The 72,089-nt window shown below is 43.9% G+C and overlaps 3 protein-coding genes, 1 long non-coding RNA gene and 1 pseudogene across 10 annotated transcripts; 3 read left to right on the top strand and 2 right to left on the bottom strand.

Annotated features, from left to right (window-relative positions):
- Positions 1-16,118: 16,118 nt before the first annotated feature.
- On the top strand, positions 16,119-20,685 carry LOC125529243 (protein AGENET DOMAIN (AGD)-CONTAINING P1). The gene is made up of 4 exons (XM_048693651.2): positions 16,119-16,715; positions 17,870-18,280; positions 19,676-20,092; positions 20,331-20,685. Exons 1-4 carry the CDS (start codon positions 16,224-16,226, stop codon positions 20,343-20,345), a joined length of 1,335 nt encoding a protein of 444 aa, XP_048549608.2. The 5' UTR covers positions 16,119-16,223; the 3' UTR covers positions 20,346-20,685.
- A 3,837-nt stretch (positions 20,686-24,522) lies between these two features.
- LOC125547045 (uncharacterized) lies at positions 24,523-33,864 on the bottom strand. 7 transcript variants are annotated; one of them, XR_015619107.1, is made up of 8 exons: positions 33,764-33,864; positions 30,451-30,536; positions 28,309-28,486; positions 28,071-28,229; positions 27,804-27,879; positions 25,871-27,600; positions 25,507-25,785; positions 24,523-24,813 (listed from the first exon to the last, which is right to left on the bottom strand). It is a non-coding gene; the product is annotated as an uncharacterized LOC125547045 (long non-coding RNA). The 7 variants fall into 7 exon arrangements; XR_015619106.1 differs by having other exon boundaries at positions 33,748-33,862; XR_007300661.2 differs by lacking the exon at positions 28,309-28,486.
- LOC125547023 (long chain acyl-CoA synthetase 1) lies at positions 28,773-36,001 on the top strand. Its single transcript, XM_048711071.2, has 20 exons — positions 28,773-29,061; positions 29,608-29,776; positions 30,815-30,878; positions 30,994-31,083; positions 31,214-31,270; positions 31,348-31,396; positions 31,574-31,650; positions 31,736-31,775; positions 31,864-31,958; positions 32,413-32,580; positions 32,689-32,799; positions 32,892-32,979; positions 33,059-33,125; positions 33,201-33,276; positions 33,792-33,909; positions 34,502-34,747; positions 34,828-34,967; positions 35,051-35,233; positions 35,417-35,536; positions 35,819-36,001. Exons 2-20 carry the CDS (start codon positions 29,616-29,618, stop codon positions 35,879-35,881), a joined length of 2,013 nt encoding a protein of 670 aa, XP_048567028.1. The 5' UTR covers positions 28,773-29,061; positions 29,608-29,615; the 3' UTR covers positions 35,882-36,001.
- LOC125547034 (uncharacterized) lies at positions 35,109-38,560 on the bottom strand. The gene is made up of 2 exons (XM_048711079.2): positions 36,414-38,560; positions 35,109-35,819 (listed from the first exon to the last, which is right to left on the bottom strand). The coding sequence occupies exon 1, from the start codon at positions 38,463-38,465 to the stop codon at positions 36,552-36,554; it is 1,914 nt and encodes a 637-aa protein (XP_048567036.1). The 5' UTR covers positions 38,466-38,560; the 3' UTR covers positions 35,109-35,819; positions 36,414-36,551.
- Positions 38,561-44,429: 5,869 nt separating this feature from the next.
- On the top strand, positions 44,430-45,539 carry LOC147990066 (uncharacterized; annotated as a pseudogene).
- Positions 45,540-72,089: the final 26,550 nt, after the last annotated feature.

Here is a 72,089-nt window from a genome sequence, read left to right as displayed (position 1 = left end):
AGACTTGGTGGAGTTCCCCCTATATATTGGGTCAAAGAAAGAAAACATGCCAAAGAAACTACAAGAAGTAAATATGCATGCTCAAGACTTTCAAGAACCGAGACCAAAAGACAAAGAAATACCAAGGAAAGAAAAGATACCAAATGAATAAATCATCACTTGGAGGGTATCCATAAAGGATACAACAAGGAATGAGATATCCATTGATATACACAAAGAAGAGACAACAAACTCCCAAAAGAGAGGATGGTTCCAAACAAACCAAGCTCTCTACAAAGTTTCATGATGGCACAAAGTACCAAAACGAAAACTGTTGGGGAACGTAGTAATTTCAAAAAAATTCCTACGCACACGCAAGATCATGGTGATGCATAGCAACGAGAGGGGAGAGTGTTGTCCACGTACCCTCGTAGACCGAAAGCGGAAGCGTTGTAACAACGCGGTTGATGTAGTCGTACGTCTTCATGGCCCGACCGATCAAGCACCGAAACTATGACACCTCCGAGTTCTAGCACACGTTCAGCTCGATGACAATCCCCGGACTCCGATCCAGCAAAGTGTTGGGGAAGAGTTCCGTCATCACGACGGCGTGGTGACGACCTTGATGTTCTACCGTCGCAGGGCTTCGCCTAAGCACCGCTACAATATTATTGAGGATTATGGTGGAGGGGGTCACCGCACACGGCTAAGAGATCTCAAGGATCAATTGTTGTGTCTAGAGGTGCCCCCTTGCCCCCGTATATAAAGGAGCAAGGGGGAGGGGCGGCCGGCCATGATGAGGCGCGCCAGGGAGGAGTCCTACTCCTACCGGGAGTAGGACTCCCTCCTTTTCCTTGTCCAAGTAGGAAAGGGGGAAGGAAGGGAGAGAGGAGAGGAAGGAAAGGGGGGCGCCCCTCCCTCCTTGTCCAATTCGGACTAGAGGGGGAGAGGGGCGCGGCCTGCCCTGGCCGCCCCTCCTCTTCTCCACTTTAGGCCCATGAGGCCCATTAACCCCCCGGGGGGTTCCGGTAACCCCCCGGTACTCTGGTTTTATCCGAAACTTCCCCGGAACACTTCCGGTGTCCGAATATAGTCGTACAATATGTCAATCTTTATGTCTCGACCATTTCGAGACTCCTCGTTATGTCCGTGATCATATCCGGGACTCCGAACTAACTTCGGTACATCAAAACTAATAAACTCATAATATAACTGTCATCGAAACCTTAAGCATGCGGACCCTACGGGTTCGAGAACAATGTAGACACGACCGAGACACGTCCCTGGTCAATAACCAATAGCAGAACCTGGATGCTCATATTGGCTCCCACATATTCTACGAAGATCTTTTATCGGTCAGACCGCATAACAACATACGTTGTTCCCTTTGTCATCGGTATGCTACTTGCCCGAGATTCGATCGTTGGTATCTCAATACCTAGTTCAATCTCGTTGCCGGCAAGTCTCTTTACTCGTTCCGTAATACATCATCTTGCAACTAACTCATTAGTTGCATTCCTTGCAAGGCTTAGGTGATGTGCATTACCGAGAGGGCCCAAAGATACCTTTCCGACAATCGGAGTGACAAATCCTAATCTCGAAATATGCCAACCCAACATATACCTTTGGAGACACCTGTAGAGCACCTTTATAATCACCCAGTTACGTTGTGACGTTTGGTTGCACACAAAGTGTTCCTCCGGTAAACGGGAGTTGCATAATCTCATAGTCATAGGAACATGTATAAGTTATGAAGAAAGCAATAGCAACATACTAAACGATCGGGTGCTAAGCTAATGGAATGGGTCATGTCAATCACATCATTCTCCTAATAATGTGATCCCGTTAATCAAATGACAACACATGTCTATGGTTAGGAAACATAACCATCTTTGATTAATGAGCTAGTCAAGTAGAGGCATACTAGTGACGTTTAGTTTGTCTATGTATTCACACAAGTATTATGTTTCCGGATAATACAATTCTAGCATGAATAATAAACATTTATCATGATATAAAGAAATAAAATAATAAAATTATTATTGCCTCTAGGGCATATTTCCTTCAGTCTCCCACTTGCACTAGAGTCAATAATCTAGATTACACAGTAATGATTCTAACACCCATGGAGCTTTGGTGCTGATCATGTTTTGCTCGTGGAAGAGGCTTAGTCAATGGGTCTGCAACATTCAGATCCATATGTATCTTGCAAATCTCTATGTCTCCCACCTGGACTAGATCCCGGATGGAATTGAAGCGTCTCTTGATGTGCTTGGTTCTCTTGTGAAATCTGGATTCCTTTGCTAAGGCAATTGCACCAGTATTGTCACAAAAGATTTTCATTGGACCCGATGCACTAGGTATGACACCTAGATCGGATATGAACTCCTTCATCCAGACTCCTTCGTTTGCTGCTTCCGAAGCAGCTATGTACTCTGCTTCACATGTAGATCCCGCCACAACGCTTTGTTTACAACTGCACCAACTGACAGCTCCACCGTTTAATGTAAACATGTATCTGGTTTGCGATTTAGAATCGTCCGGATCAGTGTCAAAGCTTGCATCAACATAACCATTTACGATGAGCTCTTTGTCACCTCCATATATGAGAAACATATCCTTAGTCCTTTTCAGGTATTTCAGGATGTTCTTGACCGCTGTCCAGTGATCCACTCCTGGATTACTTTGGTACCTCCCTGCTAGACTTATAGCAAGACACACATCAGATCTGGTACACAGCATTGCATACATGATAGAGCCTATGGCTGAAGCATAGGGAACATCTCTCATTTTCTCTCTATCTTCTGCATTGGTCGGGCATTGAGTCTTACTCAATTTCACACCTTGTAACACAGGCAAGAATCCTTTCTTTGCTTGATCCATTTTGAACTTCTTCAAAACTTTGTCAAGGTATGTGCTTTGTGAAAGTCCAATTAAGCGTCTTGATCTATCTCGATAGATCTTAATGCCCAATATGTAAGCAGCTTCACCAAGGTCTTTCATTGAAAAACTCTTATTCAAGTATCCCTTTATGCTATCCAGAAATTCTATATCATTTTCGATTAGTAATATGTCATCTACATATAATATCAGAAATGCTACAGAGCTCCCACTCACTTTCTTGTAAATACAGGCTTCTCCAAAAGTCTGTACAAAACCAAATGCTTTGATCACACTATCAAAGCGTTTATTCCAACTCCGAGAGGCTTGCATCAGTCCATAAATGGATCACTGGAGCTTGCACACTTTGTTAGCTCCCTTTGGATTGACAAAACCTTCCGGCTGCATCATATACAGCTCTTCTTCCAGAAATCCATTCAGGAATGCAGTTTTGACATCCATCTGCCAAATTTCATAATCATAAAATGCGGCAATTGCTAACATGATTCGGACAGACTTAAGCATCGCTACGGGTGAGAAGGTCTCATCATAGTCAATTCCTTGAACTTGTCGAAAACCTTTTGCGACAAGTCGAGCTTTGTAGACAGTAATATTACCGTCAGCGTCAGTCTTCTTCTTGAAGATCCATTTATTCTCAATTGCTTGCCGATCATTGGGCAAGTCAACCAAAGTCCATACTTTGTTCTCATACATGGATCCCATCTCAGATTTCATGGCTTCAAGCCATTTCGCGGAATCTGGGCTCACCATCGCTTCTTCATAGTTCGTAGGTTCATCATGATCTAGTAGCATGACTTCCAGAACAGGATTACCATACCACTCTGGTGCGGATCTTACTCTGGTTGATCTACGAGGTTCGGTAGTAACTTGTTCTGAAGTTTCATGATCATTATCATTAGCTTCCTCACTAATTGGTGTAGGTGTTACAGAAACCGGTTTCTGCGATGTACTACTTTCCAATAAGGGAGCAGGTACAATTACCTCATCAAGTTCTACTTTCCTCCCACTCACTTCTTTCGAGAGAAACTCCTTTTCTAGAAAGGATCCATTCTTGGCGACAAATGTCTTGCCTTCGGATCTGTGATAGAAGGTGTACCCAACAGTCTCCTTTGGGTATCCTATGAAGACACATTTCTCCGATTTGGGTTCGAGCTTATCAGGAGTTTTTTCACATAAGCATCACAGCCCCAAACTTTCAGAAACGACAAGTTTGGTTTCTTGCCAAACCACAGTTCATAAGGTGTCGTCTCAACGGATTTTGATGGTGCCCTATTTAACGTGAATGCAACCATCTCTAAAGCATAACCCCAAAACGATAGCGGCAAATCTGTAAGAGACATCATAGATCGCACCATATCAAGTAAAGTATGATTACGACGTTCGGACACACCATTACGTTATGGTGTTCCGGGTGGCGTGAGTTGTGAAACTATTCCGCATTGTTTCAAATGTAGGCCAAACTCGTAACTCAAATATTCTCCTCCACGATCAGATCGTAGAAACTTTATTTTCTTGTTATGATGATTTTCAACTTCACTCTGAAATTCTTTGAACTTTTCAAATGTTTCAGACTTATGTTTCATTAAGTAGATATACCCATATCTGCTTAAATCATCTATGAAGGTGAGAAAATAACGATATCCGCCACGAGCTTCAACATTCATTGGACCACATACATCTGTATGTATGATTTCCAACAAATCTGTTGCTCTCTCCATAATACCGGAGAACGGTGTTTTAGTCATCTTGCCCATGAGGCACGGTTCGCAAGTACCAAGTGATTCATAATCATGTGATTCTAAAAGTCCATCAGTATGGAGTTTCTTCATGCGTTTTATACCGATATGACCTAAACGGCAGTGCCACAAATAAGTTGCACTATCACTATCAACTCTACATCTTTTGGTTTCAACATTATGAATATGTGTATCACTACTATCGAGATTCATCAAAAACAGACCATTCTTCAAGGGTGCATGACCATACAAGATATTACTCATATAAATAGAACAACCATTATTCTCTGATTTAAATGAATAACCGTCTCGCATCAAACAAGATCCAGATATAATGTTCATGCTTAACGCTGGCACCAAATAACAATTATTTAGGTCTAATACTAATCACGAAGGTAGATGTAGAGGTAGCGTGCTGACCGCGATCACATCGACGTTGGAACCATTTCCCACGTGCATCGTCACCTCGTCCTTAGCCAATCTTCGCTTAATCCATAGTCCCTGTTTCGAGTTGCAAATGTTAGCAACAGAACCAGTATCAAATACCCAGGTGCTACTGCGAGCATTAGTAAGGTACACATCAATAACATGTATATCACATATACCTTTGTTCACCTTGCCATCCTTCTTATCCGCCAAATACTTGGGGCAGTTCCGCTTCCAGTGACCAGTCTGCTTGCAGTAGAAGCACTCAGTTTCAGGCTTAGGTCCAGGTTTGGGTTTCTTCTCTTGAGTAGCAACTTGCTTGCTGTTCTTTTTGAAGTTCCCCTTCTTCTTTCCTTTGCCCTTTTTCTTGAAACTAGTGGTCTTGTTGACCATCAACACTTGATGCTCCTTCTTGATTTCTACCTCCGCAGCTTTCAGCATTGCGAAGAGCTCGGGAATAGTCTTATTCATCCCTTGCATATTATAGTTCATCACGAAGCTCTTGTAGCTTGGTGGCAGTGATTGGAGAATTCTGTCAATGACGCAATCATCTGGAAGATTAACTCCCAATTGAATCAAGTGATTATTATACCCAGACATTTTGAGTATATGCTCACTGACAGAACTGTTCTCCTCCATCTTGCAGCTATAGAACTTATTGGAGACTTCATATCTCTCAATCCGGGCATTTGCTTGAAATATTAACTTCAACTCCTGGAACATCTCATATGCTCCATGACGTTCAAAACGTCGTTGAAGTCCCGATTCTAAGCCGTAAAGCATCGCACACTGAACTATCGAGTATTCATCAGCTTTGCTCTGCCAGACGTTCATAACATCTGGTGTTGCTCCAGCAGCAGGCCTGGCACCCAGCGGTGCTTCCAGGACGTAATTCTTCTGTGCAGCAATGAGGATAATCCTCAAGTTACGGACCCAGTCCGTGTAATTGCTACCATCATCTTTCAACTTTGCTTTCTCAAGGAACGCATTAAAATTCAACGGAACAACAGCACGAGCCATCTATCTACAATCAACATAAACAAGCAAGATACTATCAGGTACTAAGTTCATGATAAATTTAAGTTCAATTAATCATATTACTTAAGAACTCCCACTTAGAAAGACATCCCTCTAATCTTCTAAGTGATTACGTGATCCAAATCAACTAAACCATAACCGATCATCACGTGAAATGGAGTAGTTTTCAATGGTGAACATTGCTATGTTGATCATATCTACTATATGATTCACGCTCGACCTTTTGGTCTCAGTGTTCCGAGGCCATATCTGCATATGCTAGGCTCGTCAAGTTTAACCTGAGTATTCTGCGTGTGCAAAAACTGGCTTGCACCCGTTGTAGATGGACGTAGAGCTTATCACACCCGATCATCACGTGGTGTCTGGGCACGATGAACTTTGGCAACGGCGCATACTCAGGGAGAACACTTTTATCTTGAAATTTAGTGAGAGATCATCTTATAATGCTAGTCAATCAAAGCAAGATAAGATGCATAAAAGATAAACATCACATGCAATCAATATAAGTGATATGATATGGCCATCATCATCTTGTACTTGTGATCTCCATCTCCGAAGTACCGTCATGATCACCATCGTCACCGGCACGACACCTTGATCTCCATCGTTGCATCGTTGTCGTCTCGCCAATCTTATGCTTCCACGACTATCGCTGCCGCTTAGTGATAAAGTAGAGCATTACAACGCGATTGCATTGCATACAATAAAGCGAGAACCATATGGCTCCTGCCAGTTGCCGATAACTCGGTTACAAAACATGATCATCTCATACAATAAAATTCAGCATCATGTCTTGACCATATCACATCACAACATGCCCTGCAAAAACAAGTTAGACGTCCTCTACTTTGTTTGTTGCAAGTTTTACGTGGCAGCTACGGGCTTAAGCAAGAACCAATCTTACCTACGCATCAAAACCACAACGATAGTTTGTCAAGTTGGTGTTGTTTTAACCTTCGCAAGGACCGGGCGTAGCCACACTCGGTTCAACTAAAGTTGGAGAAACTGACACCCGCCAGCCACCTGTGTGCAAAGCACGTCGGTAGAACCAGTCTCGCATAAGCGTACGCGTAATGTCGGTCCGGGCCGCTTCATCCAACAATACCGCCGAACCAAAGTATGACATGCTGGTAAGCAGTATGACTTATATCGCCCACAACTCACTTGTGTTCTACTCGTGCATATAACATCAACACATAAGACCTAGGCTCTAATGCCACTGTTGGGGAACGTAGTAATTTCAAAAAAATTCCTACGCACACGCAAGATCATGGTGATGCATAGCAACGAGAGGGGAGAGTGTTGTCCACGTACCCTCGTAGACCGAAAGCGGAAGCGTTGTAACAACGCGGTTGATGTAGTCGTACGTCTTCACGGCCCGACCGATCAAGCACCGAAACTACGGCACCTCCGAGTTCTAGCACACGTTCAGCTCGATGACGATCCCCGGACTCCGATCCAGCAAAGTGTCGGGGAAGAGTTCCGTTAGCACGACGGCGCGGTGACGATCTTGATGTTCTACCGTCGCAGGGCTTCGCCTAAGCACCGCTACAATATTATCGAGGATTATGGTGGAGGGGGGCACCGCACACGGCTAAGAGATCTCAAGGATCAATTGTTGTGTCTAGAGGTGCCCCCCTGCCCCCGTATATAAAGGAGCAAGGGGGAGGGGCGGCCGGCCATGATGAGGCACGCCAGGGAGGAGTCCTACTCCTACCGGGAGTAGGACTCCCTCCTTTTCCTTGTCCAAGTAGGAAAGGGGGAAGGAAGGGAGAGAGGAGAGGAAGGAAAGGGGGGGCGCCCCTCCCTCCTTGTCCAATTCGGACTAGAGGGGGAGGGGGCGCGCGGCCTGCCCTGGCCGCCCCTCCTCTTCTCCACTTTAGGCCCATGAGGCCCATTAACCCCCCGGGGGGTTCCGGTAACCCCCCGGTACTCCGGTTTTATCCGAAACTTCCCCGGAACACTTCCGGTGTCCGAATATAGTCGTCCAATATATCAATCTTTATGTCTCGACCATTTTGAGACTCCTCGTTATGTACGTGATCATATTCGGGACTCCAAACTAACTTCGGTACATCAAAACTAATAAACTCATAATATAACTGTCATTGAAACCTTAAGCCTGCGGACCCTATGGGTTCGAGAACAATGTAGACATGACTGAGACACGTCTCCGGTCAATAACCAATAGCGGAACCTGGATGCTCATATTGGCTCCCACATATTCTACGAAGATCTTTTATCGGTCAGACCGCATAACAACATACGTTGTTCCCTTTGTCATCGGTATGTTACTTGCCCGAGATTCGATCGTCGGTATCTCAATACCTAGTTCAATCTCGTTGCCGGCAAGTCTCTTTACTCGTTCCGTAATACATCATCTCGCAACTAACTCATTAGTTGCATTGCTTGCAAGGCTTAGGTGATGTGCATTACCGAGATGGCCCAGAGATACCTCTCCGACAATCGGAGTGACAAATCCTAATCTCGAAATACGCCAACCCAACATATACCTTTGGAGACACCTGTAGAGCACCTTTATAATCACCCAGTTACTTGTGATGTTTGGTTGCACACAAAGTGTTCCTCCGGTAAACGGGAGTTGCATAATCTCATAGTCATAGGAACATGTATAAGTTATGAAGAAAGCAATAGCAACATACTAAACGATCGGGTGCTAAGCTAATGGAATGGGTCATGTCAATCACATCATTCTCCTAATAATGTGATCCCGTTAATCAAATGACAACACATGTCTATGGTTAGGAAACATAACCATCTTTGATTAATGAGCTAGTCAAGTAGAGGCATACTAGTGACGTTTAGTTTGTCTATGTATTCACACAAGTATTACGTTTCCGGATAATACAATTCTAGCATGAATAATAAACATTTATCATGATATAAGGAAATAAAATAATAACATTATTATTGCCTTTAGGGCATATTTCCTTCAAAAACGGCTTGCCTTCCACCAACACACACTTGATAAGGGTCGCAAGATGAGTGTTTTATAGAAAATAGGATAGCTCCCCCAAGACTAGTGCATTATAGAGAATTTGCATTTGAATACAAAATGCACAAGGTGGGATCACCACTTTCACTATATCTAGAAAACACTAGACAAGATCAAGAAAAAAAACAAGATCCACAAGTGGTATGGAAGACAAAGGGAGTTGATACAATCCTTGGCAAGAGAAAGGGCAAATAAAAATAAAAAGCCAATGTAAAGATGATCAATAAATTCTACCACAAAAGTGAGTACCAATTGTCAAAAGACAAGAAGTAAATGGAAATAGTTCCCGGTGGTAGATAGAAAGGATATCCGACATCATCTTCACACCAAACAACAAGCAAATTGCAACTTGTAGAGCTAGCATGCCACCTAGGAACAAGATAATTTACAATATCAACTCTAGATGACAATATCTCAAATGTACACATTTTCTAGGCTAGTAATATACACACAGCATATTACTCCCCCATAATGTGATACCAATTAAAGATAGACAAGAGGCAATTAAAGGATCCAACAAGAGATAATTAATGGACTATTTAGAATTTGAATTTCTCATGAGAAGACATACCACATAGCGACTAGATAATCTTGTAATATCAATACTAGAAGGTATTGCTCATGTACACACATTTATAGGATTGTGAGGTGCACAAAGCACATCACTCCCCCACAATGGGATATTCCATTAATCTCTCACAAGAGCCAACTAAGATATGACCAAGATGCACAAAGGCTCAACTAACGACACACATGTACATGATGTGCAAACCAACACACACATACTTGATTGCTCAAGATAATCAAGTTGGAAGCACAACATATACAAACACATGCAAGGAACAAAGCCAAACATGCAAAGGGGCAAGTAACTTTCAATGTAAATAATTTAAGCACGAGTTACCGCAAGGAGGAACATTGGATATAAGATAGAAACTTGATAATCCGAATGACTTGGCTTGAGACAATAAGAATGATGAAGTCCCCTTAATTCTTCATAATGTAGCCAAGTCTCCAATGACCTCCAACAACACCTATTGATCAAGTATGAGCTATTTGGTCCCCAACCAAGTTGGGTCCTAAGAGGTTAGTCACAATAGGCTTGGCTACCCAAATGGTTCTTTGCTTCAAACCACTTTGAGTACCAACAAACTTGGCAACCACATTGCCAACCTTATCCTTCCCAAGAGAATAGACATCATCAATAATAATTGGGTTGGATAAGTTACCACTAGTGCATGAAGAAGCGAGGTGACCTTTCTCACGACATAGGTAGCAACGTCTACTCTTCACTTTCTTCTCACTTGATTTCTCAACTTGAGAAGCATTAGCTTGAGTCTTCTTGGGAAGATGCCTTTCTTCAACTTGAGGTTGAGCATGAGAATGCACTTGTATCCGCTTCCCTTGTTGCTTGTCACTACTGGCCTTCTTCTTCAAAGGGCAAGATCTAACATGATGCCCTTCAATTTTGCACTTGAAGCAAATGATCTTGGCCGAATTCTTGACTTGTTTTTAGCCCTTATTTTTGTTCACCTTGGACTTCTTCTTCTTGTTGGAGTTGAATCCAAGTCCACCTTTGTCATTGGGGGATTTTTGCACACTCAAGATATTGTTGAGTGTGGATTTCCCTTCATGACTCTTTTCCAAGTCTTTCTTCAAAGAAGTGACTTGGGCCTTGAGCTCTTTGATTTCCTCTACATGGTTAGTCTCAACACAAGTACTAGAGGAAGTATAAGCTTCATCGTTAGAGCAACAAGGCAAGGAAAGCAATTCATCACAAGATGTACCAACATTGTGAGTAGATGAATTACAAGGACTAGCACATGGAAATATAGCATTTTGACTAGAAGTAGTGCTAGTATGCACATGAGGCTCACTAGATGTTACCTTAGCAAGCATGGCCTCGTGAGCTAACATTAGCACATTATGGGATACTTGAAGATCGTCATGAGAGCTTGTGAGCTTTACATGATTTTCTTCCAACATCCCATACTTGCTAGATAGCAACTCAAGTTGAGCCCTTAGCTCAACATTCTCCTTCAATATGGATGCTTCACAAGAGATAGAAGTAGCACAAGCATCGTCATTAAAAACAAGAGGAGAAGACAACTTGGCAAGCTCTTTTAAATATGAAGCTTTAAGTTGAGCATGAGACTCGATGAGTTTGATGAGCTCACTCTTAATGACCCTTGAGCCATTTTCGAGGTGCTCAAAGTCCTCAAGGAGTTTAGCATGCGCAACTTCAAGCTCCTCATTTTTAGTTTCAAAATCATTGGCCACCTCAAGAGCTCTATCACGAGATTCCCTCACTCTAGATAATTCTAGAGCAAAAGTCTCCTCAAGAGATTCCTTGGTGGTTTGTTCAAGTTCAAGAGCTTGAGAGAGGTCCGCAATCTTATTAGCGTAATCACGCTCATGACCTTCCATTTTCTCAATGGTGACCTCATGCTCCTCAAGACGAGATTCCAACTCATCAATATACTTCTTTCCCTCAATGGCAATTGACATGATTTCCATGAAGTTGGAACGAGCAATTTTATTTTTATGAAGAGCTTTAAAAACCATTTCCCCCTTAATTTTTAAGGAGGCAACATTATCATTCTCTTCATCATTATCCTCATCATCATTAGCATCAACATCATCATCAAGAGACATATTGGGTTTCAAAGTAAGAGATACCTTTGAAGCCTTAGCCATAAGGCAAAAAGCAATAGATGATGATGTAGGATCCCTTGAAGCACCATTCAAGACCACATCTTGTTCCATGGGGTGTTTGGTTTCCTCTACATTGTTAGCATAACAATTCGAGGACATACATGCATTTTTATCATGGCAACAAGACATAGTAAACATATCATCATGAGATTTAGTCAAGCAATTTCTACATGATATGCAAGGACTATCAACACAAGCATGTGAAACATTTGGAGTGCTCGAAGTGTTAAAGCCCAAAGAAGGAGCGTTGCAATAAGATAGTGATGATGGATCATCCACAAGAAGCATACTATCATCATTGCAATGACCAACACTACTCACCATATCATTACCTTGTGGCAAACCACATGTAGGTGAAGTATAAGAAGTTGAGAAGACTATACGACCGGAGGTGGACGGAGAACAATCATCCCCACAAATCTTGGACACACCATATTTATCTTGAAGCTTCGTCCACAACTCATGAGCATCCCGGAACGACATGAGTTGAAATATAACTACATTGCTCAAAGCATCGAAAAGCACATTAGAAGCTTGAGCATTGAGATAAGAGTTTTTCTCATCCTCTAAAGATAATCTTTGGGGATCCTTTGGAGGAGAAAAACCCATATCTACAATTCGCTCTAAATTTGGGTCCATGACCCTAAATAGATTAAGCATGGGAATTACCCAAACATCAAAATTTGTGCCATCAAAACTAAGAGTGTCAGAGAATCCTAATCCCCTAGTCGACATCTTTACTCTCTAGGCGGTAAAGCCTGATAAAGAGAGACGAGGCTCTGATACCAATTGAAAGATCGTGGATGTCGCCTAGAGGGGGGGTGAATAGGCGTTTTAAAATAATTACGGTTTAGGCTTGAACAAATGCGGAATAAACCTAGCGGTTAATTTGTCAAGCACAAAACCTAAAACAACTAGGCTCACCTATGTGCACCAACAACTTATGCTAAGCAAGATAAGCAACTAAGTGATAACAAGATATATGACAAGAAACAATATGGCTATCACAAAGTAAAATGCATAAGTAAAGGGCTCGGGTAAGAGATAACCGAGGCACGCGGAGACGATGATGTATCCTGAAGTTCACACCCTTGCGGATGCTAATCTCCGTTTGGAGCGGTGTGGAGGCACAATGCTCCCCAAGAAGCCACTAGGGCCACTGTAATCTCCTCACGCCCTCGCACAATGCAAGATGTCGTGATTCCACTAAAGGACCCTTGAGGGCGGTCACCGAACCCGTAAAAATGGCAACCCTTGGGGACGGTCACCGAACCCGTACACTTTGGCAACCCTTGGGGGCGGTCACCGGTACCCGTCAAATTGCTCGGGGCGATCTCCACAACCTAATTGGAGACCCCGATGCTTGCTCGAAGCTTTACACCACAATGATTGAGCTCCGAACACCACCAACCGTCTAGGGCGCCCAAGCACCCAAGAGGAACAAGCTCAAGGGTACCAAGCACCCAAGAGTAATAAGGTTCTCAACTTGTAACTTCCACGTATCACCGTGGAGAACTCAAACCGATGCACCAAATGCAATGTCAAGGGCACACGGAGTGCCCAAGTCCTTCTCTCTCAAATCCCACCGAAGCAACTAATGCTAGGGAGGAAAATGAGAGGAAGAACAAGAAAGAGAACACAAAGAACTCCAAGATCTAGATCCAAGGGGTTCCCCTCACATAGAGGAGAAAGTGATTGGTGGAAATGTGGATCTAGATCTCCTCTATCTTTTCCCTCAAAAACTAGCAAGAATCCATGGAGGGATTGCGAGTTAGCAAGCTCGAAGAAGGTCAACAATGGGGGAAGAACACGAGCTCAAAGGATAAGGTTCAATGGGGAAGAAGACCCCCTTTTATAGGGCCTCCCGAATCCAACCGTTATGTGCTCAGCCCGCACACGAGCGGTACTACCGCTCCACGAGCGGTACTACCGCTTAGCACGGTCAAAACACCCCAACGAGAGAGAAAACACGAGCTGAAAATCTGCCAGAGAGGTAGTACCGCTCTAAGGAGAGGTAGTACCGCTTACTGCTTATAAGAGGTACTACCGCTCGGGTGGAGAGGTAGTACCGCTTACCGCATATAAGAGGTACTACCGCTCGGGTGGATAGGTAGTACCGCTTACCGCTTATAAGAGTTATTACCGCTCTACTACCGCGAAACTCGACACGAAAGAGAAAAACACAAGCTGAAAATCTGTCAGAGAGGTAGTACCGCTCTAGGGAGAGGTAGTACCGCTTATTGCTTATAAGAGGTACTACCGCTCGGGTGGAGAGGTAGTACCGCTTACCGCATATAAGAGGTACTACCGCTCGGGTGGAGAGGTAGTACCGCTTACCGCTTATAAGAGGTACTACCGCTCTACTACCGCGAAACTCGACACGAAAAAGGCGCATCCCCAGAAGAAGCGGTACTACGCGTGGCACAGTGCCACGGTACTACTGCTTACAAGCGGTACTACCGCTCTAGAGAGCAGTACTACCGCTTGAGGCTTTCAAGAACACAACAGAGAAAATAGAGGATGCAAAAGAGCCTAAACTGCCACAACTTCTGCATATGAGCTCCGAATTGAGCAAACTCAAGCTTGTTGGAAACAAGACGACGAGGAGTATCAAAACAACGACTGGTTAGTAAGAAGAGGCAGGGGAGGTATGCCTAACAAATGGAGGAGTGAAACCTCCAACAGAGAAGAACGAGCATAACCTCCAACATCGAAAACATCATAGAAGATGCGAGTGAACTCCGTTTTCGATGAACTCGAGCTTGTCATCAAGATGACCATAAGCTCTAAGACTCACAAAGAGAACCAAACAAGAACCAAGAAATATGATGCAAGGATGCAATGGTTTGAGCTCTCTACGAATGATACGGTCAAGCTACTCATCGAGAGCCCTCCTTGATAGTACGACAATCGATCCTATAACCCGGTCTCCCAACTACCATCATGAGACCGGTAAAATAGAAAACCTATCAAGGGCAAACATTTGCCTTGCACATGGTCCACTTGAGCTAGATGATGACGATCTTGACTCCCTCAAGTTGGACCACCTTTCTTGATTGCGTTGGCTCGATGAAGACTAGTTTATTGCTCCCCCATACTCCACTATGGGTGAGTCACTCTTCCGCACATCTTCACAAGTCCATTGTCACCATAATGGATGGCAAGCTTCAAGCATTTGATCTCTTTGTGATGCTTCACTTGAATTTGCACACCGCAACCATGAGATCGCTTGATCCCTCTCGGTACATCTTCTATGCTTTGTGGGTTGATCAACTTGATTCACTCTTTGACTTAGTCTTGATCAACCTCTCACAAGACCAACCTTTAGGTAATTCCTTGAATAGCACCTTGGTCGACACAAACTCTCCTTGAAACCAACACATGTACTCCAAGAAAAGCCTATGAACAAAACCTTCAAATATAACTCAAGGCAACCATTAGTCCATAGAGATTGTCATCAATTACCAAAATCAAACATGGGGGCACCGCATGTTCTTACACGATGGACAATGCCAACGATCAGTTCATTATTGTCGATCGTTGTGTGGGATTCTGTGTCAATCTTTTTCTGTAAACTTTTGTTTTGTTGATTCCAATTATTTAAGAAATTGTGAAATTTGTATCTTCTGTAAGTAAATGTTAGTGCCAAGGCGTCTTTTGTATATTTCATGTAGTTCTCAGAAGGTTGCAAACGAACTTATTATTTTGTGTTATTCTAAACCTTGAAACTTTTGGTGCATTATATATGCTAAATATTATATGAAATGCATCAATGGAATGTAGTGATCTTCATGACTTTGTTACTGGATTGGATATGATTCACCAGGCAGGCCTGTGGCAAGCCGCACTTCCTACTAACTTAAACCATGCTTTCTACTAACCGATGATTACCTTCTTGACCACGTCGTTGGGACCGGCACCCCGCGCCAAGACGCGTTCCTGATCTAGTACCTCTCATAGCACGACTTTCTTGACACTCGGAGTAGTGGCGATATACATCTTTTACTTTTTCGCGTTGGAGCTCGATTACCTCACCCTTGTGTTCGAGCTGGGTGCGAGCTAGGTCAGGTTTATAGGTTTTATGAACATTTTGTGTGGGCCCATTCTGTAAGGAGGGGGCAAATGATCAAAGTGTGCATAAACTTGAGTCAAATTCTCAATTGTTCCTACAACAAAAACGAGGGAAAATGGTCAAAGTACCTGAAATGCATGCTCGCCATCTTGACCGTCCATCACGATCGGACGGACCTCAACTCTCTTCTCCTCGGCTCAGGAGCTTCAATAATCAATACCCACCCATACGCCCTACTACCTTTCCTCGTTCTGTTCTGCCCGCCGCCTACTGTGCTCTGCTCCCCCCACTGCCCAGTCCACACTACCCACCCAGCGACTCCGCCACCACCGAAACCCCAATGCGGTCGCCGCGACTCCGCCGCCAGCCGGCGCCGGCGCCGGCGCGGGATCCGCATCCGGCGGAGCCCACGGAGGTCTTCCCCGTGGGCGAGGCTGTGGAGGTGCTCCCGGACGAGGGAGCCTACCGCGGGGCCCACCTCCCCGCCGTCGTCGCGCGCTTCGACCCCGACCTCCGCAGCTACGCGGTCGAGTACGACGCCCTAGCCATCTCGGGGGCCTCCGGCCGCGCCCTCCCGGAGACCGTGCCGGCGTCGCAGGTCCGCCCGCGCCCTCCGCCACCGTCGCCGGCGCCCCACGCCGAGCACGCCCCCGTGGACGCGCTCCGAGACGGCGCGTGGTGGCTCGGCGTCGCCCTCCTCGGCGGGGGGCGGGCGGACGGGAAGGTCGCGGTTCGCTTCCCGGCGACGAGGGAGGAGGCCGAGTTCGACGCGGCCGATGTCCGGCCCCACCTCGAGTGGGTCGCCGGCGAGTGGCGCTCCCCCGAGGACATGGTACGAGTTCCAACACATCTTGCAAAAGAGTCGTCTTTTTGTGCCGTTGCATCCCCATTCAAACTGGGGGAGCTCCCTTTGTTCCATAGCTAGGGTTAGCAGAAGAACATCTTGCAATGTTCGTCGGATTGCTGTTACCTAGGCGTTGTTGTTGAATGCAGTAACGCATTCATCTCCATGCGATTTCGTGGTTAGGGTTTCTGTGGGGAATCCCATTTTGTTCTCTCGTAGTCTGGTTAGGGTTATGATTTACAGGATGATCCTGCAAAATTGCAATGCGCTGGAGTTTTATGCATTAACATTGGACATTCGAGATTAGTGTCGTTGCTTCTGCGCTTTTGTTAAGTGCAGTATTGATGGATTATTGCTGAATGTTTGTCTAGAAGATTTCAGTTCATCAGATTTATTCAATAAATTTTCCTTTGGGCTGCCGGAGGGCTTGTGTTCTGCTAGTTGGATCTGTTGAATTTGTTTGATTGGATTCATATGAATCACACTGAAACAAAGTGAGCCTAGTTGGTCACTCGGTGTACATCTGCATTGAATTGATGGTCGATAATGCTGCTGTTACTTCTCCTGGCATGTTTCTTTTATTACAGTTCCTGAGCCTCAGTGCAAGTTGACATGACAAGATTGTTATGGAACTAAGTTCCTGAATTGTTGATGATCTTCCAAATGCTTTATACTGAAATTTATTGTTTTAGAGGGATTCCTGACTTCTCCTATATATTACATATTGGTATTTTATGCTTTACTTCTAGCTGTGTCTTAAGCACATATAATCACCGGCTAGAATTAAACATATGGGATGATTTGTATTCCTTTTCTGATTGCTCTAGATTATACTCCCTCCGTTTCTAAATATAAGCCCTTTTAGAGATTTCAACAAAGACTATATACGGAGGTATATAGACATATTTTAGAGTGTAGATTCACTCATTTTGCTCCCTGTGTAGTCCGTATTGAAATCTCTAAAAGGGCTTATATTTAGAAATGGAGGGAGTAGATATCAACATCTATATTATGCCCTCAATTGTGTTGGTCATGGTAGTTTTACATTAGTGTCGCTTATTTTTCAAGGTTTTCTTTACTTGCGTATTTTTATCACCTTCTTTTAATTATTGGTTGCTGAATAACTACTCTTTGCCTACCAGGAGACATCCAAGAGAACGCCGTATGCTAAAGGAACACATATAGAAGTTGCCAGGTTGGAAGCTGATTCTGTTGTCGCTTGGTTCCCTGCAATTGTTGCAAAGCCTATCTGGAAAAATAACCTCTTGGTGGAGTACCCTTTCGGGAAGGGTAGTGAACTGTGCAATGAGATTATCAACATCAAGCACATCAGACCTTGCCCGCCACGTGCATCAGTTATTAGTTTCTGCGTCAATGATGATGTTGAGGGCTTCCAAGATGATGGCTGGTGGCCAGGGAAGATCACTGAGATCCATCCCAAGTTAACATATACATTTAAGTTAGCAACTTCAGGAAAGAAGGTTCAGTTACACCAGAACACACTGAGGCTTCGATATGACTGGACTGATGACCAATGGAAGCAAGTTGCACAGGTGTGTACAGAATCTTTCGGGTTACATTTCTTTGAAATGTTTGCACTTTGTGTGGATGCTTCCTGCACTGTTTTTATGTGTTTATGTTCTTAGTGCTATAATCAATTTGTATGGTGTGAAAAGGTCAGGATTCTTAAGGCTGCTTTCGTTGTAGCGAAACCTACTTTTACTTGTCAATCAAGCCTATTTGCCTCTTTGGATTGGATGATTTCAATCCATAGGATTTTTTCTACAGGGTGCCGGGATCATAGGAATATGCAACCAAATTCTTATGGATCGCTTTCCTATGCCCCTAATTCCATAGGACTTTTAGCATGAGATCATATCTCTTGTATTGTTTCCTTTGTGTGCATGGCAACTATTGGCATACATTCATGACTAGTTAGTATCTAGAGAAAATTTCTGTGTTTTTCCTGTGGTCCAACAGCATGATTCCTAATCGTTATTTCTGTGGGTTTCAATTCCTGTTTTCGGAGAACTTTGCAATTTCTATTGACACATGAGCTGTGATTGATACCAATATTTGCTCTATTGGTGCTTAAGAATTTTGTGGTGATTCGTGATGCTCCTGTTCTAGCATTTTCTAACCATAGCATGGTCAATTGCGCAGTTCCCTTTTAGGCTTTTAACTATGAAATTTGCATGCAGGAACTGTGACATTGTTAACAACTCGAGATATTAGATATATTTTCTTCTTCTCAGAATTGTTAACCTGGATAAATTGTTAGTTATTAGTCGTGCTGCCGTGATATCTGTTCCAGTGACACAATATGCAATTCACCCTGTTGCATCCTCCTTTTATTGTCTTTTCTCGATCAAAGGGATGAAACATTCATCTCTGGCCTCTTTTAGCTAAAGTACCTACCACTTCACCACCCTCTTGCGGATACACAGATAAGAGAGAATGAAACTTCTTCTGTTTTTGAGGAAGAATTAGCTCCATTACTTGACACTGCTAAAGAGGCATCATATTGTTGTCTGTACTTGGGTACTAAGGATGAACAAATGTAGCATCTTATACTGTCTCTGTTTATGTTGCCTAGTGGATATAGTACTAATCGCCAAAAAAACCAAATATGTTATGAGCCACATCCATGACAATTACATCAGTCAGATAATCACTTGCACAATCAAACTGTTTGCCTGTTCTGGTACTATCAGTGCTCTCTCATCCAGTAGATCAAATTTATCAAAAGAATCCTTGGGCAGGTCCTAAGTTTGGTGAAACTAGAATAAATCTTTCTTGTCTGTTGAGTTCTGAAATTGTAAAATGAGACGCAAACTCACATCAATGATGATGATTACTTATTCCTCTGTACTTTATGTTTAAAGCAATTTAAACTGCCAACGTTTCTAACAAGTGTCGCCTTTCTACGGCCTTTGGCCATCTTTCAGAATCTGTCGGGAACAAAATTCACAGGAGGCGACAGGGTTGAGGTGAGCAGCGACGAGGAAGGTTTCCGCGGAGCGTGGTTCCAGGGGACCGTCGTCAAATCCGTGGGACACAAGTTCCTCGTGGAGTACGATGCGCTGAAGGATGATGACGAGATCACGCCTCTGAAAGAAACCATAGGGGAGGAGCACATCAGGCCCTCCCCTCCTGCTATCCCTGTCACCAACGGTTTCAAGGTCCTTGACGAGATTGACGCCTATACCAATGATGGGTGGTGGGTCGGCGTGATATCTGAGGTCCTCGACGACCAGAAGTACAAGGTTTACTTCAAGGCTTACAAGGAGCAGAATGACTTTGAGCTCGAGCAGCTGAGGCGTCACTGCGATTGGGTGGGGGGAAGGTGGATGCAGGCTTCCCCGGTAATAACCTCTACCGCCTATCCGTTTTATCAGCATCTAAGTTGACAGCTGATAATGAAATTAGCACTTGTGATGATGATTTACTGATAGCTGCTAGCATAGCTGGATAGCTACTTACCCATGTTTGTCTCATCTTTACATCCCGTTATTACCATCACCATCCGTTTCTTTGCTATCAGTCAATCACATGTGTTTGTGCAAATTCAGTTTTTCATTGACAATCTATAACCCTTGGCAGGCGCTGGAGATGTGACAGCTGAAGGGACACACGCATCTTTGTACAGGAGCCTGGGATAATTAGTACTCCTACCCATGAGAGTGTGGCTTCACTAGTTATGATGGTTGCTGAACTGAAGCTGTGTTATGCGCATAGAAAGGCCAGCAAATCGGTAGTAGATGGCCTTTCTGCATTGCCATTCCCGCAGCAGGTGATCTAGATGAGATGTTCGTCGACGGGAGACTTTCACCGTCACAAGTAAGATTTCGTCGTGCTTTTATGTAAACCACCTAAGAACAAACCTCTGGGAACATCGTCGCTATTCACGATTCCGCCTGAAACTTGTGCTGCGTTCGCTGTAGCCTGCTGTTGCGCATTGGTTCCGCGTGATCTGGCCGGCATGGAACGTTTTAAGCACTTGAGCCGAGAGCAACCGCCAACGGTTCGCCGCTCTGATAACTATGTTACCACGTGGTTAGCCTTTTGGACCACCGAGTGCCGGGTTAAAAAGCTTGAATTCAATGTGGCGTGAGGGGGGAGAACATGGCCGGATTGATTGCCTTGGCAGCAGAGGACGATGAAGGTTTGTTGATGGTGACGACGCGCCGTGGTTGTACGTACGAGGCGCGCGCGAGTTTATTTGACGGGGCCATGCGAATGGCACTTTATTTTTTTGAGAGAGAGAGAAAAATGGCACTTTCTCTGTGCCGTGCCGTGTGCGGTATGTGCATGCACAGTGTGGCAGAACACATCTATAGATAACAAGAAAACTAATTTTCGTTTTCTAATCATGGACGGCATGGTAGCCATCTCGAATGAGAAGTCGCCACTCTCCAAAGATTCCTCCAGGTGACAACAAATGCTGTTCGTTGCAGTGTCAAGTCAGTGGTACCGCTGCCTTTTTTCGTGGCGTGGCAGCAGGAATTCAATTGCTCTTGAGATGCCACTGTTCAAAACTGCGCCTACTACCAGCACATGTTGGTGCGGTCGCTGGGCTATTCACTCGTGCCGCCGCTGGTCCATACTGTATCATCCATGCCGATGCACGTGCACACAACGCACCAACATGTGCACCCCCCACCGTTGGAATTTTCCTCTCCTCTTTCATCCTTTTTCCTTTCTCACTCATGAAAATCATTGCTTAATAACCATTACCTGCTTTGACAGGGGCGGGTTTCCTCCCCCCTCCCACCCTCACGCACAAAAAATGGATTGAGGCAGTCTAAGTGACCGCAACGAGAAAACAAATACACTAAAACGTACCCCCTCCGTCTCATTAATGAGCATCTACAACCGCAATACCCAAAAACCGGCCCCCAAACACCTCGAATGTGTCCGCGAATAGTGACCGGACACCACACCAAAAGCTTCCGCCACAATCATGAAATTCAAACTTCATACCTCAAATTCATAATACCCATGCAAATAAAAACCTACGTACTACGTACATAGGTAAAACTACTCATCGTTGGAGATCCCGACAATCTCCGTGCCCGACGCGGGGTAGACGGGCAAGTGTGGAAGCTCCTGCGCCCGCGAAGGCTCCGACACCTCCTCCCCCTCCGCCTCCACGTCTAGTACAGCGAACATTGCTTCCATCGGCGCACACATGTTCTTGTCGGATGAACTGCCGGTTGGCCTTGACGTAGGCCTTGTCTTGGCTGGACTCGAGAATGGCGGTCTGTTCTGCCATTTCCATCGCTTGGGCGGCCTCGTACTCTGCGCCCCCCCCCCCATGGTGAAGCCTGCAACCGACAACGCCTCCATCTCCTCCTCCTCCATGGGCTCTGCTTCGGGCGGCTCTGACGGCTCCGGCGAATCCGGAGGAAGGCCGGCGGCGAAACGAGCAGCCCGCCTCGCCTGGATATGCTCTAGCAACTGCACCCTCCGCTCCGGAGTGAGCATGACATAGGTGGTGATTCGGCACCTTAGTATGGCAAGCGGCGTACAAGAGTGGAAGTGTCGGCGACAAAGAGGACTAAGGGGAAGAAATGGGGCGGGCTAGGGTTCTGCTGCCGCCATCCTGCTTAAATAGCCGGCTTCCTCCCTCGGGCGGCACAGCGTAGCAGCGTAGAGCGGAGAAGACACCCGTCGGACCAGCGGTCTTTCCTCGTCCCCGCTTGGGTCCTATCCGTCAATCCTACATGGCGGGTGTGCCTGGCCCTTCTCATATCCGCCCAGATATAGGCCGAATACGAGGAATGCCGGACTGCTTTGGATGTTTAGCCTAGCTATAGGAAGTCCGGTTGGGTGGCCAAAACTCATCCGGCACTAACCGGGCAGCCAGGTCGGTCGGCCAAAACTCATCCGCGCACCTGAGCGGTTATGGGTACTCCGGTTGTACTTTCTTCGTTCGAATTACTTATCACAAAAATGGATGTATCTACAATTAAAATACATCTAGATACATTTATTTCTTGGACGAGTAGTTCCGAACGGAGGGAGTAGATGCTATGAGATCCAACCAGCTGATTGGCCAGCACTGTTTAATTTCGAGAGGGCCAACCAGTACAAAATTGTTGCGTGCACCTATTGCATTTGCACACCACAACAACAACAGCAGCAGCGAACCAACCTGTGGTTGGATGGTTAGAGAGACTGTGGTATCCCAGCCCACCAGGGTTCAAATCCTGGTGCTCGCATTATTTCTGGATTTATTCCGGCGATATGCTTTCAGTGGGAGGAGACGTTCCCGTCGACGAACTATAGCTGCGCGCTAGTGTCAAGAGTCCTGAGCCATGGCTCGGAGGGCCCGTGTGTTTCAGTGTTTGGTCGTTGCCAATGTTGTCGTCACTCATCTAAACAAAGACCGATATTGTGGCTCGCCAATAAGAAACTATTTGGCCGCAATCCAAACACGCCCTAAACCTTGCCGTCGACCGCATGAGCATGGCGCTGACCTTTGGATCCTCATGAGCTCGACGCCAGAACGGGCTCGCTAACCGAAAGGGTCATACCTGCTTAGCTTTTTCGGCTAGGATCACTTCTGTTTCAGGTTTGGATGAAGGGCCTATTTGTGAAACAAACAACGCAGTCAATCTCCTCAAATTGACCTTGGAGAGTTTGCAAGACACTGTCCTCTCGATCCTGAGTATCTTCAAGCTTTACTATAAAATGAAATGAATTTTGTCCCCTGCAAAAAAAAATATGAATTTTGTCACTCGAAACTTGTCCAGATGGTACGGTTTAGTGGCATATTTGGAAGTGGCAACTTTCGAGTGGTATATGAACGTTCGGGCATGGTTTGAGTGAAATGTACGGCAATCCTCTAAATTTTGTATTGCCCGTCGAGGCATCCTATGGTGTAGTATTCGTGTAAAAATAAGTCATAAGAGATGAAGTGTTGCTCTTGTTAGAGTCATGATTGAAGCGTGCTGTCATAAATTTGTACTTATTATTTTTGGCAAACTACCCTTTCTCCTCTCATGTAATCCTTCTGCTTTTGGGGAGCAAGTGTAGACTTTTCTCATTCCACCACCGAACCGAAGAGGACGGAAACAGTGCACGACAGCGGACCAAAAAATAAAGTGTTGTAAACCTGTTGTTCAATTAACAGCTTACTTCATGAGTCGTAAGGAAGCAGTTGAAACTATTAACTGCTACTCCCTCCGTTCCAAATTACTCATCGTGGTTTTAGTTCAAACATTCCTAAAGACATGTGCAAAGTTTAAATTAAACTGCCCAAACGTCTTATATTTAGAAATGGAGGTAGTAAATTCTACTACATGGAGTCAGGGATAGATGCTGTACGGTTTATCATGAACTAATTAATACTTCTTGCCTAATTATATACTCCCTCTATATGGAAATATAAGAGCGTTTACATCATTACTATATTTCTATTAGCCTGTAACAGAAAAGGTAGAAGTTAAATGTGTATTACCACCATGTGACATGTGCAGTATGCAATTATCTAGATCCACTGCCAAATATTTTCTTATGAACGGTTGATATATACACATGAAATTCACCATGTTGTCATACAAAAATACTTGGAATTCACCATAAATACCACTAAATTAGAACAAATGTCTCATGACGTGTAATAGAAGGATGTCGCAAGAAAGAAATTTATGCCTTAAATGGATTACTTGTTTTCATCAACTCAACGGAGCGCCGACCACTAATTAAGGGCTGGCTAAATGGCTTTTATCCGACGCATACTATGATTTAAGATGAGCACAAATCCATTAGGAGATTGTTATTTTTATTTTGAAACAAGATACAAAAGATTTGCCTCATTCATTAATTAAGAAGAGGAATATAGTTTATTTTGTGTTACAACACGGACAGTGCCGCAACGCCCCGAATAACAGTGACTCACTACTCTCGTGGCATCAAATGACCCAATTTTCTAGCACCCGCAGTTACCCATAGCTTGGCCTCCTTGATATTGGCGAGGAGGACCGCCGGCAGCGCACTCTTATGACAGAGCAAGCGTGCATTTCTTTCGCTTCAAATGGTCCACGTGACGAGCATGACGAGCGAGGCCATCACTCGCCTACTGGGAATCAATTGTGTATCAGCAAAGAGCAACATATATGTGAACTAACTGGCACAGCAGAGATTTTTTTCGCAAAATAGTAATAATCAACATCCTGATATTCAAAACAGAGCTCGGGCTTACGTGCTCCCGGCAAACAGTAAATTCAGAAAATATTAGCAAGAAAATTAAAGCATACGGTCTTTCAACAATAAACACAATCACGTCTTCTAACTGCGCGCAAGATTTTGTGAAGAAATGATCTGGGGAAAAAATGTACTGTAAAAGGGCTATTTTTAGTTTTAAATAGCGCGCTAAGCCTCTTAGCGGCGAACCTCTTCTAAATGCTATAGTGGAGCTATAGCGCACTATTTCAAAGGTTTGTTCATTTGTTTGGACCAATATCTCTTAGGGCAAGACCTTTTGTAAACGCTATAGCATGCTATAGTGGAGCTATAACGGGCTATTTAAAACCATGAATTTTAAGTTGTTTGCTTCTCACATCTCCATAGTTCCCAAGAGCAAGCCAGATATGCAGGTGGAATTCTGAGTCCGGGTGTTACTTGCCATGTCCAGAAGGACCTTGACAAATTGGACCCAAATCCAAGTCAGATTCCGAGTTCCCGACACCACCGGAACATTGACCATGAACTACTTTTCTACTTCCACAGTTTCACCGAGGGGAAGAGGCATTTGGAGGAAGAGAAGCGTCACCTTTTCATGCTCAGGATGAGAATGGAAGAAACCATGATGAGGAGAGAAGGACATGCAATGCAATGCACCGGTGAGAAACAAGGCTGGCCGCATGCTTGCTTTCCCTTGCTCGCCCTAGTTGGGTTGATGGAGAATTAACTCCAGCTGCACCACCTACACTGGTGGCACAAGTGGAACTACAGTGCGGGTGGCAATGGCATTTCCTCCCTCTCCACTTTGCCTGCTCCATTGAATTCCCCTCGTCTCCTCTGTGGCCTGCCCTTGCGGGTGGATGGGCACCTACGCCATTGAACGCCATAACTGAGGGTAGGTCCTCGGCATAAATCGTAGTTCTGATGTCCGTTACTGAAAAGATTGAGATTACCTTCTGTTTATTTTCTTCAGTAGGTAGGAGTACCATGTACTGCAGAGAACAGCATGAGCAGGCGGTAAAAGACAAGGAGCACCAGAGCTGATATCGACTGCAGTGGACTCGTAGTCACGTGGACTCGGTCAGGATAGCAGCCGGCTGCGCAGCAATCAGATCAGCTGCTCGTACTTGTCAGCTAGCACATACTTATGTTGATATGTACGTGTAGATGTGGTAAACATGCAAGGTTTTGAGTAGACCACAGAGGTATGCATGGCTAGAAAACACTTACTAATAATATATACTCCCTCCCGTCCAAAAATACTTGTCGGAAAAATAAATAAAAATCGATGTTTTTTAGGAGGGCGCAGAATTTCATCACGAAATGACATCGGATGAGCCCTGGACAAAAAAGAGAAACACAATCGGAGCTTGGAAAAAGGCACTTTGTGCGTTTGGTAGAGGAATAATTAACTATCAAGTTGACAGGATGGCAAATGTCAATGCCGATCGAAGACAGAACAGCCTGCAAAGAGGTATGGGCAGTGAGACTTCTTTCATTACTACAGTACTTTGTGCAATTGTCGAGTCCTACGTGCAATGTTACAGCCGATCGGTATAAGGAAGCATGATCTGTGGATCCGAGCCCCAGAGTTGCACAGACATCTCCATGTGTTGATCCTTAAATACCTCCAATAAATTCATATGAATCCATATCGTATACTCCTATGTCCTACGCGGACCAAATAAATGACCACACATGCTCCTTGCTAGCCAGGCCACGGCCACGGCCTATGAATCAGGACATGCGAGAACCCTTAGGTAACCCATGCCGCCGCCATCAATGGCGTCCCAAGCTGCAAGCTCACACTGGCCACCAGTTGCACTATTGTTAGTTGGTTGTTACCATGTGTCTGGAGCAAGCGTTGCCAAGTTCAGAGAATGTATCCATGCAAGTTTCAGGACTAGCCAACTAAGATAAACCAACCCTGCTGCATATTCTTGATCTCTCCTTTTCCTTCCGGCCGTATGAACATTTCACATTTCGGATGCAAGTTTGAAAGATTCCCCTGCATTCCTCGCGGAAGAACAAGTTGCATATCGATAATTATGAATAAAAAGATCTACTAGCCACGAACGTCAACTTGTTGATTGCAGTCAAGTCAGAGTTTAAGAGACCCAGCCGCCTAATAAAGAGGATGTCAAAGGTCCAGGTCAAGTCGGTTGACGGAATCAGGATGAGGTGACACGGCCTCTGTCATCGGTCAACCACCCTTCCTGCCTCAAACACTAGAGGCCAAGAGCGTGCTTTTTTTCTGGAGGTCCAGGTCATTCTTTTTTGTTTGACAAACTGTACAATCATTTTACAGTAACTACAGCCGAGTTAACAAGCTTAATCATTTTTTGGCGAAAAAATAGCTTAATCATTTTACAGTAAGATTCAGTCTTACTTGTCAGACCATAAACAATACGTACCATTTCATAATAGTAACGGTACCAATGCTAGCAAATGAATTGGAGTGGTAGGTAAGTGTGATCAATGGGGGTACCTGCTGCCCGGCTGGGGACATCCATCCAATGCGAACTTCGCCAGCTGCAGCAAGGTCAGGTCACTGGCAAAGCTAGTGAGCTGACAGCAAGGTTCTTCTACCGGGAGCTGAGCTGATTTTTTTATCTGTTCGTTGTACGATTGGCTCATTCAATCGGTAGAGCTTGGTAGGTTCAGACTTTACTCGAACGGGGTCCTGTTATTAATCAGAAGATCCGTCAGAAAGTGTTAATAATAGTAGTAGTAGTAGTAATTCTATAACAGTGATGTGGATAAATAAGATCAAGTCTGACAGCTGACGGAGAACTTCCCCAAAGAGTGACAGAAAACCCCCTTAAAGGAACCGGTGACAGCCATCTAATTATCCATGAAAAGGCACAGGGAAATCAATGTTGCTACCTTCCAACTAAAAGGGCCAAGTGAAGTTGATGGGCCGTGATGAGTGCGTGGGTCGCTGCGTCTCCGTCCTCTGGTGCTGCAAAAGATTGCAGACATTGCAGTTACGCCCAGTTAAAGCTAGTATAAATTTGGTCCGAAATGTTGTGCAGACACAAGATTATACTAATATTTTGATCGTACCAAGTCAAACTACAGACTTTTAGTCTGAAAATGTTGTGCAGATACAGTACAAGATTATATATATGATATTGCAATCACATCACTTACTTCAGAAGATCAGTGCTAAATTGTTTGTGCTACCCTTCCGCGTGACTCTTGGCAGTTTCTGACATACACCATGATCTCAGTACCTCTGGCTCGTCCGCAAACCGATGCGCGTGGAAGAGGGATTAGGTTGTGGTTGGACAGCCGTCCCGGATTTTATCTCTGTAAAACTCATAACCAGCGTCAGCTGCCGTAGAGAATAAACAGTATAATAGTAATAATCAGCAAACAAGGGCTAAACCTCGAAGGAAAACATATTTGGTCACTGTTTGGGATCGATTTTGCAGTTGTCTGGAGGGAAAAGAACAATTCCTTGATAGACCATGTGATAATAAGACTATTATGCCGAGTGACTATTCCAACGACTGATCCTGCGGGCCAACAACCGTTGAACAATGCATATGGCGCCACACCATCGCCTTGAATAACAAGCAGTGTAATCAGCAAACAATGGCTGAAACTTGCTTAAGGAAAACATAAGCTTTACTGTATGGAACAGATCACTGCGATAGTCTCGAGAGAAAAGACCCATTCCGGGACAGATGGTGATATAAGTATGCCGAATGACTATTTCTCCGCTACTATACGACTGGCTGATCATGTGGGCCAACATATTTGGCGCCACATCGGCTGCAAGATTAGCGTGAGGCTGCTCACGCGCTTAGCACTCCACGCTTAATTCTTGGGAGAGCTATTCCTTCCTTCCCAGACTCTCCCTCCCTCCCCTCTCTTCCTCTCTCTCTCTCTCTAAACCTCTCTCTCCCCCTCCATCTCTCTAAGAGCTGAGCGGTTTTGGCTTAACCAGGTGGGCCCCGCCTGGCGGTCCTTCTCCTTGGACGCGCACAACCCCGCTTGGCCATCTCCTCGTGCCCCTGCATATACAGCAAGGAAGCTCTCTCCTCTTCGCATCAGCAGGGGCGCCAGATACTGCTTGCCCGGCTTCTTCTCCGCTCGATCCAAGCCATTTGTGCCTTCTCCAAGCTCCACTTCTTCTGTAAGTTCTTCCATGCCTTCTCTCTCTCTTCAAGTTCCCTTCCTCTCTTAAGTTCTTCTGTGTTCTCTCCATGTCGCCTGTCCTGCAATCTCTCTCTCTCTCTCTCTCTCTCTCTCTCTCTCTCTACACACACACACACACAACAAGCAAGAACTTTTCTTGTTCTCAACAACACGGTTACCAGATAATGTTGTTTTTTGTCACTGGAACGAGTCTTGCCTTCTGACTGCACCCAAGAAAACAACAGATCTTGAAAACTCAGAGTCCACTTTCAGAAAAGATAGATATAGAAAATACAGAGTCAGTGACAGCTCTCCCCATTTAGTCACGAGATGTGCAAAAAAGTCTGTCGCACCCCTCATTGTCCAACTAGTTCTTCTTCTTCTTCTCCCTTTCTTGGCAGATAAGGAACTGCCACCTCCAGTTTTCCTTTCTTATTCTTGGACTGCAGGGTTCAGATAGTCTACTTCACCCTCTAGTTTGGCAAGAGAGAGTGTAGTAGAGTCCTGACAGAATCTGTTGCAAACTTTCATCTCTGGTACGCAGCTTGGAGGATGGAAGGGACAAAGAAGCAGGTTTTCACGATCCAGGTGGAGGATGGAAAGCCTGGGAAGGATGGCCAGCCGGCGGTGGGGCCAGTGTTCCGGAACATACTGGCCAAGGATGGGTTCCCGCCGCTCGATCCTGACATGAGAACCTCATGGGATGTGTTCAGGTAAACACAAGCAACAGCAAAGTCCATCCATCCCTGTCTTACTTTTCTCCTACTGAAGTTTTAGTTAGACAGTAGCTTTCACTTTCAGTGGTGGTACTTGATTCTGTTTTTTTCCCCCTGGGCTATGTTATACAAAATTACAAAGACAAAGAGAACTAGCTGGTAATAACTGGTGTTCACTAAATAAAGAAAGAAATTCGACCTCTGCTCCATGTCAGACGAGTTCATCTCCTTGTGTGTCACCTCCATGCATGTGATTTTTCCTAAAGGACAAAAAAAAAGTACTCTGCATGTGGTTTTTCTTTACCAGCAACAGAAAAACACTGCTCTGCATGTGTGTGGTTGTTCAAAGATGCTACTGGGGACAGCCGCATTATCTGTTTTACCAAAACCAACTCTTGGATTCACATTTAAGGATAGGCATGTGTTTTCCCTCGGAAAAAGGACTTGCATATGTCATGTTTTGTTTTGTTTTGTACTCGCTATTTACAGAGAAAATTGTGCAGTGACTACTAAATGTCTTGAATTAGAAGTTTATTGTGTACTCTAAAGATCTTTATTTGCTCTCTCCCTTTTTCTCAAACTTACATTAAATTCCCTTTTTTAATAGAAAAGGCAGCAGTTGGATTTGAGTAGCACATGGGTAGAAAGTAGAAACTGAACTAAGAACATACCGCATCCACTGTGTCAACAAGCGTTTCTAGCATCAATCTTCAAAGGTTACACGGGTCATAGTTTAGCTGGATCCTTCATAAAAGGCCTGTCAAGAGAGTACATACATTAGGCATAAGACACTTCAGACCTCATCTTAAGGCTTGAGACTTCATCTGGTGGTGTTATTCAACAAACCATACATGATAAAGCTTTTAGTCTTTTCTTCACACGTATAAAGGTTAGATTTGCCGTTTTAACAACAAAATGGAAAACCAGCCACATCCAATATTCGTAGCACAAAAGAATCTTACAGAACTCACATAAGCTTAGTTTTGATCTTTTACGTGATCTTGGTTTTGATCTTTTTTGCTTACATCCCTGCAGAACAGCAGCAGGGAAGTATCCAGATAACCGGATGCTTGGATGGCGTCCATTTAAAGATGGAGTGGTATGCGCATATACAACTAACCCCTAGGATAGTGAAGCTTATGCATCTGCTATATGCCTATTTTTGCTTAGATTGTTCTTGATGAGAACAACATCCCCCATTTTCATGTTTCTAGCCAGGGCCCTACTTATGGAAATCATACAAGGAGGTCTATGAGGAAGTCCTGCAAATTGGATCTGCGCTGCAGCAGCTGGGGGTGCAACCAGTAAGAACCAAAACTTTAAGTCAACTTTTCCACTCCAACTATATAAATTGGCATCTTTGTATTTTGAAGAGCGCTTGTAAACTTTACATTAATTAGAGACATTGATGTTCCCATGCTTGATTTATGTCAGGGTTCCAGGGTTGGAATTTATGGATCCAACTGCCCTCAATGGGTGGTAGCAATGCAGGTACCCATCTGGATGATAATATCCATAATCTCCTTTGATTAGGATAATTAATGCTAATCTCACAATTAATTTTGCAGGCTTGCAATGGTTACAGCATAATATGTGTCCCACTATACGATACTTTAGGTAAGCAGGAAACTGATAAATAATAGACCCTCCTCATAAAATGCTTCAGATGCCCTAAAAAAATGTTACAGATCAATTAATGCAGACATTTGAAACACTGGATTTGTGTGTGTGTTTTTATCAGAAAAGGTATATCATGTCTCTATTAGCATTAATAATATTTCCTTGAGATTTCAGGTGCAGGAGCTGTTGATTACATTATTGACCATGCTGAGATTGATGTTGTCTTCATACAAGACAAGAAAATAAAAGAAGTACAGCCAAATCTATTAAGTAAATTGAGCACCTTTAAGATCACGTCTGAATTTAGATCTCATAGTGAATATTTCTTATTTGCAGATACTGTCCCCAAATTGCACATCTGCAACGAGGCTAAAAGGTAAGAAAATGGTAAAGTGGTTAGGGTCTCTCTGTTATTCCAGGAAGGATTAAATAGTCTAATTTTTTTCTCCAAAACATGTTTGCAGCATTGGTGGCATTCACCTCGGCAAATAATGAACAAATCAAAGATGCCGAGCAGATTGGGATGAAAATGTACTCCTGGAATGATTTCTTAAAAATGGTGGGGAAAGAGAATCCTATATATCTAAATAGCTGATCCCCACTATCTCTAATTATCTCAACATGCAAATGCTAACTCAACAAATCACCATGCAGGGGAAAAGACCCGCCTTAACATGCACCATGCATGCTACTTATATTCAATAAATATTCTACAACTATACAATAATCATGTATATTTGTTTCAATTTTTATATTATTAATCCAAATACTAGTGTTTTATAGAACCAAATCTCTTTAAAATAATTACAACCAATTCCTGCAGCAATGCTCAGGTATCATCTAGTTTACAAAGTTTGGTTTACAACTAAAATAACTAGATCCATTCAGACTGCCAAGATTGGAAGCAATGTTTGTGATGAAATAACTAGATTTCATTGGAATTGGTTTCCGTATGATATTCTCCCGATGAAATATATGTGTTGATCAAGCAATAATTCTGAATTGCATTTCAGGGAAAGGATAAACCAGTTCAACCTCGTCCACCGCAACCAAATGATACATGCACCATCATGTACACAAGTGGAACAAGTGGGCAACCCAAAGGTGTTATGCTGAGCCATGAGAGCCATGGGATGTATGTAAAAGGGGTGGACCTCTTCATGGACCAGTTTGAAGATAAGGTTACTCCTTTCTATCAGATATAATGATGTGAATAAGCTTAATTCCAATTCAATAGATGGTTATCTTTAGCATAAATGTAAGCAAACTGGGTGGTTTTGGGCATGCAGATGTCAACGGAGGATGTATTTCTTTCTTTTCTCCCACTTGCTCACATTCTCGACCGCATGATCGAAGAGTATTTCTTCCACAAAGGAGCCTCAGTTGGCTATTACCATGGAGTGAGCAAATCCACATATTAGCCTTTCTACTTTTTCAATCTTATTGGTCATCATTCTTTCTTTAATATAACTGCACTGTTCTTTTTTGTCAGGATTTGAATGCCTTGAGAGATGATCTCATGGAGTTGAAACCAACCCTACTAGTTGGGGTGCCCAGAGTGTATGAAAAGATTTACGAAGGTGGTAAAAGAAAAATTATTGATATCAAATCAGCCTTCATATCAGCTAACTCAGATAACCTTTTTATGATTGACTTTAGGTATTTTAAAGGCCTTAGCGGATCTCAGACCTCTCAGGAGGGTGATTTTTAATGCTTTGTACAACCGGTAAGTTGGTTAGCATCATGAATATTTATTGCAGTAAATAAATTATGTCATCTCACCATAGCTTTTGCAATTCAGCAAACTAGCAGGCATGAAAGCAGGCTACACACAAAAAACTGCTTCACCTTTCGCTGACATGCTGGCTTTTCGCAAGGTATTGTGTTCATAACTAAGGGGGTGTTTGTTTCCAGGGACTTTTTTGTGTAGGGACTAGAAAAAGTCCCTCTTAGAGACTTTGTTACCAAACGGGAGGGACTTTTTAGGGACTAAACTAGGCATTTGGGACTAAATGAAGAAGACTCTCAAGGAGAGTCTTTTTGGGACTTTTTGGGACTTTTCCAACAATGCCCCTCCATGCACCTATTGGCCCGCCACCCCATGGTGTTGTTTGATTGTTATTTTTCTATATACTAGGGGCAACATGGTCATTTAATAACCTCTAGGAAGGGACTAGGGACTTTTTAGTCTCTGGAAACAAACAGGGAGGGACTTTTTAGGAACTAGAGACTTTTTAGTTGGGACTAGAAAAAGTCTTAGGACTAGAGAACCAAACACCACCTAAGAACCACTAGACACAAATTACTTTCAGAAAAATAAATAAAAGATCAGTAGCAGTTGTACTCACAGTGTCTGTATCTTACTTCTTTTTGTTGCATTTCCTTGCTCTAGGTCAAGGCAAGGCTCGGTGGCCGTCTTCGCCTACTAATCTCCGGTGGTGCACCCTTAAGTACTGAAATTGAAGAGTTCATGAGAGTGACCAGCTGTGCATACTTTATTCAAGGCTATGGTAATGCATGTAGACACTTTTCAGGGTTCAGATTTCTTCCTGCAGACTGCCATCACCACAGAAGTACAAATATATTTGTTTAAAGGACTCTAAAGCATCAACAAGTAGTTGCCAAAGGCAAACAAATAATAAACAAAATATGTCACCAGACTGGCAAACAAATAATAGAAAATATATACCACTAGACTTGGTGAGTATACTTGTAGCTCAACTGCTCAAGTATGAGTTATAGTTGTATTTAGAACTGGAATGTATTGACCTGTTTTAACAAGTCACAAGATAACGATAAAGCTGGTTTCATATGTAGGTTGGGTTCATGTTTTCCTTACTGTGTCCTATCCCCATTGCAAACACTAGTTTTAAGAGTTTTCAGCAAACTTTCTGTTTCGACTATTTTACTTGTTGCACATTACTGTTTACAGCTCGAAGTAAAAGATTGTGGACATCTGTTTTTCCTATTAACAAAGATACTGACATGCCACATAATCTTTTTCTCTCCATATGATGTTCCAAAATTGCATGGGTTAGTTATCAGTCCCTTTGTCAATGAAAAGGAACCAGTATAACGTTCAATTCTGTTGTCTCTGCTCAGGTTTAACAGAAACATTGGGACCTAGCACAGTCGGTTACCCTGATGATATGTCCCTGGTTGGAACTGCCGGTGTTGCCGCCACCTTCACTGAACTGCGACTGGAAGAAGTACCTGAGATGGGTTATGATCCACTTGGTGTTCCTTCTCGTGGTGAAATCCTCATTAGAGGGTCCACTGTCTTCACTGGGTACTACAAAAATCCTGAGCTCACAAATGAGGTCATGGTTGATGGATGGTTTCATACAGGTGAATAATCAATTTTAATTTAAACAGGAGACTAATGTAAATTTAAAAATTATCATGTTCTGACACAATCTTGTTCTCAGGAGACATTGGGGAGATGACCCCAGATGGAATCCTGAAGGTTATTGACCGAAAGAAGAACATATTTAAGCTATCGCAAGGGGAGTATGTCGCAGTTGAGTATCTGGAGAAAGTATATGTCTTCCCTCCAATTATTGAAGATGTAAGGACAAACCCATTGAAATCATATGCTTATATTGACAGAGTCATGGTGCTACATACAATGTAATACTGTCATTTTTGTAGATCTGGGTGTACGGGGACAGCTACAAATCAATGTTAGTCGCAGTAGTTAACCCACATGAAGAAAACACCATGAAGTGGGCAGGGTCAAATGGCTACAAAGGTTCTTTCAGTGAAATATGCAAATCTGAAGGCCTTAAAGAGCATGTCCTTAAAGAGCTCGCAGCGGCTGCACAGAAGAACAAGGTAAGGCCATTTATTCACTTCTACATTGGACACTAAACATATTACATGGTCAACATGGTTTTCGCTTTTGCGTTACAACAAAGAGGAACTCACGAGTTTCTATATTGTATAGACTCCTTCGTTTTAAATCTTCACTCCATCTAAGCATCACATATATAATCCTCTTTGCATGTCTCCGATCAGCTACGAGGTTTTGAGTACATCAAAGGCGTAGTGTTGGATCCTGTACCTTTTGACATTGAAAGGGATTTGGTCACTGCAACAATGAAGAAGAGAAGAAACTACATGCTAAAATATTATCAGGTAATATATTTTCATCTGCTGCAGTGTGATTTTTGTTGTTTTTACTAATTTTCAGGGTAAAAGCCAGTGTATTAGTATTGGGTTCAAGTGAGCCCAATAAAATTGGTAAATCCCATACAAAATCACTATTGATCTATGAACAGCTAAAGTTGTAGCATACAGAGCCAACCTTGTGGTCCATATGTTGTAGAGCTGACTTCTTGGTCTTCGTCCTAGCTTTGCCCATAAATGTCCTCTCTTACTTCTTTTGAGTAATTCTAATTCATTGTTCTTCATGTGCAGCCTGAGATTGACAAATTATACAAAGCATTGGAGGGTCAGAGGGCTGCGAACAAAGCAAAGTAAAGCTATGTGTTTTGTTAGGTCACATGCCGGAATATTATTGTAAATCTACTATTGAACGACGTTGGTAATCAAGACTACATAAAAGCAATAATGCATATTGTGTGGTGCATTGTGTATGTATATCCCCCCCCCCCCCAAAAAAAAAAAAAACCCTCGCCCCACTCTCTGAAATTTACATATGGCGCACAGATAACAATTAAAACAGATTTTTGTGCTAGGCCGCGTATTTTGACCAACGGACAATTTTTATTAATGTCGTGTGCGCCCTGTTGAAACAAAGGGATGGTACAGTGGAAAAAATTAGGAATGAAGTCCTTCTAATGACTACGCGAGGGCCAATATGCAAGGGAGAACATGATCGACTCAGTCCCAGACTATATTGTTATGTCCCAAAATATATTCATCATGCACATATTACATACTGACCAAACTGAAGATAGCAGCTTGCAAATTTGAATGGTGCCTCTGATGAATCCTTGAGACATATATTTATAACATCAAAAGATCATTAGTATTATCAGAAATAGCATACCTCATGAACTATCAAAGAGAACTTGCTGCTTGTCCGATTATAGCACCACTGGACTGTCAAGTACATGCTTATAAATCTTCAATGATATGCTCAATCAAGTACGTTGGTCTGATGGTGCCTGAGGTTTGTCGAAGTTCTCTAGCTCTTATAAATCTTCATAAATATGCTGTGCATTGGTCCGATGGTGCCCATGTGTGTAAATATCCCACGGACCAACACATTCCATGTTGCTTCATTTGGACATATTCCTTCATATAACATCTTCAAGAGATAGACCATGGCATCATCCAACCTGTGCTGACTGCAAAGCCCTGACATCAGACTTGTGTATGCAACTATGTTGCGTGGACAATTAACTGCAACCATTTGACCTAACATCCAAGCAGCAGCCTTGACATTCCCTTCCTTGCAGTAAGCATGAATTATCGCATTGAAAGTGAATGCATCTGGTTGAATTTGTTGGACTATCATCCTCCCGAGAAGAATTATAGCTTCTTTGTTCCTTCCCATCTGGCACAGACCACTAATAGTAGTGTTGTAAGATACTAGAGTCAACTCAAGCCCATGGTTTAGCATCTGGATCAGCATTCGAAGAGCGTCTTCGCAGTTTCCTTCCCTGAAAAGACCATGAAGCAACTCATTGTAAGTCCTGTCGTTTGGAGAGCATCCATATCTTCCCATACCATGGAACACACTCAAGGCTCTTCCCACTCTTCCGCAGTCACACAGGCTTCTGATCAACGTGTTGAATGTCAATGTGTTAGGAGGACAATTTTCCATCAACATCTTATCAATGAGATTCTCTGCCTGATCAAACATCGCCTTCTTGCAAAGCACATCCACCATATTTGTATAAACAACAACGTTTGGCTTGAAACCAGCATTTGTCACGTCATTCCATATTGACATGGCACCATCTAGGTCCCCAGCTTTGGAGAATCCGTCAATGAGAGTAGAATAGGTCCTTACATCAGGAAAACAACCGTTTTGCTCCATGCCACTGAAAACAGACGATGCCCTCTTAAGATCACCAGTGTGGCAAAGGCCACGGATGAGAACATTGTAAGAGATTGTCGTTGGTGCCCATCCTTCAGCCACCATCCAATTCCACATGCCAATCGCGTCATGCGCCTTTCCGGCATCGAAGAATCCTTTGACCAACACAGTGAATGTTTGAACATTTGGAGCACAACCTTCGCTTACCATCCTAGCCAAAATGGCGCAAGCCATCTTCATCTCCCCAGCCTTGCAGAGTGCATCGACTATGCTTGTGTAGGTAGCAGGTTCTGCGTGCAGTCCCCGGTGAATCATCTCGTCGATAACCGAGAGCACCTCCCGCATCCTGAACTGCCTGCACAGCGCGTGAACAACGGCATTGTACGAGGAGCACACAGGCACTGTCTCTGCCACGACCCTCCTGGCCTCGTCCACCCTTCCCAACTTGCAAAGCGCAGAAACGATCGTCGTGTGGCTCACCACGTCTGGCTGGCAGCCCTTCCTGGCCATTTCGTCGAGCATCTTGCGTGCGGCGTCGACCCGGTCGTTCTGGCACAGCGCCTTCATGAGCAGATTGTAGGTGTACACGTTGGGCTCGACGCCGGCCTCCCTCATGTTCTCGTACACCGGCACCACCGCCCCGACCAGGTTCTCCCGGAGCAGCGCGTCGAGCAGGTGGTTGTACACCCGCACGGTGGGCGCCGCGCACCCCAGGTCGTGCGCGCGGTAGAACGTCTTGAGCGCGCGGTCGGCCGCGCCGGCGCGGGCGAAGGCGCAGATGGCGGCGACGAGGGCACCCTCGGGGCACGCCACCCCGCGCAGCCGCATCTCCTGCAGCGCGTACTGGACGCCGTCCACGTCGCCCGCCGCCGCGAGCCTCCTGACGGTGGCCTCATGGGCCCTCGCCGTGTCTCCGGCGTCAGGAGAGGGCCTGGATCGCTCCGGCCACCGGATGGTGACTTGCGGGTTGCTCTTCCGGTGGCTAGGTGGCGGGGCGGTGGAGAAATGGCGGTCGTGGAGCCGCCTGAGCAGGAGGCGGCATTTGGTCGAACACATGGCGCGCAGCTAAAACTTCGACGGTCAAACAGAGTAGTGGCCCCGTTTGTGTAAGCCACGGGTACTTCAGGCCGCCTAATGTTGGGCCTGGTTTTGAAGCCCAGCCTAATTCAAACTGACACGAACTCGTTCTCATCAAAAGAAAAAACGATTCTCAAAAAAATAATCAACAGAAAAAATTATCTAAAAAATTCAGGATTTCTCAAAAGAAAAAACAAACTCAAAGTATGGGCAGTGGGAGACATCCGAGAAGCCTTCCGTCCTACTTCCTTATAGTCCTATAATATAAGTTGTGTTTTTACGGGAGAAAGAAATTCATTGCTTAATCATGATGATTACAAATCATTTTGAGTCGGCACAAGAATTTCTTGAGAAACGGACCTCAACCAAACAGCAGTGCGAGTAGAATTATGCCACATTCGAGCTAAGTTATGAGCGACCGAATTACGAGAGCAACATATCATGGATATGGCGTGCTCCCTGCCCATGTTCAATAGGCGTTTGATCTCCTCAACCAAGGCTGCCCCCGGCGAACGATCCTTCTCCTCAATCATTGTAATAACATCTTATATTTATACGACAAAGGGAGTACCTAAGAGAAACTCGTTTCGGGTGAGAGAAGTGGCTAAGAGGCAAAGATTAGAGTAAGGAGTTGATATGGCAGCAATGACCTCTTCGTTGAATATGTTATCTGGGCTTTGTCCCTTCTAGCACTGTGTTGTTTACCGTCGACAAGGAGCAAGTGGAGGTGGGTCTTCACCAGTTGAATCTTCGTCTTACATGTTCCTCTGCAAGGTGAAGAATGTTCTTCTTTCCTAACGACAACAATGAGCGGTGGTTTCCACCCTTGGGCGGTTAAAACGACTTCAAAAAGCTTAAGGGCGGGTTCACTCTGTGAATGTCGGGTAGGCGGACGGCCGATTAGCCGACATTAGCGCGGGTAGTCGTCTGCCCTGTCGGGCCACGTTCGCTTCATCAGCATGAATAAGATGCAGACAGCAGTGAGAGAGGAGCTTTAGGATGACTCCGAATTGTCAAAGTCCAATGTGTCAATGTCCAGACTCCCGCAAACATCCCTCACTCTGTTGCCGGGATGTGGGATTCGAGACGCCCAGGCCGGTGCGGATAAATTTGGTGACCTCCGTTAAATGGACACTATATGGCCAAAATCGTCCAGACCATCCAATCTAGACATTTGTGGGCGATTTGATGATCCGTGTTGGAATTGCAGTTGGAGTTGCACAATGAATTAGTATGTAAATCCCAGAAAGGACATGGCATAAAGGTCAATTTCCCACCTTCCCGCATGCATGAATTCCGACAGTAGATTTCTCGCAGTTTTATTAGGAGTTTGCTCAATTGGGACATTCGAAACTCAGTACTGTATGTCGATTTTCTCAAAAAGTACCTCCACAGTACTATAGTCTATCTTCACAAAGAAATTTTGTAATGAATCAGCAGTCAAACTTGTGTACTCTTTAAGAGAGCGTTCCAGAACAGAAGAGTCAAAGTCATAGCATAGCACCGACAAAGCACTTAATAATCTCACGTTAAGCAGGCGTACTTAATGCCATGTGCCCAAGAGAGCACTTAATGAAGATCTGTCCTGTTGTCGATCATTTATCATTCGCTCTTAATCTGTTTATCATTTCTTGCTCGCTTAGCTATCTTTTGTGTGATATCCTTTATAGTAGCTTTTACTTCGCTATCCATTTTTAGTTTTCCCTCATGCTGGTGCAACTAGTAGTATACTATTTTACCATCGTGATAGTTAAGCCAGTTCTCTACTATGCTCGAATGATTGTTGCATCCTGTCTTGAAAGATTTGTTCCTCGGTAGGTTTCTTGCTCAATTTCATAACTATGAATATATTTCGCTACAGTGTTTGGGCTCAAATCAAAACATTCAGAAGAGTTCTTGAATCTCCCATTCACCCCTCCCCCATTTGGTCGATATACTCTCGGTCCTAACAGAAGCGATGACCTCTTCGTTGAATAAGTTAGTTGGGCTTTGTCCCTGTTCCGGCACTATGCTATTTGTCGTCGATAAGGAGCAAGTGGAGGTGGGTCTGAAGGAAATATGCCCTAGAGGCAATAATAAAGTTGTTATTTATATTTCCTTATATCATGATAAATGTTTATTATGCATGCTAGAATTGTATTAACCGGAAACTTAGTACATGTGTGAATACATAGACAAACAGAATGTCATTAGTATGCCTCTACTTGACTAGCTCGTTGAATCAATGATGGTTATGTTTCCTAACCATAGACATGAGTTGTCATTTGATTAACGGGATCATATCATTAGAGAATGATGTGATTGACTTGACCCATCCGTTAGCTTAGTACGATGATCGTTTAGTTTGTTGCTATTGCTTTCTCCATAACTTATACATGTTCCTATGACTATGAGATCATGCAACTCCCGAATACCGGAGGAACACTTAGTGTGCTATCAAACGTCACAACATAACTGGGTGACTATAAAGATGCTCTACAGGTGTCTCTGATGGTGTTTGCTGAGTTGGCATAGGTCGAGATTAGGATTTGTCACTCCGTGTATCGGAGAGGTATCTCTGGGCCCTCTCGGTAATGCATATCACTATAAGCCTTGCAAGAAATGTGACTAATGAGTTAGTTGCAGGGTGATGCATTACGGAACGAGTAAATAGACTTGCCAGTAATGAGATTGAACTAGGTATTGAGATACCGACGATCGAATCTCGGGCAAGTAACATACCGATGACAAAGGGAACAACGTATATAGTTATGTGGTTTGACCGATAAAGATCTTCGTAGAATATGTGGGAGCCAATATGAACATACATGTTCCGCTATTGGTTATTGACCGGAGACGTGTCTCGATCATGTCTACATAGTTCTCGAACCCGTAGGGTCCGCACGCTTAATGTTCAGTGACGATTGATATTATGAGTTTATGTGATTTGATGTACCGAGGATAATTCAGAGTCCTAGATGTGATCACGGACATGACGAGGAGTCTCGAAATGGTCGAGATATAAAGATTGATATATTGGATAGCTATATTCGGACACCAGAAGTGTTCCGGGTGATTTCGAAGAAAACCGGAGTGCCAGAGGGTTACCGGAACCCCCCTGGGGAACTAATGGGCCACATGGGCCTTAGTGGAGAGAGAGAGGGCAGGCCAAGGCAGGGTCGCGTGCGCGCCCCTCCCCCTCTATTTCAAATTGGCTCCTTCTTCCTTCTCCTCTCATTCCTTCCCCCTTCCTCCTCCTAGTTGGACTAGGAAAGGGGGAGTCCTTCTCCTACTAGGAGCAGGACTCCTCCCCTCCTTGGCGCGCCCCAAGGGCCGACCGGCCTCCCCCTTGCTCCTTTATATACGGGGGCAGGGGGCACCCTAGAACACACAAGTTGATCATTGATCCCTTAGCCGTGTGCGGTGCCCCCCTCCACCATAATCCACCTTGGTCATATCATAGCGGTGCTTAGGCGAAGCCCTGTTCTGGTAGCATCATCATCACCGTTATCACGCCGTCGTGCTGACGAAGCTCTCCCTCGACATTCATCTGGATCGAGAGTTCGTGGGACGTCACCGAGCCGAACGTGTGTAGATCGCGGAGGTGCCGTACTTTCGGTACTAGGATCAGTCGGATCGTGAAGACGTACGACTACATCAACCGCGTTGTCATAACACTTCCGCTTATGGTCTACGAGGGTGATAGAGCATTTCCTCATATAATCTTTTTAGCCTTTTTGCACCACATTGTAATCATATTTTCACATTATTTACTTCAGAAATATTCAAATACCCCCATTATGCTACATTTACAACACTCCTCCATGTTTTGCAGAAAAGGGCGAAAAGGCCCAAAATCCTTCTATAATAGAGAGTGTCAAGAAACTATGGTTGCTGTAACTTACGGAGGGACCCAACCATGAAGAAAAGAAGTAACCAGAGGGGTCAAGATAAAGTTGGAGGGATCATCTTGTGAAGAGAGAAGAGAAGTGGAAGGGCAAAAGAGCAAAACTGGCAGATCAGAGGAGGGGATCAAATCCCTAGCGGCAACCATCGATCCCCTTTGGGCCTGGCTACATATCCCTCTCCCCCAACCTTCTTCTCCACCTCTGGCCGTCGCCACGGCCAGGCCGGCATGGCGGCGCGCCACCTAGTACCTCCACCCACTCCACAACGCTGCAGCACCTCCACCCGCGCTACCGCAACCCATCCATCCACCAGGCGCCATCACATCCAGCCACCATCACCTCGCGCGCCCTACAAGACTAGAGGTCGTGGTTGTTTGGTGCCCCGCGATCCTCCACCTCTCTTCTTCAACCTGCTGTTGTTCGCCCTCAACCCTCTCTGCTGCTTCTCTCACCCGGATGCCCCTGCTGCTCCTTCTCCCACGTCTTGCTGCTGCTTCTCTTCTCTGACCCCCATTGCTGTTGCCTTTTCCTCTGAACCCCTACCGCTGATCCTTTTCCTCAACTCTCTCTGCTGCTCCTCTCACGCCCCTGCTGCTACTCCTCTCAAAGCCCCCACGCTGCTGCTCCTTTTCTTTACCTCCTATTCTGCGCTTCTTCTCTGAACCCAAACTGGTGCCGCTCCTCTTCTCTCTTTACTTTTTGCAAATTTCTGAAACTTGTAGGTGAACCTTGTGTATTGTTCTAAACACCTAATTTCTCTAAAATTAAGATATGTAATACTTTGTAAGGTTCAGATTTTAAGAGTACTTGCAACCTGCTGTTTATTTTGTTTCGTACTTGTAACTATAGTGTACAATTAATATTTGGTCTATGTGATTTTTCTTTCTGAGTTAGTAATCTGCTAGCATGTGTTTGTGTTCATCCATATGAACTTGTTCCATTTTGTAGTACTTGTGTTAGCTCAAGTATATGTGTGTTTGTGATGAGAAGTACTTCTATTATGTCCTATGATCTTGCTATTACACTTTTCTTACATGTTTGATGTATATATATGTTCTGATGTGTTGTAGTTCTCCTTGTTGTTGATGGTTGCCTGTGCCAGTATTGTAGTTCCCAAAGTATAACAAAAATACCAAAAAGAGAGTGATTTCAATCTTAATCTCCCTATGCTGTTTTGCATTTTCTTTGTCGTCAACCTTGTTTAGTTTAGCTTTTTCTTGCATTCATAATCAGAATTGTGTTACCTAGCTTTAGCCGAGCATAATTGCCGTCGCCTAGTCCCTGTGGAGAACACGACATCCGTAGCTTGGGGCATAAAAACCCCGCTGTACTTTCAATTAATCATTTTGGCGCCGTTGCCGAGGACTAGGGTCGAGCGATTGTGTTAGGCTATAGACTAGGTTTTTCTTCATTTTCTAGTTTGTGCCATATATTTGTGATATATCTCTAATCACTAACCCCTGTTCTAGCTAGTATCTTTTTGTTTTCTTTTCATTTTGCAGGTTAGAGCTATCTACTCGGTTATGGCATATTATTCAGATTGTCTCGAAGATGCGAGGAACACTACAAACATCACGGAAACTATTCAAGAACTCATAAGATTTCCCATCGATTAGATGATTTAGCTCGGCAGCGAGAAGTAGTTTTTGAGGATAGGCGTAGCTCTTATGATCCTTATTCTAGAGGTCATCCTTATGTTGCTCCTACATACCATATTTGTGGATTTCAGGGCCATTCACCCGCTGAATGTCAGTGTGGTTACTCTCACTCTCCCGATTGTTATGGCATGAGCTTCGCCCCATAGCCTAGCTCATACCAAAACAATTACTCATATGGGTGGCCTGAGAACCAGAATATGTCATATAGGAGCAACAACCCTGAGATCTCACCATTTTCTTCTAGTAATCATATACAGGGATTTAGATACAATGAGGAGAGCCACAACAGATTTATTCAGCTCCTACTCATATACCTCAACACCAGGAGATGTTGCCAATGGAGTTAAATGGTCCTCCATTTGGTCAACCAACAACTCCAGCAACCGCCGAGCAATCTCATGTGCAAGTGCCCACACAAGATGAATTCGGTGACATAGACAAGCTCACACTTTTGAGTCTCGAGTTCACTTGGAGTGCCGAGGATGATCCTATTAGGAAGGTTATACTAGAGGAAATGAAGAAGATCAAGAGTGGGAATGAGCTAGTGAATGAAGTAAAGAAGATTGAGAAGAACATCAACGCTGGCAGTACTATTTCTTCACAGCTTGAGCTGAGTAATTCTGGGAATCCCCTTGATACATGTGAGGTTCCAATACCATCACATCTAGCTGACCAAGATAGCAAGTGCCTTGAGTAAGAGATACCTCAGATTGAAGAAGATGAACTGGAAGACAAGGAACAAGATGATCAAGAGCTACAATTCCCAAGTGATCAAGTTGAAGACTCATCATCTACTACTCTTGAAGAAGTACAAGAAGCTACTGTAGATGAAGATGAAGAAGCTGAGATTCATTGGCCTATTGTCATACATGAGCGTGATGTGTCAGGTTTATCCAATCCTCTCAATGACATGCATCCTTGTGATTTCTTTGCTACTACCTTGCATTGCATGATGCCATCTGTTAAAGTAGATTTGAAAAGGTATTTGCTTGTATATGATGATATATACCCTGTTAGTGGCATTATTCTCATTTGTGATGATCACAGTTATTTTCCTCGTGCTAGTCCTATGCTTAATGAAACATATAATTCCCATGCTAGTATTGAGCTTAATGATAAGTTTCATCCTCATGTTAGTGTTGACCTTGCTGATTTCTACCATCCTAAACATGTGCTTTATAGCTATGCTTATGTAATTGGATATTTGATTAATGACTTGGAGGGTATTGTCCCTACCACTTGCATTGTCTCTTTCGTTGAGTGCTCTTTCAAGTTCTTGCCTGTGCACAAATCACTACATGTTGACCAGGTTCGAGGTGACATTCCTTGGGACCCCGGTGGATTTAGAGCATGGTGAAAAGGAGAAGCAATGGGCACATACAAGGAAGAGAAGAGCTGGAGCATGCACGAGGATAGAGAGCATGAGGATAGAGAAGCAAAAAGAAAGGAGTCACAATGCAAGAGGATGTGAGATGATCGAGCGAGTTCTACTTCATAAAGCCTGGTGAGCTGTTTCATGACCCCAATCTGAATATATCATCTATTGATACAAGCTGAAATCAATTGCTAGTTGGGTTGCTTGAGCCAGTTATTACTTGTTGTCAAGCTGAAATTCACCTTTGGCATCGTGCTTGATGTGAATTTTTGAACTTGATTTCTAAATGCCTTGTAAACTAGTGATCTACACCATGCGTGCTTGGCTGAAATTAGTGAGAACTATTAGTTTTGAGTGCTCAAATCCCTAGTACACTAGAAAACTTCGTCATTTTCTGCATTTAGTATGATACACCTAGATCACCATGTTTAGATGCTGAATTTGTGCTAAGTGTGTTCCCATTGAGAGCAATCACCTAACCACTATGGATTAGCATGCTATGTTCCCTGGATCGGTAGCATGTGAACCAGACATGAAGAAGTGAGGATTCCTGTTTTTGTGCTTATGCGTTGTTCATTTTAAAAAAAGTAAATCTTATAATGAATGATAAGTCTGACTACCTACAGTAGCATGTCATGTTCCCTGGATCGGTGGCATGTGAAATCGGGTTAGCTTGGGCAGTAACTAATAATAAAAATTGTAATTGTCAAACCAGGTGTATACCATGTGCTCTGGATCGGTGGTATGTTCCTTTGGGGAGACAAACAAAAAAAACTAATAATTGGTCGAGCCGGGTATATTCCATGTTCTCGGGATCGGTGGTATGTTCCTTTGGTGAGATCGATAAAATATTATCATTACTTTATTTCTGTAAATAAGTGATCTGATCACAAGTGTATGTTCTTTTTGTTCTCGGGATCATGCTCTCTTTAGGAACCTTCGGCACAATCATCATTTGAACTAGTTGATCTTCTTTTATCATTGTAAAAGTTTAAAATGGTCAAGTCTACTAGTATCCTACCACTTTGAAGCACTCCTAACCATTAATTTTCACTAGCTAAGTTCAAAGCATGCTTTGTTTGGAGATCTACTTCACTTGGCATTCTCTAGTCAGCTCACTGTTCACAATCTTGCTCTTGTCATATTCCTTTGCTTGAGGACAAGCAAAGATTTAAGTGTGGGGGAACTTGATAGAGCATTTCCTCATATAATCTTTTTATCCTTTTTGCACCACATTTTAATCATATTTTCACATTTTTTACTTCAGAAATATTCAAATACCCCCATTATGCTACATTTACAACACTCCTCCATGTTTTGCAGAAAAGGGCAAAAAGGCCCAAAATCCTTCTATAATAGAGAGTGTCAAGAAACTATGGTTGCTGTAACTTACGGAGGGACCCAACCGTGAAGAAAAGAAGTAACCAGAGGGGTCAAGATAAAGTTGGAGGGATCATCTTGTGAAGAGAGAAGAGAAGTGGAAGGGCAAAAGAGCAAAACTGGCAGATCATAGGAGGGGATCAAATCCCTAGCGGCAACCATCGACCCCCTTTGGGCCTGGCTACATATCCCTCTCCCCCAACCTTCTTCTCCACCTCTGGCCGTCACCGCGGCCAGGCCGGCATGGCGGCGCGCCACCCAGTACCTCCACCCACTCCACAACGCTGCAGCACCTCCACCCGCGCTACCGCAACCCATCCATCCACCAGGCGCCATCACATCCAGCCACCATCACCTCGCGCGCCCTACAAGACTAGAGGTCATGGTTGTCTGGTGCCCCACGCCATCCTCCACCTCTCTTCTTCAACCTGCTGCTGTTCGCCCTCAACCCTCTCTGCTGCTTCTCTCACCCGGATGCCCCTGCTGCTCCTTCTCCCACGTCTTGCTGCTGCTTCTCTTCTCTGACCCCCATTGTTGTTGCCTTCTCCTCTGAACCCCTACTGTTGATCCTTTTCCTCAACTCTCTCTGCTGCTCCTCTCACGCCCCTGCTGCCACTCCTCTCAAAGCCCCCATGCTGCTGCTCCTTTTCTTTACCTCCTATTCTGCGCTTCTTCTCTGAACCCAAACTGGTGCCGCTCCTCTTCTCTCTTTACTTTTTGCAAATTTCTGAAACTTGTAGGTGAACCTTGTGTATTGTTCTAAACACCTAATTTTTGTAAAATTGAGATATGTAATACTTTGTAAGGTTCAGATTTTAAGAGTACTTGCAACCTGCTGTTTGTTTTGTTTCGTACTTGTAACTATAGTGTACATTTAATATTTGGTCTATGTGATTTTTCTTTCTGAGTTAGTAATCTGCTAGCATGTGTTTGTGTTCATCCATATGAACTTGTTCCATTTTGTAGTCCTTGTGTTAGCTCAAGTATATGTGTGTTTGTGATGAGAAGTACTTCTATTATGTCCTATGATCATGCTATTACACTTTTCTTACATGTTTGATGTATATATATGTTCTGATGTGGTGTAGTTCTCCTTGTTGTTGATGGTTGCCTGTGCCAGTATTGTAGTTCCCAAAGTATAACAAAAATACCAAAAAGAGAGTGATTTCAATCTTAATCTCCCTATGCTGTTTTGAATTTTCTTTGTCGTCAACCTTGTTTAGTTTAGGTTTTTCTTGCATTCATAATCAGAATTGTGTTTGTTGGGGAACGTTGTAATTTCGAAAATTTTCCTACGCACACGCAAGATCATGGTGATGCATAGCAATGAGAGGGGAGAGTGTTGTCCACGTACCCTCGTAGACCGAAAGCGGAAGCGTTAGCACAACGCAGTTGATGTAGTCGTACGTCTTCACGATCCGACCGATCAAGTGCCGAATGTACGGCACCTCCGAGTTCAGCACACGTTCAGCCCATGACGTCCCTCGAACACAGATCCAGCCGAGTGTTGAGGAAGAGTTTCGTCAGCACGACAGCGTGGTGACGATGATGATGTTCTACCGACGCAGGGCTTCGCCTAAGCACCGCTATAGTATTATCGAGGTGGACTATGGTGGAGGGGGGCACCGCACACGGCTAAAAGATCAAATGATCAATTGTTGTGTCTCTGGGGTGCCCTCTGCCCCTGTATATAAAGGGTCAAGGGGAGGAGGCGGCCGGCCAGGGAGAGGCGCGCCAAGGGGGAGTCCTACTCCCACTAGGAGTAGGACTCCTCCTATTCCTAGTAGGAGTAGGAGAGGGGAAGGAAAGAGGGGGCCGGCCCCCTTGCCCTAAACCAATTCGGTTTGGGCCTTGGGGGGGCGCCTCCCACACTCCCCTTGCTGCCCTCTATTTCCACTAAGGCCCATGTAGGCCCATTAAGCCCCTGGGAGGTTCCGGTAACCCCCGGTACTCCGGTAAAATCCCGATTTCATCCGGAACACTTCCGATATCCAAATATAGGCTTCCAATATATCAATCTTTATGTCTCGGCCATTTCGAGACTCCTCGTCATGTCCGTGATCACATCCGGGACTCCGAACAACCTTCGGTACATCAAAACATATAAACTCATAATATAACTGTCATCGAAACGTTAAGCGTGCGGACCCTACGGGTTTGAGAACTATGTAGACATGACCGAGACACGTCTCCGGTCAATAACCAATAGCGGAACCTGGATGTTCATATTGGCTCCCACATATTATACGAAGATCTTTATCGGTCAGACCGCATAACAACATACGTTGTTCCCTTTGTCATCGGTATGTTACTTGCCCGAGATTCGATCGTCGGTATCTCAATACCTAGTTCCATCTCGTTACCGGCAAGTCTCTTTACTCGCCCAGAGATACCTCTCCGACAATCGGAGTGACAAATCCTAATCTCGAAATACGCCAACCCGACAAGTACCTTTGGAGACACCTATAGAGCACCTTTATAATCACCCAGTTACGTTGTGACGTTTGGTAGCACACAAAGTGTTCCTCCGGTAAACGGGAGTTGCATAATCTCACAGTCATAGGAACATGTATAAGTCATGAAGAAAGCAATAGCAACATACTAAACGATCGGGTGCTAAGCTAACGGAATGGGTCAAGTCAATCACATCATTCTCCTAATGGTGTGATCCCGTTAATCAAATGACAACCCATGTCAATGGTTAGGAAACTTAACCATCTTTGATCAACGAGCTAGTCAAGTAGAGGCATACTAGTGACACTCTGTTTGTCTATGTATTCACACATGTATTATGTTTCCGGTTAATACAATTCTAGCATGAATAATAAACATTTATCATGATATAAGGAAATAAATAATAACTTTATTATTGCCTCTAGGGCATATTTCCTTCAGTCTCCCACTTGCACTAGAGTCAATAATCTAGATTACACAGTAATGATTCTAACACCCATGGAGTCTTGGTGCTGATCATGTTTTGCTCGTGGAAGAGGCTTAGTCAACGGGTCTGCAACATTCAGATCCGTATGTATCTTGCAAATTTCTATGTCTCCCACCTGGACTAAATCCCGGATGGAATTGAAGCGTCTCTTAATGTGCTTGGTTCTCTTGTGAAATCTGGATTCCTTCGCCAAGGCAATTGCACTAGTATTGTCACAAAAGATTTTCATTGGACCCGATGCACTAGGCATTACACCTAGATCGGATATGAACTCCTTCATCCAGACCCCTTCATTTGCTGCTTTCGAAGCAGCTATGTACTCCGCTTCACACGTAGATCCCGCCACAACACTTTGTTTGGAACTACACCAACTGATAGCTCCACCGTTCAATGTAAACACGTATCCGGTTTGCGATTTAGAATCGTCCGGATCAGTGTCAAAGCTTGCATCAACGTAACCATTTACAATGAGCTTTTTGTCACCTCCATAAACGAGAAACATATCCTTAGTCCTTTTCAGGTATTTCAGGATGTTCTTGACCGCTGTCCAGTGATCCACTCCTGGATTACTTTGGTACCTCCCTGCTAGACTTATAGCAAGGCACACATCAGGTCTGGTACACAGCATTGCATACATAATAGAGCCTATGGCTGAAGCATAGGGAACATCTTTCATTTTCTCTCTATCTTCTGCAGTGGTCGGGCATTGAGTATTACTCAACTTCACACCTTGTAACACAGGCAAGAACCCTTTCTTTGCTTGATCCATTTTGAACTTCTTCAAAACTTTGTCAAGGTATGTGCTTTGTGAAAGTCCAATTAAGCGTCTTGATCTATCTCTATAGATCTTGATGCCCAATATGAAAGCAGCTTCACCGAGGTCTTTCATTGAAAAACTCTTATTCAAGTATCCTTTTATGCTATCCAGAAATTCTATATCATTTCCAATCAACAATATGTCATCCACATATAATATTAGAAATGCTACAGAGCTCCCACTCACTTTCTTGTAAATACAGGCTTCTCCAAAAGTCTGTATAAAACCAAATGCTTTGATCACACTATCAAAGTGTTTATTCCAACTCCGAGAGGCTTGAACCAGTCCATAAATGGATCGCTGGAGCTTGCACACTTTGTTAGCTCCCTTTGGATCGAAAAAACCTTCTGGTTGCATCATATACAACTCTTTTTCTAAAAATCTATTCAGGAATGCAGTTTTGACATCCATTTGCCAAATTGCATAATCATAAAATGCGGCAATTGCTAACATGGTTTGGACAGACTTTAGCATCGCTACGGGTGAGAAGGTCTCATCGTAGTCAATCCCTTGAACTTGTCGAAAACCTTTTGCAACAAGTCGAGCTTTATAGACAGTAACATTACCGTCAGCGTCAGTCTTCTTCTTGAAGATCCATTTATTCTCAATTGCTTGCCGATCAATGGGCAAGTCAACCAAAGTCCACACTTTGTTCTCATACATGGATCCCATCTCAGATTTCATGGCTTCAAGCCATTTTGCGGAATCTGGGCTCACCATCGCTTCTTCATAGTTCGTAGGTTCGTCATGGTCTAGTAACATAACTTCCAGAACAGGATTACCGTACCACTCTGGCGCGGATCTTACTCCGGTTGACCTACAAGGTTCAGTAACAACTTGATCTAAAGTTTCATGATCATCATCATTAACTTCCTCCCTAAGTGGTGTAGGTGTCTCACAAACCGGTTTCTGTGATGAACTACTTTCCAATAAGGGAGCAGGTACAGTTATCTCATCAAGTTCTACTTTCTTCCCACTCACTTCTTTCGAGAGAAACTCCTTCTCTAGAAAAACTCTGAATTTAGCAACAAAAGTCTTGCCTTCGGATCTGTGATAGAAGGTGTACCCAACAGTCTCCTATGAAGACACATTTCTCCGATTTGGGTTCGAGCTTATCAGGTTGAAGCTTTTTCACATAAGCATCGCAGCCCCAAACTTTCAGAAACGACAACTTTGGTTTCTTACCAAACCACATTTCATAAGGCGTCGTCTCAACGGATTTCGATGGTGCCCTATTTAACGTGAATGCGGCCGTATCTAAAGCATAACCCCAAAATGATAGCGGTAAATCAGTAAGAGACATCATAGATCGCACCATATCTAGTAAAGTACGATTACGACGTTCGGACACACCATTACGCTGTGGTGTTCTCGGTGGCGTGAGTTGCAAAACTATTCCGCATTGTTTCAAATGAAGACCAAACTCATAACTCAAATATTCTCCTCCACGATCAGATCGTAGAAACTTTATTTTCTTGTTACGATGATTTTCAACTTCACTCTGAAATTCTTTGAACTTTTCAAATGTTTTAGACTTATGTTTCATTAAGTAGATATACCCATATCTGCTTAAATCATCTGTGAAAGTGATAAAATAACGATATCCGCCATGAGCCTCAACATTCATCGGACCACATACATCTGTATGTATGATCTCCAACAAATCTGTTGCTCTCTCCATAGTTCCGGAGAACGGCGTTTTAGTCATCTTGCCCATGAGGCACGGTTCGCAAGTACCAAGTGATTCATAATCAAGTGGTTCCAAAAGTCCATCAGTATGGAGTTTCTTCATGCGCTTTACTCCGATATGACCTAAATGGCAGTGCCACAAATAAGTTGCACTATCATTATCAACTTTGCATCTTTTGGCTTCAATATTATGAATATGTGTATCACCACTATCGAGATTTAGCAAAAATAGACCACTCTTCAAGGGTGCATGACCATAAAAGATATTACTCATATAAATAGAACAACCATTATTCTCTGATTTAAATGAATAACTGTCTCGCATCAAACAAGATCCAGATATAATGTTCATGCTCAACGCTGGCACCAAATAACAATTATTTAGGTCTAATACTAATCCCTAAGGTAGATGTAGAGGTAGCGTGCCGACCGCGATCACGTCGACTTTGGAACCATTTCCCACGCGCATCATCACCTCGTCCTTAGCCAATCTTCGCTTAATCCGTAGCCCCTGTTTCGAGTTGCAAATATTAGCAACAGAACCAGTATCAAATACCCAGGTGCTACTGCGAGCATTAGTAAGGTACACATCAATAACATGTATATCACATATACCTTTGTTTACCTTGCCATCCTTCTTATCCGCCAAATACTTGGGGCAGTTTCGCTTCCAGTGACCAGTCTGTTTGCAGTAGAAGCACTCAGTCTCATGCTTAGGTCCAGACTTGGGTTTCTTCTCCTGAGCAGCAACTTGCTTGCTGTTCTTCTTGAAGTTCCCCTTCTTCTTCCCTTTGCCCTTTTTCTTGAAACGGGTGGTCTTATTGACCATCAACACTTGATGCTCCTTCTTGATTTCTACCTCCACTGCCTTTAGCATCACGAAGAGCTCGGGAATTGTCTTATCCATCCCTTGCATATTATAGTTCATCACGAAGATCTTTTAGCTTGGTGGCAGTGATTGAAGAACTCTGTCAATGACACTATCAACCAGAAGATTAACTCCCAGTTGAGTCAAGTGATTGTGGTACCCAGACATTCTGAGTATATGTTCACTGATAGAACTATTATCCTCCATCTTGCAGCTGTAGAACTTATTGGAGACTTCATATCTCTCAATCCGGGCATTTGCTTGAAATATTAACTTCAACTCCTGGAACATCTCATATGCTCCATGACGTTCAAAACGTCGTTGAAGTCCCGGTTCTAAGCCGTAAAGCATGGCACACTGAACTATCGAGTAGTCATCAGCTTTGCTCTGCCAGACATTCTTAACGTCGTCAGTTGCATTAGCAGCAGGCCTGGCACTCAGCAGTGCTTCCAGGATGTAATTCTTCTGGGCAGCAATGAGGATAATCCTCAAGTTACGGACCCAGTCCGTGTAATTGCTACCATCATCTTTCAACTTTGCTTTCTCAAGGAACGTATTAAAATCCAATGAAACAACAACACGGGCCATCTATCTACAATCAACATAGAGAAGCAAGATACTATCAGGTACTAAGTTCATGATAAATTTAAGTTCAATTAATCATATTGTTTAAGAACTCCCACTTAGATAAACATCCTTCTAATCCTCTAAGTGATCACGTGATCCATATCAACTAAACCATGTCCGATCATCACATGAGATGGAGTAGTTTCAACGGTGAACATCACTATGTTGATCATATCTACTATATGATTCATGCTCGACCTTTCGGTCTTCGTGTTCCGAGGCCATATCTGTTATATGCTAGGCTTGTCAAGTTTAACCTGAGTATTCCGTGTGTGCAACTGTTTTGCACCCGTTGTATTTGAACGTAGAGCCTATCACACCCGATCATCACGTGTTGTCTCAGCACGAAGAACTTTCGCAACGGTGCATACTCAGGGAAACACTTATACTTTGATAATTTAGTGAGGGATCATCTTATAATGCTACCATCAATCAAAGCAAGATAAGATGCATAAAAGATAAACATCACATGCAATCAATAAAAGTGATATGATATGTCCATCATCATCTTGTGCTTGTGATCTCCATCTCCGAAGCACCGTCATGATCACCATCGTTACCGGTGCGACACCTTGATCTCCATCGTAGCACCGTTGTCGTCTCACCAATCTTATGCTTCCACGACTATCGCTACCACTTAGTGATAAAGTAAAGCATTACAAGGCGATTGCATTGCATACAATAAAGCGACAACGATATGGCTCCTGCCAGTTGCCGATAACTCGGTTACAAAACATGATCATCTCATACATTAAAATTTAGCATCATGTCTTGACCATATCACATCACAACATGCCCTGCAAAAACAAGTTAGACGTCCTCTACTTTGTTGTTGCAAATTTTACGTGGCTGCTATGGGCTTAGCAAGAACCGTTCTTACCTATGCATCAAAACCACAACGATAGTTTGTCAAGTTGGTGCTATTTTAAGCTTCGCAAGGACCGGGCGTAGCCACACTCGGTTCAACTAAAGTTGGAGAAACTGACACCCGCCAGCCACCTGTGTGCAAAGCACGTCGGTAGAACCAGTCTCACGTAAGCGTACGCGTAATGTCGGTTCGGGCCGCTTCATCCAACAATACCACCGAAGACATGCTGGTAAGCAGTATGACTTATATCGCCCGCAACTCACTTGTGTTCTACTCGTGCATATGACATCTACGCATAAATCCTGGCTCGGATGCCACTGTTGGGGAACGTAGTAATTTCAAAAAAATTCCTACGCACACGCAAGATCATGGTGATGGATAGCAACGAGAGGGGAGAGTGTTGTCCACGTACCCTCGTAGACCGAAAGCGGAAGCATTAGCACAATGCGGTTGATGTAGTCATACGTCTTCACGATCCGACCGATCAAGTACCGAACATACGGCACCTCCGAGTTCAGCACACGTTCAGCCCGATGACGTCCCTCGAACTCAGATCCAGCTGAGTGTTGAGGGAGAGTTTCGTCAGCACGACGGCGTGGTGACGATGATGATTTTCTACCGACGCAGGGCTTCGCCTAAGCACCGCTACAGTATTATCGAGGTGGACTATGGTGGAGGGGGGCACCGCACACGGCTAAAAGATCAAACGATCAATTGTTGTGTCTCTGGGGTGCCCCCTGCCCCTATATATAAAGGAGCAAGGGGAGGAGGCGGCCGGCCAGGGAGAGGCGCGCCAAGGGGGGGGGGGTCCTACTCCCACTAGGAGTAGGACTCCTCCTATTCCTAGTAGGAGTAGGAGAGGGGGAAGGAAAGGGAGAGTAGGAGAAGGAAAGAGGGGGCCAGTCCCCCTTGCCCTAAACCAATTCGGTTTGGGCCTAGGGGGGCGCGCCCCACACTCCCCTTGGTGCCCTCTATTTCCACTAAGGCCCATGTAGGCCCATTAAGCCCTCGGGGGGGGGGGGTCCGGTAACCCCTGGTACTCTGGTAAAATCCCGATTTCACCCGGAACACTTCCGATATCCAAATATAGGCTTCCAATATATCAATCTTTATGTCTCGACCATTTCGAGACTCCTCTTCATGTCCATGATCACATCGGGACTCCGAACAACCTTCGGTACATCAAAACATATAAACTCATCATATAACTGTCATTGGAACGTTAAGCGTGCGGACCCTACGGGTTCGAGAACTATGTAGACATGACCGAGACACGTCTCCGGTCAATAACCAATAGCGGAACCTGGATGTTCATATTGGCTCCCACATATTCTACGAAGATCTTTATCGGTCAGACCGCATAACAACATACGTTGTTCCCTTTGTCATCGGTATGTTACTTGCCCGAGATTCAATCGTCGGTATCTCAATACCTAGTTCAATCTCATTACCGGCAAGTCTCTTTACTCGTTCTGTAATACATCATCCCGCAAATAACTCATTAGTTGCAATGCTTGCAAGGCTTAAGTGATGTGCATTACCGAGAGGGCACAAAGATACCTCTCCGACAATCGGAGTGACAAATCCTAATCTCGAAATACGCCAACCCAACAAGTACCTTTGGAGACACCTGTAGAGCACCTTTATAATCACCCAGTTACGTTGTGACGTTTGGTAGCACACAAAGTGTTCCTCCGGTAAACGGGAGTTGCATAATCTCATAGTCATAGGAACATGTATAAGTCATGAAGAAAGCAATAGCAACATACTAAACGATCAGGTGCTAAGCTAACGGAATGGGTCAAGTCAATCACATCATTCTCCTAATGGTGTGATCCCGTTAATCAAATGACAACCCATGTCAATGGTTAGGAAACTTAACCATCTTTGATCAACGAGCTAGTCAAGTAGAGGCATACTAGTGACACTCTGTTTTTCTATGTATTCACACATGTATTATGTTTCTGGTTAATACAATTCTAGCATGAACAATAAACATTTATCATGATATAAGGAAATAAACAATAACTTTATTATTGCCTCTAGGGCATATTTCCTTCAGTGTTACCTAGCTTTAGCCGAGCATAATTAACGTCGCCTAGTCCCTGTGGAGAACACGGCATCCGTAGCTTGGGGCGTAAAAACCCCGCTATACTTTCAATTGATCAGAGGGTACGTGGAAAACACTCTTCCCCTCTCGTTGCTATGCATCACCATGATAGATCTTGCGTGTGCGTAGGAAAATTTTGAAATTATTGCGTTCCCCAATAGTGGCATCGAAGACAGGTCTATGCGTAGATGTTATATGCACGAGTAGAACACAAAGGAGTTGTGGGTGTGGGTATATACATATTGCTTGCTGTCACTAGTTGATTCTTGATTCGGCGGTATTGTTAGATGAAGCGGCCCAGATCGACATTACGCGTACGCTTACGCGAGACTGGTTCTACCAACGTGCTTCGCACACAAGTGGCTTGTGGGTGTCAGTTTATCAAACTTTAGTTGAATCGGATTCAATGAATAGGGTTCTTTCTGAAGATCAAAAAGCAATCACTATACCGCGTTGTGGTTTTTGATGCGTAGGTAAGAACGGTTCTTGCTAAGCCCGTAGCAGCCGCGTAAAACTTGCAACAACAAAGTAGAGGACGTCTAACTTGTTTTTGCAGGGCATGTTGTGATGTGATATGGTCAAGACGTGATGAGATATAAATTGTTGTATGAGTTGATCATGTTTTGTTAAAGTTATCGGCAACTGGCAAAAGCCTTATGGTTGTCTCTTTATTGCATAAGATGCAGGCGCCATATAATTGCTTTACTTTATTGCTATGCGATAGCAATAGTTGCAAAAGCAATAGTTGGCGAGACGACCATGTGATGACACATTGATAGAGATCAAGATGATGGAGATCATGGTGTAATGCCAGTGACGATGGAGATCATGATGGTACTTTGGAGATGGAGATCAAAGGCACAAGATGATGATGGCCATATCATGTCACATATTTTGATTACATCTGATGTTTATCTTTTATGCATCATATTTTGCTTAGTACGACCGTAGCATTATAAGATGAACCCTCACTAAATTTTAAGGTACAAGTGTTCTCCTTGAGTATGCACCGTTGTGACAGTTCGTCGTGCCGAGACACCACGTGATGATCGGGTGTGATAAGATTTACGTTCACATACAACGGGTGCAAGCCAGTTTTGCACACGCATAATACTCGGGTTAAACTTGACGAGCCTAGCATATGCAGATATGGCCTCGAAACACTAAGACCGAAAGGTCGAGCGTGAATCATATAGTATATATGATCAACATAGTGATGTTCACCATTGAAAACTACTCCATCTCACGTGATGATCGGACATGGTTTAGTTGACATGGATCACATGATCACTTAGATGATTAGAGGGATGTCTATCTTAGTGGGAGTTCTTAAGTAATGTGATTAATTGAACTTTAATTTATCATGAACTTAGTCCTGATAGTATTTGCATATCTATGTTGTAGATCAATTGCTCACGTATAGCTTCCCCGTTTTATTTATGATATGTTCCTAGAGAAAACTATGTTGAAAGATGATAGTAGCAATGATGCGGATTGGATCCGTGATCTGAGCATTATCCTCGTTGTTGCACAGAAGAATTATGTCCTTGATGCACCGCTAGGTGACATAACTATTGCAGGAGCAGATGCAGATGTTATGAACGTTTGGCAAGTTCGGTATGATAACTACTTGATAGTTTAGTGCGCATGCTTTACGGCTCAGAACCGGGACTTCAAAAACGTTTGAACGCCACGGAGCATATAAGATGTGCTAAGAGCTGAAATTGGTATTTCAGACTCATGCCCGAGTCGAGAGGTATGAGACCTTTGACAAGTACTTTGCCTACAAGATGGAGGAGAATAGTTCAACCAGTAAGCATGTCCTCAGATTGTTTGAGTACTACAATCACTTGAATCAATTGGGTGTTAATCTTCCGATAAAATAGTGATTGACAGAGTTCTCTAATCACTATCACCAAGTTACTGGAACTTCGTGATGAACTATAATATGCAAGGGATGACGAAAACAATTCCCAAGCTCTTCGCGATGCTGAAATAGCGAAGGTAGAAATCAAGAAAAGCATCAAGTGTTGATGGTTGACAAGACCACTAGTTTCAAGTAAAAGGGCAAGGGAAAGAAAGGGAACTTCAAGAAGAATGGCAAGCAAGTTACCACTCCCATGAAGAAGTCCAAAGCTAGACCCAAGCCTGAAACTGAGTGCTTCTACTGCAAAGGAAATGGTCACTGGAAGTGGAACTGCCCTAGATACTTGGCTGATAAGAAGGATGTCATACTAAACAAAGGTATATTGGATATACATGTTATTGATGTGTACTTTACTAGTGTTTATAACAACCCCTCGGTATTTGATACTGGTTCAGTTGCTAAGAGTAGTAACTCGAGACGGGAGTTGCAAAATAAACAGATACTAGTTAAGGCGCGAGGTGATGATGTGTGTTGGAAGTGATTCCAAGGTTGATAAGATCACCATCGCACACTCCCTTTACCTTCGGGATTAGTGTTGAACCTAAAATAAATGTTATTGGTGTTTGCGTTGAGCATAATATGATTGGATCATGTTTATTGCAATGCGGTTATTCATTTAAGTCAAAGAATAATTGTTGTTCTATTTACATGAATAAAACCTTCTATGGTCATACACTCAATATAAATGGTTTATTGAATCTTGATCATAGTGATACACATATTCATAATATTGAAGCCAAAAGATGCAAAGTTAATAATGATAGTGCAACTTATATGTGGCACTACCGTTTAGGTCATATTGGTGTAAAGCGCATGAAGAAACTCCATGCTGATGGGCTTTTGGAATCACTTGATTATGAATCATTTGATGCTTGCGAACCATGCCTCGTGGGCAAGATGACTAAAACGCTGTTGTCCGAAACAATGGAGCAAGCAACTGACTTATTGGAAATAATACATATTGATGTATGAAATCCGATGTGTGTTGAGGCTCGCGGCAGGTATCGTTATTTTTTGACCTTCACAGGTGATTTGAGCAGATATGGGTATATCTACTTGATGAAACATAAGTCTGAAACATTTGAAAAGTTCAAAGAATTTCAGAGTGAAGTGGAAAATCATCATAACAAGAAAATAAAGTTTCTACGATCTGATCGCGGAGACGAATATTTGAGTTACGAGTTTGGTCTTCAACTAAAACAATGTGGAATAGTTTCACAAATTCATGCCACCTAGAACACCACAACATAATGGTGTGTCCGAACGTCATAACCGTACTTTATTGGATATAGTGCAATCTATGATGTCTCTTACCGATTTGCCACTATTATTTTGGGGTTATGCATTAGAGACAGCTACATTCACGTTAAATAGGGCACCGTCTAATCCGTTGAGACGACACTGTATGAACTATGGTTTGGCTAGAAATCTAAGTTGTCGTTTCTTAAAGTTTGGGGTTGTGATGCTTATGTGAAAAAGTTTTAGCCTGATAAGCTCAAACCCATATCGGAAAAGTGTGTCTTCATAGGATACCCAAAAAGAAACTGTTGGGTACACCTTCTATCACAGATCTGAAAGGCAAGATCTTTGTTGCTAAGAGTGGATCATTTCTAGAGAAGAAGTTTCTCTCGAAAGAAGTGAGTGGGAGGAATGTAGAACTTGATGAGGTAATTGTACCTTCTCCCGAATTGGAAAGTAGTTCATCACAAAAATCAATTCTAGTGATTTCTGCACCAATTAGTGAGGAAGCTAATGATGATGATCATGAAACTTCAGATCAAGTTACTACCGAACCTCGTAGGACAACCAGAGTATGGTCCACACCAGAGTGGTACGGTAATCCTTTCTGGAAGTCATGTTACTAGACCATGACAAATCTACGAACTATGAGGAAGCGATGATGAGCCTAGATTCTGCAAAATGGGTTAAGGCCATGAAATCTGAGATGGGATCCATGTATAAAGAACAAAGTATGGACTTTGATTGACTTGCCAAATGATCGGCGAGCCATTGAGAATAAATGGATCTTCAAGAGGAAGACGGACGTTGATAGTAGTGTTACTATCTACAAAGCTCAAATTGTCGCAAAAAGGTTTTCGACAAGATCAAGGTGTTGACTACGATGAGATTTTCTCACTCGTAGCGATGCTGAAGTCTGTCCAAATCATGTTAGCAATTGCCACATTTTTCTGGCAAATGGATGTCAAAACTGCATTCCTTAATGGATTTCTTAAAGAAGAGTTGTATATGATACAACAAGAAAGTTTTGTCAATCCTAAAGGTGCTAACAAAGTGTACAAGCTCCAGCGATCCATCTATGGACTGGTGCAAGCATCTCGGAGTTGGAATATACGCTTTGATGAGTTGATCAAAGCATATAGTTTTATACAGACTTTTGGAGAAGCCTGTATTTACAAGAAAGTGAGTGGGAGCTCTGTAGCATTTCTGATATTATATGTGGATGACATATTGTTGATCGAAAATGATATTGAATTTCTGGATAGCATAAAAGGATACTTGAATAAGAATTTTTCAAAGAAAGACCTCGGTGAAGCTGCTTACACATTGAGCATCAAGATATATAGAGATAGACCAAGACACTTGATAAGTTTTTTTTCAATGAGTACATACCTTGACAAGATTCTGAAGTAGTTCAAAATGGAACAGTCAAAGAAGGAGTTCTTGCCTGTATTGCAAGGTGTGAAGTTGAGTAAAGACTCAAAACCCGACCACAGCAGAAAATAGAAAGAGAATGAAAAGTCATTTCCTATGCCTCAGTCATAGATTATATAAAGTATGTTATGCCGTGTACAAGTCCTATTGTATACCTTAGCATGATTCTGGCAAGGGGGTACAATAGTGATCTAGGAGTAGATCACTGGACAACGGTCAAAATTATCCTTAGAGGACTAAGGAAATATTTCTCGGTTATGGAGGTGATAAAAGAGTTCGTCGTAAAGAGTTACGTCGATGCAAGCTTTTTTACATCGATCCAGATGACTCTAAGTCTCGATCTGGATACATATTGAAAGTGGAAGCAATTAGCTAGAGTATCTCCATGCAGAGTATTGTAGACATAGAAATTTGCGAAATACATATGGATCTGAATGTTGCAGACCTGTAGACTAAACTTCTCTCACAAGCAAAACATGATCACTCTTTGGGTATTAATCACGTTGCGATGTGAACTAGATTATTGACTCTAGTAAACCCTTTGGGTATTAGTCACATGAAGATGTGAACTAATCACATGAAGAAGTGAACTATTGGTGTGAAATCACATGACGATGTGAACTATATTATTGACTCTAGTGAAAGTGGGAGACTGAAGGAAATTTGCCGTAGAGGCAATAATAAAGTTGTTATTTATATTTCATTATATCATGATAAATGTTTATTATTCATGCTAGAATTGTATTAACCGGAAACTTAGTACATGTGTGAATACATAGACAAACATAATGTCACTAGTATGCCTCTACTTAACTAGCTCATTGAATGAATGATGGTTATGCTTCCTAATCATAGACATGAGTTGTCAATTGATTAACGGGATCACATCATTAGAGAATGATGTGATTGACTTGACCCATTCATTAGCTTAGCACGATGGTCGTTTAGTTTGTTGCTATTGGTTTCTCCATAACTTATACATGTTCCTATGACTATGAGATCATGCAACTCCCAGATACCGGAGGAACACTTAGTGTGCTATCAAACGTCACAACGTAACTGGGTGACTATAAAGATGCTCTACAGGTGTCTCCGATGGTGTTTGTTCAGTTGGCATAGATCGAGATTAGGATTTGTGAAAGTGCTAGTGATCGACTAGAGGGGGGGGTGAATAGGCAAATTTTAAGAAAGTCTTCAACACATGGGAGTTTCGAAGACAAACGATAGAAATAAACCTATTACCATGCAGCGGAAGGTAGACTACACTAAGCAAGCCATAGTCAAGTATTCAATGAAGTGAAAGCACAACGACTAATAGCAGCTAGGCAGTATAGATCAGGTAGGAAGATAGTATGAAGCCAATCAGAACAAGCAGTCACTCAGTGAAGACAAAAGATAACGCAAACAGGCAATGACTTCACAAGGACCAACTATAAATAAAGAGATGGGAAGGATAGAACCAGTGGCTCGTTGAAGACAATGATTTGTTGGACCAGTTCCAGTTGCTGTGACAACTGTACGTCTGGTTAGGGAGGCTGAGATTCAACTCAGAAGACCGTGTCTTCACCTTATTCCCCTTGAGCTAAGGACACCCAGTCCTCGCCCAATCACTCTGGTAAGTCTTCGAGGTAGACTTCCAAACCTTCACAGACTTCATTCACCGGCAATCCACAATGACTCTTGGATGCTCAGAACGTGACGCCTAACCGGCTGGAGGATTCACAGTTCTCAAGTGTAATAAGTCTTCAGATCACACAGACAAGAAGACTTCAGTGATGCCTAACGCTCTTTGGCTCTGGGTGTTTAGGGATTTGTCCTCGCAAGGAATTCTCTCTCAAAGGCTTCGAGGTGGGTTGCTCTCAAACGACAAAAGCCGTATACTAACTCTGAGCAGCCAACCGTTTATGGTTGTAGGGGGTGGGCTATTTGTAGCCACTAAGAAACCCAACCTGATTTGTCCGAAATGACCCCGGGTCACTAAGGAACTAACACGTGTTCCAATGGTCAGATTTCAAACACACACGGCAACTTTACTTGGGCTACAAGAAAAGCTAACTTATCCAGCTCTGGATAAGATTTGCTCTCATTGTCTTCGCTCGAAGACATAGGATTTTGGTTAAGCATCACTTCAGTCATTCTGACTGGTTCTTTTGGACCCCACTTAACAGTACGGTGGTTCCTATGACTCAACAAAGAAGAAAAAGAACGACGAAACAACTAAGTCTTCGCGCTCCATAGTCTTCACGCGATGTCTTCTCTTGTCATAGTCTTCAATGTGAATGTCTTCACATACCACCTTTGACTTCAATGTCTTCATACATTTTTAGGGGTCATCTCTGGTAGGAAAACCGAATCAATGAGGGACTTCTACCTGTGTTATCCTGCAATTCTCACAAACACATTAGTCCCTCAACCAGGTTTTTCGTCAATACTCCAAAACCAACTAGGGGTGGCACTAGATGCACTTACAATCTCCCCCTTTTTGGTGATTGATGACAAACTGGTTGAAGTTTTCAACGGGGAATAAAATATGTGAAATTGTAAAGGATAGGGTATTGTCTTCATAAGTGGCAAAGGCCCCCCTGAAGATGTGCATATAAGTAATTTGCTCTTGGAATGCAAATGCACATGGCAGGTTGTACTTGTGGAGATCCTCTTCAACTTATGATGACAATTCATCATGCATGATTTGATGTAACGAAGATACTGACATGCATAATGAAAAATGGACGTCTGCAAAATGACCTAAGTGCGGAAGTTATCATCGCACATGCGGAATTTATCATCGCATCACAAAATAGCAAATAAGTAGCAGACGACCATCGAGTTTAAGCGTTACAACTCGAAGAACCAAATGTATCGAAAAGCAAGAGTTGTAAGCACTTGGCAAAAGTAGCAAAAGGTAAAGCAACCACCCATATGGACCCGCTTGAAGACTATCAACTCATATGCTTCTCCCCCTTTTGTCAGTAAGGACCAAAAAGGTTTGAAGACATAGAGCGCCTACTCGTTCCCATGAGGTGCAGGCGAGGCAGCAGGGTCGTCATTGAGGTCCGGTGGTGTAGAAGAACTTGGTGCAGTGTCGACATGCGCTGAAGTTGGAGGGGGTGAGGTTGCATCATATTGGTCATCGATGACTCTGGCATTCACTGTCCCAGCTGAGGACGAATAGTCAAAGTCTTCAAGTGAGGGAGTCCGACGCAAGTGAGCATTCCTGGGAGGAGTTGAGTCAAACTTGAATCTTTCGGTGAAGCCATCGTCCTGCAGATCAGCTTCAGCACTAAGCAATGTCAAACTCTTCCATGACCTCCGACATGTTTCATGAGTGACAAAGGCATTCTTGGTGGCAAGATTGCGAATGCGGTTGACATCCACCAAGAGGCTTTGCATCTGACGCTTGAGCCAGCTGTGATGCTTTTCCTGTTTCTAGTGTAGCGCGACGAGAAGCTCTCGGTCATTGAGAACACGAGATCGCCTTCGAGGTCTTTGCACAATGGTGCTTACAGTGGCGTCAGTTTGAGTACGAGGGGCACGTGTGTTACCAGCCAAGGGATAAACACGCGAGACTGCCTGAACTCCTTCAATGGGCTGGGTGAAGCTTTGGTGATCAACATTGTGAAGATAAATGGGATCCTTAGCAAGCTCTAGGTAAATAGCTTCAACAGACATATCAACCTCTGGCAAGAAGACAAGATGATTGCGCGCAGACGGCTGATAGTTAATGGCAGAGTGAAGCTTGATAAGTCGCATTACCCATGGAGCATAGAACTTCAGACCAAAAATGTCGGAGCCAGATGCAGCCAACTGCCTAATGAAGAAGTATTGAGCATTGAAGTTGATGCCATTGAAGATGTAGAAAACCAAAGTCTTCATTGCTCCTTCAAGCTTCGCTGCAGATGAATGTCCTTTGATGGGCCATAGAGTTTTTCTGATGATATGATAAATGGTGCGAGGTAGATACTCTAGGTCTTCAACAAAGAATTCAGATGGGTAGTCAGCGTCATGAGGCAAAGGCTTCATCATGCTCAACATTTGGCTCATGTTGGGTTCTGGCTTCTGAAAAATGCTCTCCAAAGTATTCTGGTGTTGTTGGCAACCTGGCTCATAGTATTCACCAGGAGTGGGCAGGCCTGTGAGCTCAATGATATCAAGAGCTTTGGCTTCATGATGGACATTGTCTGTCATCCACTCAAGGACCCAAGTCTTTGGATCTCTATTTTAGCCTCGAATGTGAATAGTTGCATAGAACTGTAGCAGAAGCTCTTCATTCCAGTGTTCCTTATCTGTGACAAACTGCAGCAGTCCAGCGTCTCTGAAGCAATCCAACGCTTCTTCAAGGCAGGGCAGGCCAGCTATAGCTTTAGTGTCGAGATGCATATGTGGAAATATGCGCCCTTGATTGTATAAGACGCAGGAATAGTAGCTGCGCTGCTAATAGCTCTAGAACCGATCTGATGAAATGCGAGGTTTGGTGTAAGGGTTCTTGGCGCTGTTGAGGAAGGTGTTATGTGCCACGAAGCCATTCACATTGAAAACCCCAGGTGAAGTTGCAGTGCCTGGGAATCGTGGAAGTCTTGGCTTGGGCTTCTGGACGGGAGGTCTGTGCTCGACATGATAGTCAAATTGTGGACCCGCGGCAGGTGGAGGAACTAGAATGGGCCATCGGACCATAACAGGCTGACCACGGTCAAATGCCAGCTCAATTGTATGAGGTCTTGGAGGGGGTACAGGAGCATTGACATTGTCGTTGATCTGGGCTTCAGGGGCCACATTGGCTTCAGGTGCTTCAGTATTGGCTTCGGGCGCTGCAGTGGCTTCAGGTGCATGCACTTCTGGCACCGCAGTAGCTTCAGGCGCCACATTAGCTTCAGCCATGACAATGTCATTGGCTTCAGTGTTGATGTTGGTGGCCGCCTCAGGATTGTTAACCTCCACTTCAGAAGCTGGAGGGTCGGACACATTCTCCTCGAGAACAACATCTTGGTGGGACGGGGTGTAGCAACTCTTTCTACTTCAACTCTTGGTTCTTCTCTTTCATCGGCTGATGCAGCCGGAATATCTTCAATGGTTTTGTCTTCAGACTCTGACACGTGCACAGTGGGAGTGACTTGGGGCCTCGGTCCTTTGCGAAGCCTGCGTAATGCTGGCGACGGTTGCGGAGATGGAGTTTGCTGGGCCTTAAAGTCATCGTCATCTTGCACGGGTGAGGTGACTTGTGGTTGGGGAGAACTTGGGGTGTCTTGTCATTGTGGGTGATCAGCCCACGATGCATCCTGAGCAGTTGGCGTCAGAGGACGACCAATGCTGATGAGTTCGTTGTGCGTGAGCACAGGCGATGATACCAACTGGTGCTCGATCTGAGGAAGGACTTCATCATCTTCAACATTGTCGTGAGGACCAATGTCTTCAGCTGCGGTGGGGTCAACAACTGGATTGTCTTCAACATCATGAGCCTCTGTGGAAGCAGGCTCATGAACTACCACTTGGCGTTCTTGATGTTCAGACGCAGGACGAGCCACTGAGATTGGCTCGACCTCAAGGGGCTCTGTGGGAGCAGCCCGATCTCTTTTCTTGGTTTTGCGTTTCTTGGTTGGAGGAGCATCATCAGTGGTGGCCTTGGTTTTGCGCTTTCTGGCTTCAGCTTCAGCTGCCCTTGTTTTCTTCAGTTCTGAAGCCACTATGGGGACCTTAGGCTTTGAGCCTGTCATACTGGCTGGGAAGACAATTGGATGTACTTCCTGCCTTGGTGCTTCGGGTTCTGCCACAGCTGGCTTCTTCTTCTTCTTGGCCGCCATTCGGGGGTCGATGCCTGGTCGCCCCAAAGCTTTACGCTTTTTAGCTTCATTGTGTCCCTGAACACATTTAGCAGCAAGATCCTTCATGCGCTCACGAGAACCTTTGGCTTCTTCGCGTTTGGTTCGGAATGCTTCCTTGAGCTCATGCATCATGACCTGGAAGTTCTGAATGTCTTCAACATTGAGCTTGGCCATATGCTTCTTGAACTGAGCCTTTTCATAATCTATCTTATGCTTCAGCTCAACAATTTTCTGAGCTAGAGCCAGCTCAGCAGCAATGGCTCCGTGGAAGGCAACGCTGAGGCCAATGGGAAGCCGAAGATCATCAAAGCTAACATTTGGGCTGTCAAACCACTCATCAATGAACTTTTTTATGATTTCAACATCAAAGAGAGGAAGGTCATTGAAGATTTCTGCCTCTTGCTTGCTCTTGATCAACTGCTCAAGAGCGTCATCGCCAAGGTCGTCGTTGCTGGACAGATCAATGGCGTCATTCTCGTTGCGCAGAACAGCAGCAGGGGTCAGTGCTTGGCTGGTGGGTTGCATGGGCATCTTCACTTTGGAGGGCTTGGAGATGCGTGACAGATCTTCAGACTGCACACTGTATTCAGGAGGTGCAGTGGCCAGAGGCTTTGCCCGTGAAACCTTTGGTGCAGGGGCAGGCTTCGAAGCCTTAGGTTTCTTCAGCTTCTTTGGCTTCGGTGGTGCAGGCGCTTCGTCAGATTCAGCGTCGTCTGCATGTTGATCCACGACTGCCCCTTGAACCTGTATGTGAGTAATGAGACCTTCTAAGTTATAGAAGGGCCCAGCCAGATTGGGTTCAGCTTCGCGTGTGCCAGCAGCACGAGGAGCAGAGGGGCCTGGATTGAAGTCTAGTCCCCATGACTTCTTGTTTTCTTTGGCCGAGTTCTTGGCAAACTGGAAGTTGCGCTTGAACAGATTGTCATCACGGCACCATAGCAGCGAAGATGGGTCTGCATCGGTAGGCTGTGGTCCACGGACCATGCAAGGATAGAAGCCTTGTTCAATGGCTTCAGCTCTAGATCTGGGTTGAAGATTTCTGTACAAGATGTCTCCCCACGGTCGCTTGATGGCATTTTTCTCAGCATACTCCTGGGTCACGAACCTGTACTTGAACCATTGTTCTACCCAATATCTTCGAATCCATTGGATTCGGGTTTTCCGCTGATTGTAGTCCTCCTCTGGATCTGTCTTGTACAGCTCATAGAGGTCAGGAGGCAAATCTCTTGAGGTGTTGCCACGACGCTGTCTGCCACCCTTCCTTGCAGATTTCTCTGTTGCCATGAAGTTTAGACTGAAAGGCTTCAAAACTGTCAAAGTCTTCCATCTACTGGTCAGACAAGAACTGGCTTCAGGAGAATTTATATGATGCTGTAAGAACTCTGCAAATGAATGCAGACTATGAGAACCAAGGGATTCTCCCACGGAGATGTACCTATGACAGCATTAAAGGTGCGAGGGAAGGGGAAGAGGTCATATGCATTCTCAGAAGATTTTTGAAGATAAAACAGTTTAGAAGACATTGACCTCATAGTGCGAAGACATTCACTCATAGGTAGAGAATTGGTTCCAGATTTGTACGAATCCACGAATAAGCAAGTGAGGAATCTAACTACTTTGTGAAGCATAAGTGAATATACTAGGCATGTTATGAGATGCAGTATGAGATAGATCCAACTTGTGTGAACAGAAACTACTTGTGGTTGAAAAGGATGAATCTATCGGATCAAAAGGACTGTAAAAAGGAGGTTTTATTTACCACACGAGGAACTGCCAGACGGGGTGGGAGAGGAGGCCGAGCAGTTCGATCTTCTGTGCCCTAACTTGGCGGCGGAGGACACCTACGGCGACGGCGGAGACGACGATGTCCGCGGCCGGTGTGAGGACGGCGTCAGTGAGGTTGCGGCAGCTAAGCGCTTCGTCATCGGCGTCGTCGAGGGCTAGCGGTGGCGCTAGGGTTTGTGCGAGAGTGGAAGAAGAGATAATGACTAGGGTGAGGCGTGTATTTATAGGGACAGGGACGGCACAGTGTTATTACACAGGTGCCCCTAGCGGTTCACATCTAAAGGACACGTGGCTATCATGCAACACATTGAAGGTTGTTCCACGTTCCCACACACGCCTGGATTGGCGGGTGGTCGTTCCCACTTCTCCGGGTTTCAGGTGGAAGGATTTAGCATTGAAAACGGATTAATGTTTGTCTCTGTGTCTTCTGCTAACAAGGACGCAGAGAAGACATTTTGACAGTGTCAATAGAATGCATATGATTTGGATAGATAGACTTAAGAAAGAAGCATAGAGGGATTAGGGTCCCATCACATTCACTTAGTTCAAAAGATTCAGCAATAAGCCATATCTATAAGTGAATGCTGTAGAGGACAGAAACCAAATCAGTACATTGAAGATAAACATGAAGCTGTGTTAACATTGAAGACAAACAGAAAGCGAAGACTTTGCAAATGTAACGCCATGTGAAAAACACTTCTAAGGGAAGAGTTTGGTGGCGACGTTACCCATCATATAGGAAGTATTAGACCCAGACACAGCGCACAATTATCGTGGCGCTCCGAAGTCAAATTCCACGTTAATGTATTCACACTCAGAATGCAAGTCTTCATTGATTGAAGACATACGTTACTTCGTGTGTTGCACATCTAAGTCATCAACATGCATAAGTGTTAGGATGTGTGCCTGATCACAGGACATTTGAGGATTCCAAGATATTTAGCTCACACCATAACTTGCAAAACCTCTTCTCATCCAAGGGCTTTGTGAAGATATCTGCCAGTTTCTCTTCAGTGTTGACGTGTATGATATCAATATCTTCCTTCATGACATGATCTCTGAGAAAGTGATGACGAATTTCAATGTGTTTTGTCTTTGAGTGCTGAACTGGGTTGTTAGCAATCTTGATGGCGCTCTCGTTGTCGCAGTAGAGTGGCACTTGCTTCAGATGAATGCCATAGTCCTTGAGTGTTTGCTTCATCCATAGAAGCTGAGCGCAGCAAGATCCAGCAGCAATGTATTCAGATTCAGCAGTGGAGAGAGATACACAGTTCTGCTTCTTTGAAGACCAACATACAAGTGATCGTCCCAGAAAGTGACATGTGCCTGATGTAGACTTGTGATCCACTTTGTCACCAACATAATCAGCATCCGAGAATCCAACTAGATCAAACTCTGAGCCCTTTGGATACCATAATCCTAGTGTTAGGGTGTGAGCCAAATATCGAAGAACCCGATTCACAGCTAAGTGATGCGATTCCTTTGGTGCCGCTTGGAATCGGGCACACATGCAAACACTAAGCATGATATCTGGCCTAGATGCACATAAATAAAGCAAAGAACCAATCATGGAGTAGTATACCTTTTTGATCGAACTCTTTACCATTGTCGTCGGGACCCAGATGGTGTTTAGCTGGCATTGGCGTCGTGTAACCTTTGCAGTCTTGCATTCCAAACTTCTTTAGGCAATCTTTGAGGTATTTCTCTTGAGATATGAAGATGTCGTTGCGTTGCTATCGTATTTGAAGACCAAGGAAGAACTTCAGCTCACCCATCATGGACATCCGATATTTCTCTTGGATCATATATCCAAACTCATCACTGTATTTCTGGTTAGTGCAGCCGAAGATAATGTCATCCACATATATTTGGCACACAAACAGTTCACCATCATATGTCTTCTTGAAGAGAGTGGGATCCAGGGAACCAGGTTTGAAGCCTTTGCTCTTCAGGAAGTCTTTGAGTGTGTCATACCAAGCTCTAGGGGCTTGTTTAAGGCCATACAGTGCCTTATTGAGCTTGTAAACCATGTCAGGATGTTTTGGATCTTCAAAGCCAGGCGGTTGTGCAACATACACTTCTTCTTCAATCTTGCCATTGAGAAAGGCGCTCTTCACATCCATTTGATACAGAAGAATGTTATGATGATTTGCATAGGCCAGCAGTATGCGTATAGCTTCAAGCCTAGCCACAGGAGCAAATGTTTCATCGAAGTCAATTCCTTCAACTTGAGTGTATCCTTGAGCAACGAGACGAGATTTGTTTCCGACAACTTGACCATGCTCATCTTGCTTGTTGTGATATATCCATTTAGTGCCAATGATATTGTGCTTACGAGGATCAGGACGCTTGACCAGTTCCCATACATTATTCAACTCAAACTATTGAAGCTCTTCTTGCATAGCTTGAATCCATTCAGGTTCCATGAAGGCTTCATCAACTTTCTTGGGTTCAGATATTGAGACAAATGCGAAGTGTCCACAAAAATTTGCTAGTTGTGTTGCCCTTGAACGAGTGAGTGGACCTGGTGCATTGATGCTGTCAATTATTCTCTCAATCTGTACTTCATTTGCAACACGAGGATGAAACAGGACGAAGATTTTGCTCTTGCTGATCATTGTCATCGTTAGAAGGATTGTCTTCAGGCTGAGCATTGTCTTCAGGTTGATCAGGTGCAGAGATGATGAGTTCCTCTTCAGGCTGAGCTTCAGACGGTATGATTTCTCTAGTTCCCATGAGCTTGATGGTTTCACTGGATGGAACTTCATCTATCACATTTGGCAGGTGCTCTCTTTGCGAGCCGTTAGTCTCATCGAACCGCACATCCATAGTTTCAACCACTTTATAGTGAAAGAGGTTGAAGACTCTGTAGGAGTGCGAGTCATTTCCGTATCCAAGCATAAAACCTTCATGTGCTTTCGGTGCAAATTTTGAAGTGTGATGTGGATCCTTGATCCAGCACCTGGCACCAAATACTCTGAAGTAACTGACATTTGGCTTCTTACCAGTGAGGAGCTCATAGGATGTTTTGTTCAGAAACTTGTGAATATAAACACGGTTGATGATATGGCATGCAGTATCAATGGCTTCAGGCCAGAACTTTCTTGGAGTATTGTATTCATTGAGCATCGTCCGGGCCATCTCAATAAGTGTTCTGTTCTTGCGTTCCACGACGCCATTCT

Source organism: Triticum urartu, chromosome 1A (genome assembly GCF_056163025.1).
Source record: "Triticum urartu cultivar PI428250 chromosome 1A, HENAU_Tu73, whole genome shotgun sequence".
Taxonomy (NCBI): domain Eukaryota; kingdom Viridiplantae; phylum Streptophyta; class Magnoliopsida; order Poales; family Poaceae; genus Triticum; species Triticum urartu.
This window is presented reverse-complemented; position numbering and strand designations above follow the sequence as displayed.

Excerpts from the sequence above, each read along its gene's own strand:
- LOC125529243 (XM_048693651.2), top strand. The coding sequence starts at position 16,224 with ATGCGGTCGCCGCGACTCCGCCGCCAGCCGGCGCCGGCGCCGGCGCGG. Across the intron at positions 16,716-17,869 it reads GGCGCTCCCCCGAGGACATG|GAGACATCCAAGAGAACGCC; the intron begins GTACGAGTTCCA and ends TTTGCCTACCAG. Across the intron at positions 18,281-19,675 it reads AATGGAAGCAAGTTGCACAG|AATCTGTCGGGAACAAAATT; the intron begins GTGTGTACAGAA and ends GCCATCTTTCAG.
- LOC125547023 (XM_048711071.2), top strand. The coding sequence starts at position 29,616 with ATGGAAGGGACAAAGAAGCAGGTTTTCACGATCCAGGTGGAGGATGGA. Across the intron at positions 31,271-31,347 it reads AATGGGTGGTAGCAATGCAG|GCTTGCAATGGTTACAGCAT; the intron begins GTACCCATCTGG and ends TTAATTTTGCAG. Across the intron at positions 32,581-32,688 it reads TGGACCAGTTTGAAGATAAG|ATGTCAACGGAGGATGTATT; the intron begins GTTACTCCTTTC and ends TTGGGCATGCAG.
- LOC125547034 (XM_048711079.2), bottom strand. The coding sequence starts at position 38,465 with ATGTGTTCGACCAAATGCCGCCTCCTGCTCAGGCGGCTCCACGACCGC.